Here is a 72,089-nt window from a genome sequence, read left to right on the forward strand (position 1 = left end):
CTGAGGATAATCTTTACTTTTTTAAATTCATCTCCAAGCACATGGAAAGGTGCTTCACATATTGTTATTTGTCCTTCATTCTCAAAGAAAACCATGACATAGGGAATGTGATGCCATGACATGCAAGTGAACTGCATTAAATGAGGGAGGATTATGCCAAGTCACCAGCCTCACTTTCCCCCTTGGAACCATTTGGGAACAGTGAACATACATGGATCTGGAAGGCTGGATATGGCTTTCAATGCAGAGGAAGAACTAGGAAAACCTAGCAAGACCTAATCTTTTTAAGCCAAGGTCATTAATAGTTCCTAGTTTACCTGAGGCAATGCCTGTTTAGTGATTAAGGCTAGGTCATAAAGAAATGCTTTATAAATGGGTCTCTTTAATCTAGTTAAAAAAATCAGTCTGGAAGGGGAAGACTTCAGCTTTTCTGATCAAAAACCTCATCAGAAACATTTGCTTTTTTGCTTTCAATCTTTCTCAGGCCCGACCCAAACAATGACCAAGTTGACTTGGGACATAATGTTGGTCAAGTGATGAGAGCCAGGGTGATTTGGGGCTGTCTACATTAACAATCTTGCTGAGTTTGGGAAATCTAAAATCAACATTCCTTTGGACAGAATACACACAAGGATTTGATAGGCTATGTGAGAGGGGAAAAAAAGGAGGGAAGAGGATAGAAAAGGTGAGGAAAGGGGAGGGAATCTGCATTGCCAAAATGACTATCAGTGAATTTGTTTGTTCTTCATTCTCTAAGAGGACCATGGCATCAAGAGTTTGTTGCCATGATATGCAAATAAATTGGATTTAAATAAAGGAGAACTGTGCAAAGTCATCATCTACATTAAGTAAGCACTTAATAAATGCTTTTTAATCATTGATAATTATTCCATTTTCAACACTGTGAATTTCTAAATCTCTCTATGCAGGGATAGGGTTCATAAAATTTTTAAAATGTTCATCTGATGATATATTTCAGCAATAATATTCTGAGAAGGGATTCATTGAATTCACCAGATTTCCAAAGTGGTCTATAACACAACAAAAGTTTAAAAACACCTGACATAGTTGTACCTATTGCAGCCACTAAAATCACTAAAAAAAGAAAAAATAAATATAGATCTATATGTCGATACCTATATATATCTAATTAGCTATCTATATCTATTATCTATATCTTTATATCTATCTCTATCTATCTATCTATCTAGAGAGAAGGAGAGAAGGGTCTAGTTTAGAGGACCTTGCTTGGCATTTCTTTAATATATTTGACTTATTCTCCAGTTGGTATGTCACAATGATTTGGGTTATGTGGAAAGAATTTCATTTCAATCTCTACCATATTTTACCATCAGTAACTTGAAACCAGAGAACTGATAAAACAAATGTGACTACTCTGTAAAAGTACTTAAGCTATAAAAACTAACTTTGATGAGATGGTAAATCATGAAAATGTTGAGATATACTATTCTATCCCATTGTCAATGTTTTTTTTCCCCATGTTGTATTCAGGAAAGAAATTAAGTCTTGTAGTCTATTGTTATGGAGTGATTCAAAGTCCTGAGTGACTGGACTAGGTGTGTCAAAGATTCATATAGGGCAAAAAGATTCTTTTGCAAATATTAGTCATCTGTGTTTCTGCATTATGGTTGCATATTGTTACAGTGATATTTCAGACACAATGAATGAAATGATTTAGAAATACATATTTATACATGTATATACAAATATATATATATTCACATACATTACTAAAACTGAAGTTTCAAGTTGTTAATTATTCAATAGACATTATAATGGAAAAAATCCACATAAATGTGTTGATTCATACATATAGACCAAACTTTCTATTTATTAAAATAAATTTATCTTATTTTATTTATTAAGTAGTTTATTTATTAAAATAAATTCAGTGTATTAAAAATAAACTAAATTTTATCTTTCTGTATATATACACATACACATATTCATATACAAATATGTGTACATTTGTAGATATGAATGTGAATACTTCTATCTCCAGCATCCATATAATTATATTTCTTTTTTCTTTTGTTTTTACAAGGCAATGGAATTAAGTGATTTGCCCAAGGTAACAGCTAATAAGTTAAAAGTGTCAGAGGCCAGAATTGAACTCAAGTCCTGATTCCATGGTTGGTGCCCTATCTATCCACTGTGACACTTAACTGTCCCTTAAGTGTATTTCCTTAAAAAAAAGATGGTTTCTGAGCAATAATAGTCCAGATTCTTGGACAATATTAATACTTAGAATGATGTGGAGTAAAAATTAAATTTAAAAATTTTTGATAATGTTCATATTATGTTTGAATTGTGAATATTGATTATTAATTTATAAATAGTCTATATTTTACCTAAAAACTGTTATAAGCAAACACCTGGTCTTAATCCAATTATTTGATTTTTGTTGAAAAGTGCACTTTTTAAAGGATACTTAGTAGTATTATCTTTCCATTGACTGAATGTTGAAGACTTGATTGTTTGTGACATACTCTTTATCAGCCATTTATTGGAAATGAATTCCTATGAATAAAGATTAGAAACTCTTTGTTGACTGGAATATCAGAATAAAGACAGAGGCATGTTTTCAATTTATTCAATTAGTTATTTATTTTTGGGTATAATACTCAATAATTAGCATGAAATATTAACTATTTTGAATTTTATTAATCTGCATGAAGTATTCTATGGAAATTTGAGCCTATTCTACATTCACCAAACAATGAAATACATTAAGCCAAGAATCAGGTTAGAACAGTACTGATGTTGAATGGACATGCTAATAGTTGTTGAAAGTATGACCCACTGAATAAATCTAGTTGGACTTCTGTTTTTCCCTTTTATTTCAGAGATATCAGTTAAAAAAAACATGAAATTGTATAATGGATAGAATGCCAAAACTAGAATTAGGAAGAATTTTGCTCAAGGTTTAGCTTGAACATTTTAATAACTTTGTGAACATAGATAAACATCTTGTCATATCTGAATGTCAAGTATTTTTAATCTGCAATTTTATATAAAACAACCTGTAGAAACTATTTAGCAGTGTTTATATGAAACTAAAATGAAATAATATATTTAAAGTAATATACGATTCTATGTAAATAGGGGGACAAAGCCAAGATGGTGGAGTAAAGACAGGAAATCATCTGAACTCACCCCAAATCACTCCAAATATCATAATGACTCAAACCAAAGTCTTGAGTGACAGAATGCATAAAGAGGGTGAAATATTATTCCAACTCAAGACAAACTGGAAGCTTTGTGGGAAGGGATTGCTGCACTGGAGTGAGAGGGAAGCACAGAGCACAGCAAGCCATCAGAACAAACTGCTTTCAGTCATCCAGAAACAGGATGCTGGGCAACTACATCAGTGGCAGCAGTGATAGTTTCCAGACCTCTTAGCCCAAAGATTGCAAAGGACAATTTCGAAGGTCAGTGGGAAAAGTTGGCCACACAGAGCTGAGAGTGGAGCACAGATCAGCATAAGCCTCAGCAGCACAGATCCAACCCCAGCAGACTAAGAGCAAGCCTCATCTTCTGGAACTTTATGTCTATAAATATTGAGAGGGTTAGAAGGAGAAATCAAGGGTCTCTTTGCTGTCACTGAGGCAAGATTCTTTTACTTAAACCATACTCAGATCTGGGTCACAGTCTGGTACCCAATTTAAAAGAAGAAGAGCAGAAGCACAACAGAACATATTTTCAAAGCAGAACAAAGACCCTCCTCACAGTTCCAAGGTAGCATTGGAAGAATTTAAAATCTGCAAGTTCTTAGAATTACTTCTGAAACACCTGCAAGAAATCTTTAAAGTTTGAGACAATGTATCCTCTGTCCTTGAAGTAGAGCTCACCTTAACAAAGAGTCAAAACTCAAGTCATAGACTTGGGAAATGGGCTAGCAACAGAAGTAAAGAAATGACTTTAGACATTTACTATGGCCATTTGGGAGATCAAAATACAAACACTTGGAAGAAGATAGCAAAGTCAAAGATGTACATTCAAAGACTCCAAGAAGAATATGAATTGGGCTCAGACCATGGAAGAGCTCAAAAATATTTGAAAATCAAATAAATAAAAATGGCAGAAGAAAAAATGAGAAGAGAAATAGAAGGATGTGAGAATGTCATGAAAAATGAGTCACCAGTTGGTGGGAGATAACAAAAAATACTGAAGAAAATACATCTCAAGAACCAGACTAGACTAAATGCAAAAGAGGTTTAAAAAAGCCAATGTGGAGAAGAAAGCCTTAAAAAGCAGATTTGGCCAATGGAAAAGGAAGGCATGAAAGTTCACTGAAGAAAATAATTACTTAAAATATAGAATGGATAAAAGGGAAGTTGATGACTTTGTGAGAAAACAAGAAATAAAACCAAATCAAAAGGAATGTTAAGCTAGAAGAAAAAGTGACATATCTCAATGAAAAAGCAACTAACCTGGAAAACAGATCCAGCAAAAAAATTAATTAAAAGTTATTGTACTTTCTGAAAGCCATGATCCCCCAAAGAGCCTAGACATCATTTTATTTATTTATTTATTTATTTAGCCATTTTTAGTTTTTGCAAGGGAATGGGGTTAAGTGGTTTGACCAAGGCCACAGAGCTAAGGAAATATTAAGTGTCTGAGGCCGGATTTGAACTCAGGTACTCCTGACTTCAGGGCCTGTGCTCTATCCACTGCACCACCTAGCTACCCCTTAGACATCATTTTAAAAGAAATCATCAAGGAAAACTGCCCTAATATTCTAGAGAATCAGAGGGTAAAATAGAAATTGAAAGAATCAGAGTGGATTAAAAACCAGAAATCTACAATATGCTGATTACAAGAAACTCATTTGAAGCATAGAGATACATATAGAGTCTAGGTAAAAGGTTGGAGCAAAACATATTTTGCTTCAGCTGAAGTAAAAAAAAAAACTGGGGTAGCAATCCTTATCTCAGACAAAGCAGCAGCAAAAATAGATAGCATTAAAAGAGATAAGGAAGGAAACTTTATCCTCCTAAAATGTACCATAGACAATAAAGTCATTTCAATATTGAATAAATATGCACCCAGTGAGACAGCACCCAAATTCTTAGAGGATAAGCTGAAAGAAATACAGGAAGACATAGACAGCAAAACTCTGCTAGTGGGAGACTTCAACCTCCCATTATCAGAACTAGATAAAACAAATCATAAAATAACAATAAAGAAGTTAAGTAGGTAATAGATTGTTATAAAAATTAGATATGGTAGATTTATGGAGGAAACTGAACAGGGATATACCTTTTTCTCTGCAGTACATGGAACTTGTACAAAAATTTACCATGTACTAGGACATAAAAACATAATGATCAACTGCAGAAAGGCAGAACTATTGAATATATCTTTCTCAGATCACAATGCAATAAAAGTCATATGCAATACTGGGCCAAGGAGATATAGACCTAAAACAAATTGAAAACTGAATAACCACATTTTAAAAAATGAGTGGACCATAAAACAAATTATAGAAAGAATTAACCATTTTATCCTAGGTAATCATAATAATGAATCAACATACCAAAACCTATGGGATTCATTCAAAATGACTCTCAGGGGATATACTATAGCTCTAAATGCTTACATGAATAAATTGGAGAAAGAGGAAATCAATGAAGTAAACATGCAACTAAAAAAATTAGAGAAAAAACAAATCAAAAATCCCCAATTAAATACCCAATTAGAAATTCTAAAAATTCAAGGAGAAATTAATAAAAGCAAAAGCAAAAAAATTATTGAATTAATAAATAAAACCAAAAGTTGGTATTATGAAAAAACCAATAAAATTGATAAACCTCTGGTCAATTTGGTTAAAAAAAACAAAGAAGAAAACCAAATTGCTAGTATCATAAATGAAAAAGGTGAACTCACACAAATAAGGAGGAAATTAAAGTAATAATTAGAAATTATTTGGCCCAACTCTATGTCAATAAATTTGATAATCTAAATGAAATGGATAAATATTTACAAAAATATAAGTTGCCCAGGTTAAATGAAGAAGAGATGAAATACGTAAAAAAAACCTATCTCAGAAAAAGAAATTCAAAAAGCCATTATTGAACTCCCTAAAAACAACTCTCCAGGGCCTGATGGATTCACAAGTGAATTCTACCAAACATTTAAGGAACAATTGGTTCCAATTCTATATAAACTCTTTGGAAAAATAGGGAAAGATGGTACTCTGCATAACTCTTTCTATGAAACCAATATGGTGCTGTTACCTAAACCAGAAAGAGTTAAAACAGAGAAATAAAATTATAGACCTATTTCCCTGATGAATATAGATGCAAAAATCCTAAATAAAATCTTAGCAAAATGATTACAACAAGTCATCACTAGGATAATACATTATGATCAAGTAGGATTTATTCCAGGAATGCAGGGTTGGGTCAATATTAGGAAAACTGTTAGTATACTCAATTATATCAACAACAAACCCATCAGAAATCATATGATCATATCAATAGATGCTGAAAAAACTTTTGACAAAATACAGCATCCATTCCTATTAAAAACACTAGAGAGTGTAGGAATAAATGGACGGCTACTTAAAATAATTAGCAGTATCTATTTGAAACCATCAAGAAGCATTGTATTCAATGGGGAGAGGCTAGAGGCATTCCCAATAAGATCAGGGGTGAAACAAGAGTGACCATTATCACCACTAGTATTCAATATTGTATTAGAAATGTTAGCATCAGCAATTAGAGAAGAAAAAGAAATTGAAGGACTTAGAATTGGGAAGGAAGAGACAAAACTCTCACTCTTTGCAGATGACATGATGGTCTATCTAGAGAATCCCAAGAAATCATCCAAAAAACTACTGGAAACAATTAACAATTTTAGCAAAGTTGCGGGTTATAAAATAAACCCTCATAAATCCTAAACTTTTCTTTATATGTCTAGCAAGATACAGCAGGAAGAGCTACAAAGAGAAATCCCATTCAAAGTAACCTCAGACAATATAAAATATTTGGGAGTCTATTTGCCAAGACAGACTCAGAATCTTTTTGAAAACAATTATAATACACTTCTCATACAAATTAAATCAGATTTAAATAACTGGGCAAATATCAACTGCTCATGGATAGGTAGAGCTAATATAATAAAAATGACAATTCTACCAAAACTAAACTATCTGTTTAGTGCCCTACCAATCAAAATTCCAAAAAATTACTTTAAAGAGTTAGAAAAAAAATGTAAGTATGTTCATATGGAGAAATAAAAAGTCAAGAATTGCCAGGAGCTTAATGAAAAAAAGTGCAAAAGAAGGTGGCTTAGCCTTCCCTGATGTAAAATTACATTATAAAGCATCAGTCATCAAAACTGTTTGGTATTGGCTAAGAAATAGAGTGGTGGACCAGTGGAATAGACTAGGTGTAAAAGCAGGAGATGATTATAGTAATCTGCTGTTTGATAAACCCAAAGATTACGGCCATTGGGATAAAAATTCATTCTTTGACAAAAATTGCTGGGATAATTGGAAGTTAGTATGGAAGAAATTTAGATTAGACCAACACCTCACACCCTTTACCAAGATAACATCCAAATGGTTACAGGACATAGACATAAAAAAACAATACCATAAGCAGATTAGAACACCAAGGACTAGTCTAACTGTCAGATCTATGGAAAGGGGAGCAGTTTATGACTAAGGAAGAGTTGGAGAACATCACCAAAACCAATTAGTTGATTTTGGTTACATTAAATTAAAAAGCTTTTGCACAGATAAAATCAGTGTTAACAAGATCAAAAGAAATATAGTAAATTGGAAAACAATCTTCACAACTAATGATTGTGACAAAGAATTCATTTCTAACATATACAGAGAACTGAGTCATATTTTTAAAATAAAAAGCCATTCCCCAATTGGCAAATGGTCAAAGGATATGCAAAGACAATTTACAGATGAGATCAAAGCAATCCATAACCATATGAAAAAATGCTCTAAATCATTAATTATTAGAGAAATGCAAATTAAAGCTTCTCTGAGGTACCACCTCACACCTCTTAGATTGGCCAATATGACCAGGAAGGATAATGATCATTGTTGGAAGGGTTGTGGGAAATCTGGGCCACTATTTCACTGTTGGTGGAGCTGTGAATTCATCAGACCCTTCTGGAGAGCTATTTGGAACTATGCCCAAAGGGCAACAAAAATGTGCATACCCTTTAACCCAGCAATAATACTCCTGGGTCTATACCCTGACGAGATGATGAAAAAGGGTAAAAACATTACTTGTACAAAAATATTTATAGCAGCCCTGTTTGTGGTGGCGAAGAATTGGAAATCAAGTAAATGTCCTTCAATTGGAGAATGGCTTAGCAAACTGTGGTATATGTAAGTCATGGAACACTATTGTTCTATTAGAAACCAGGAGGGACAGGATTTCAGGGAAGCCTGGAGGGTTTTGCATGAACTCATGCTGAGCAAGATGAGCAGAACCAGAAAAACACTGTATACCCTAACAGTAACATGGGAGTGATGTTCAACCTTGAAGGCCTCGCTCCTTCCATCAGTGCAACAATTGGGAACAATTTTGGGCTGTCTAGAAAGGAGATTGCCATCTGTATCCAGATAAGGAGCTGTGGAGTTTGAACAACATGCAAGGACTATTCCCTTTAATTTAGAAAAAACAGATATCTTATTGTCTGATCTTGTTACCTCTTAGACTTCTCTTCTCTTCTCTTCTTTAAGGATATGATTTCTCTCTCTTCACACCCAATTTGGATCAAGGTACAACATGGAAACAAAGTAAAGACTGACAGAGTGCTTTCTGTGAGGCGGGGGAGGGAAGCAAGATTTGGGGGAATTTGTAAAACTCAAATAATATCTTTAATAAAAATAAATTAAAAAAAAGAAATTGAAAGAATCCACTGAACATCTCCTGAAAGAGATCCCAGAATGAAAATGTTACAGTCAAAATTCAGAGCTTACAGGTCAAATTTTCCTGATGAAACAAACTGAGCTGAACAGAAATCTGTTATTCCAATGTAAGATCTAGTGAAGCATGAAAAGATAAAACAGGAAAGACAAATCATAAGGGACTTAGTAATGTTGAACTGCTTATATTCCTACATAGGAAGATGATAATGACAACTCAAAATGAATTTTCTCATTTATTAGGGCACTTAGAAGGAGCATATATAGACAAGGCAAAATCAGGAACTGAATTTGAAGGGATAATATATTAAAAAGATGGAGTTAATGGTGAGAGAAGAATGTCCTGGGAGAAAGGGAGAGGGGGAAGTAGAATGATGTAAGTTATTTGATATAAAAGTGTCAAGAAGGGGCAGCTAGTTTGCACAGTGGATAGAGCTCCCAGCCTTGGATTCAGGAGGACCTGAGTTTAAATTTGGCCTCAGAAACTTAATAATTGTCTAGATGTGTGACCTTGGGCAAATCACTGAATCTCATTGTCTTAAATAAAAAAAAATAAATTTAAACGAGGCAATAAGTCTTTTGCAGTTTAATGGAAGAAGGGGGAGATGAGTTGGAGTGAGTCAGCCTTACTCTCATCAGAACTGGCTCAGAGAGGGATTAATGTACACTATAGAAATGTAGCTTACTCTAGAGGCAAGTAGAAGAGTAAAGGGATAGGAGAAAGTGGGTATAAAAGGTAATAGAAATGATAGAAGGGAAGAATTGTGGGAGTGGGTAGATAGATACAAAAGTCTTTAGAAGAGGGAATAGTTGAAAGCAGAAAAAGAATAGAATGAATGGGCGTGGAAAATAGAATGGAGGAAAACACAGCAACAGCAACTTTGGGAAAAAATATTGAAGTGTTTCTCTGATAAAGACCTCTTTCCTCAAACATAGAGAACTGAATCAAATTTATAAAAAAAATGGGGCCAGTTAGGTGATGCAGTGGATAGAGCACTGACCCTGAAGTCAGGAGGACTTGAGTTCAGATGTGACCTCAGATACTTAATACTTACATAACTGTGAGACTTTGGGCAAGTCACTTAACCCCATTGCCTTGCAAGAAAAAAAATCCCAAAGCCCCCAAATTTATAAAAAAAAAGTCTTTCCCCAATTGATAAATGATCAAAAGGTATGAACAATCTTTAAATGAGTAAATAAATGCTATCTATTTAAATCATTTAAAAAAATGTGGGTTGGAACAATTTTGAGGTACTATCAGAAAGAAAAAATGGCAAAAAATGGCAAACACTGGGGTAAATGTGGGGAAAATGAGGCATTAATGCATTGTTGGAGGTGTTGTGAAATCATTTAACAAATCTGTAGAACCTAAAGAACTATAAAACCATGCTTTCTCTTTGATCTAGCAATGCCGCTACCCAGGTCTATATGCCAGAAGAGGTGAAAAATAGGAAGAAAAGACACCTATAAGCTTAAGGATATTTATAGCAGCTCTTTTCTGATAGCAAGTAATGGAAATTGAGTGAATAACCATTAGTTGGGGAATGATTGAACAAAATTGTAGTTTGTAATTAAGATGAAATGCTAGTCTGTTATAAGAAATGATGAACAGGATGCTCTCAGTAAAAAAATGCATAAACAGATGTAATGGGAAATGTAGTATATACTAAGCTAAGTAAGAGCAGCTAAGAATGACTTACCTTGTCTCAGCAATGCTGTGATCCAAGAGAACTCTGGAGGATTTATGATAAAAAATACTTTCCATTCCAAAGAGAGACCTGATAGTGTCTGACTACAAATTGAAAAGAACACATTTTTAACTTTATTTTTCTTGAGGTTTATTTTTTGGGGGGAGGGGTATGTTTATGTTTACTTTTACAACAAGACTATTGTGATGGTATTTTTTATGTCTAATCATTTTTAAACTGTATTGAATGACTTGCTTTTTCAGTGAAGGAGGTTGGGTAGGAGGAGGGTTAAGAATTGAGAGTTTGCGGTTTCAAAAGTGAATGTTGAAACTTGTTTTTGCATGAAACTGGGTAAACATTAAACAAATAAAATGCTGAGTTTGAACTTGAAAAAAATAGATTCTATGTAAACATTAGTTTTTCTTCCTCTTCCCTCCCTCCCCTTTTCAGGTTAGTAATTCACTGAATGTTGATAGAATGATATTAAATCTCTAGAGTTAGACCCTTAGAGTCTTTGATAGGAAGTCATAACCATTATGTTCCCATGCAGAAATTCTCAGGAGCTCTTGCAAGACCATTTGGGGATTCTGGAGCAGAGTTGAAAATCTACCACACTGGTGTTTTTATTTAGGTTTCAAATGCATTGTTTACTAAAGCATCAGGCCTTGAGAAAAAAAAAAAAGATGCTTGTCTCTATCCTCAAATGCCTTTAAAGTCATCAAATAAGAATAATGGAGCACTTGAGAATAAGCCTAGAAATAGAATAAGGAAGTGGAACAAAAAACCCAAACATGTTATGATAAGAGCTAGCAATCTAAGCCCTAATGAAAGAGAAGAAACATAAGAATAGATTCAATTAAGTAGTACAGTTGCAATATAATGTTAACCTCACAAACAAAATGTAATTAAGTGTAGAGGCAAGACCCAGTTCCATAAATAGCGATCCATAATCATATACAATTGGCATGCCATTATTTCCTATTAGAAAAGGAACAAATGAGAACAGAATGCAATATTAAAAGTCTAATAGAATTGAGCTCCTAATTAAGTCCTCATCTGAATTAAGTAATCTTCCATCTCCTGTTCACTTTTTCCTCAAGTCTCGTGTATGGGCTGTTAAAAATGTCTGGCATCATTACAGTCAAAATAGATGTATTTTTGCCTGTTCTGAGCAACATGAAGTTTGGCAGGAAATAGAAGAACTAAATTAACTGCCAAATTATTGAAACCTTGCATTGCCCAGGCAATTCCAAGAAAAACATGCAGCCTCCTAAGCTATAAAATAATTAAACATTTGCAACCTCTCATCTCCTCTCTCCATGAGTCTACCACAGCTACCACCTGCCTCATACATCAGAAAAGAACTCTTTATCTGTCATTCAAAGTGCAAGGCTAAGTTGAGCCTTATGATTTCTTAGTATTGGGTCCTTAGAAGAATGTTTGGTAATCATAAAGTTAAAAGAGTTTTTGCATTTTAAACTATTACCATTTATAAAGAGAAGACTTTCCCCTGCCTCTAAATTGGTCAATTTTCACTGGACTGTTACTCTTTGGCCCCTTCAATAAGCTTTAAACCTCTGGATTTCAGTTCTTAGCAAGTCTTAATTTTGTGGCTGAGAAAACTCATAATGGGATACATAGTCTTTCACCTCTAAGTTGACCATTTGAATCCAGTACTGAGTGGCAGACAACAAGTATTATCATTACTAACTTGTGGCCTCTTTGAAACCTAGAATGCTGTAAAATAAGTTAGTGGTCTCAACTAAATTTCTGGTGCACAATTTGTCCATTATCTATTTGGGTCCATACCTGACTGAAAGTCTTAGCTGAGGTAGCTACTCTTAATTGAGTGAGAAATTGAAAACTACATACTGATTCTTGAATTTGTTACTTTTGGATCAGAGAATAATGTGACTAAGAGGTTTGTGTTTCTACTCTTCTCTTATCTTACACTTTTTAGGGCTTCTACTATAAAATATTCTTTGTATTCACTCCCCCAATCTTTATTTCATCTTGTGGATCAGCTCCCTAAAAAGGCAGATTGCTATTTTTCTGATTTATAGAGAGATAACCCTGGAGAGCTGTACTGCTCACATTATTTCTCAAAACTTTTTACTAGGGATTTCTTCTTAGCAATCAATCAGGAGATTTAATTGTTTTGTTTTTAAGAAAACACATTTGTGATTATTGGATATTGAAAAAAATTGACATTTGAAATAAAAAAAAAATCTTCCTCAAACCTTGGGTATACTCTTCAATGAAAGCACCAAAATTCATGAATTCCATCCAGTTACCATTAGTATAATCATGATGAGACACATTTGTGGCTAAAATGTAACTTGTACCTCCCACTACTGGAAAAAATTTCTTTTTCCTTTTCTTCCCCCCCCCCCGCCCCTCCATTTGTGAAGTCTTCTTGAAGTTTCCCTTGCTATAATTCTCCCTATCTATTTGTTCTCAGTATTTCTCTCTGCTTCCAGCTGGAGGCTTGTCTCATACTTGCCTACTCCTTCTGATCTCAGTTGGATACACTGCCTTCTACAGATCCAGTTTCTCCGTTTACTTGTTCACATCAGGGTGGGTGGGAGGAAAGAAAGTCTTTTCCCCTTCCCAGAGCAATTTTCTTTCTAGTGCCAAGTACCAGTTTTCCAACTGGAATCCTTGATTGCCAAATTAGGAGTATTTTACCAATCAACTGATATTTTTACATGTAGTTTCTGGACAGCTGATTTTTTCATTCATTCACAAAGTATTTCTTACATAGCATTTTTGCCCTCATTTAGCAGTCAAAACCATATAATCCTCTGTAATTGATTATGGCAGTATTTACACATTTGTAGAAAAAATTTCTTATCCCCTTCCTACTTCTTGCTGATTTATTGATTGATTCTATGACTTAATCACAGAGGCCAAAGTCAATGAAGCTATCAGGACATAGGTACTTCTTGTATATATAATGGATACTAATCAATCCATTCATTGATTAAATTTAGGATTTCTGTGATTATTTTAAGCAAAGTAGTAGCAGTAATAGTAGTAAATCCCTTTCCCCTCTATATGTTAAAGTAATAGAAACATACAAAATTTTAGGGTTCAAGAATTATCAAACTCTCAGTACTGATTAAGTTTTGAAATGGTTTAAATCAATAAATCAGCAGGTATTTATTTAATAAATACTTATTACAATAAGTCATTGTGCCAACTTCTAGGAATATAAGGGGGGAAAACCCAAACAATTCTTACCCTGGAACTTCTCACATTTCTTTAGGAGGGAAAACAAGGATGTAACTAATTATCTAAAAATAAATACAAGATAGTTGTGTGATAGAAGGCACTAATGGGTAAGGGAATCAAGACTTTTTTTTTTAAAGTAGTGCCTGAACAGAGCTTTGAAGGGAGACAAGTATTCTAAGAGACTGAGGTGAGGGGGGGCAATTCATTGAATTTGGGTTTTACTGTCTCTATATCACCTGTCTATCTACTAACCTATTGTGCCTCTAACTTCACAATAGAACACTAAAATTTCAATTAGGAAGGCTGTGCTAGGAAGTACAGTAATGCATTGTGCTTTATAAAGCCCCAAAGAAACCTATTGACCTATCTATTTCTTGTGCCAACACTGGGTTTTTCACAGAGGAACATAGTTATTATGACTAAGGTTTTGATTGTATGGTAAGCTGTGAAGAAAACTTAGCAGCTTGAACCAAAGTAAAAATAGAAGGCTGAGGCCTCAAGGACTTCTTTCTGTTCTGAAGCCTCAGGAGTCTTGCCCTACTCCATTCAGTAATTAAATTTTCATTAATTTCCTTAATTAACAATAATATGATATAGTTATACTTGGTAGCACTTTTTCCCAAACACCCTAAACGATTTGAAAGAAATTGTCTATGGGACTTCAAGGTCACTAATAGGCTGGTGAGCTTTTTTCTATTTGGTAGATAAAGAAAGTCAGATGAGTAATTGACTTGCTTTCAGTCACTCACGTTCACACATTGGTAGAGTCAGCATACAGCTCTTAGGTCGGGTGGCTTTTCAGAATTACATATATCTTAGTTGCTAGCCTGCAGGAATAGGTCTATCCCCAATCATCTGTGTGCTTGTAACACAAAAGCATATTAATAATAAATGGCTTACCTCTCTCCACAACATAGATACATAGACAGGGCTGGAGATTTTAGGGGTATACAAGGAAATATGTATTAAGAAACTCTACAAATCCTGGTTGGTACCTGTTTTTTAGTCTTATAGAGTTGCCTAGAACACTGAGAAATACCTAGAGCAATGAAACTTGCCTAGGATCACACAGTTAGTATGAGACTAGTGTGTCAGATTTTGGAATTGAACCGAAATATTCTGGACCCTGGGAGCCCGGTGCTATGATTTTGTTATATTACATTTTGAGACATCTCCACTCTACAGAGATAAATAGAACCATACAACTCAGAAGGGAAAGAAAAGATGGGTCTACCCCAAAAACTGTGTACTGGCATTTTTACTGAAATGTTCTAACCCATAAATGTTAGCCCATCAAACTTTTAATGATACAAGTGTGTCTATATACATACATACATATATATATATATATGTATATATATATATATATATATGTACATTTTTTCCCAAACCTATCTTTCCCCTAAAACTGTGCCTCTATTTCTCTATTTTATGTTGAGGAATCCACTCTTGCCTCTTCCCTTTTATTTGATCTCTATGAATGATTAGATGACATGTATTTTTGATTTTACCACCACAATCATTATTTCTATCACCTTCTCTCCACTCATATAACCATTACAATAAGTTCATTAACTGTTTTATAGTCAACTGTTTTAGTTTTCATTGTTCAGTCATTTCAGTTTTGTCTTACACTTTATGTCCTAGTTTGGGATTTTCCTGGCAAAGATATGGGACTTTTTAATGACCTTATCTTTGGGTTTTCCTGGGGGAATAGCTTGTCATTTCCCCAACTAGCTCATTTTACAAATGAGGAACTGAACAACAAGGTTAAGTGACTTGTCCAGGGTCACTCAGGTACTAAGTGTCTGAGACCAAATTTGATCTCATGAAGAAGAGTCTTGCTGAATCAAGCTCAATTTTCTAGCCATTGTACCATCAAGTTGCCCCAGTCTATTGATAGAAGTTTCTTATTGAACTTCCTGCTTCCAAATTAAAAATAACAGCTATACGTTTTTATTAAGCACCTACTCCAGATACTTTGATAAGCATTTTAGAAATATCAGCTTGCCTTATCCTTATAATAATTCTGAGAAATAGGTGTTACTAATATCCTATTTTAGAGATGAGAAAATTGAGACAGGTCACTTGTTCAAGAGCTCACAACTAATAGATGTTTGAGGCTGCATTTGAACTTGGATTTTCCTGATTCCCCATTCAGGGTTTTCTATTCACTGTATCTCATAATTACCTCAGGCTTCCATTCTCTCTTTGCTATAATCTATTCCCTACACAGTTGTTAAATTGATATTTCTAAAGCACAGATTTGACCATATCCCACATCTACTAAAAAACCTTCAATGACTTCTTATTTTTCTAGAATAAAGTACAATCTCTTCAATATGGCAATTTAAAATTTCCAAATCTGTTTGCCTTCTGCCTTTGCAGTGTTAATTCCTCTTATCAATCCCCTCACCCCTTTTGAAAACTCTCCATTCTAGTTAACTAATTTATTAACTGTTTACTTTCACATCCTATTTCCAAACTATTTTTGCACAGAATCACCTCCTGTTTCTGATATATCCATTTCTGCCACTTTAAAATGCAGGGTTCCTTCGTACCATAGTGCAATAAAACCTCCGATACACTCTACTACCTTTCTCAGAAGAGAATGTCACATTGATTCAATCACTAAAATTTGATTAGCATTCACTGTGTATTAGGAACTGTGCATAAAAAAAGGAAAATCAGTTCCTATGAACAAGAAACTTACAATCTAGTGAGTGAGAAAACATATCACCTACATACACACAAAATATACACATACACACATAAGATCACACACAAAGCAAGCTATACATGAGAAATAGGACATAATTAATAGAGGGAAAGAACTAGAATTAATAGGGTTTGGGGAACATTTCCTGTAGATGGTAAAATTTTAGTTGGGACATAAAAGAATTCAGAGTAGTTTTAGAATTTTGGAAAGTTCCTAAATTCCTCTCTTGAATAAAACAATGACATAAACTAGGTGAGGGGAAAAGTCCTTAATTGATTTATCAAGAATGGGTCCAGGTATTGTATAAAATGAAAGAACATAGGAAATAAATTAGCAGTGGCTGAAATAATTAGACAGTTATATGAGTCTTGGTATTAAGAGAATCCAACAGAGCTAGTGCATTGATTACTTCTGGAGTCAAGTCTTTTGAATTGGTGAAAAAAAACCCTTGTGATTATATTGTGGAGCAATATTGGTTCTAGTGAGTTTGGAGTGAGGGTCACACTCCAACTTCCCACTGGCTATATCATCAACAAGACTGGGCCTGTAAGGATGTTTTTAGCTTAGGACTGATGGAATCTAAACTAGATAGGGGAATAGATTCCAGCTGATGAACTTTACAAGGCCTCTACCCTAATGATCCAATAAAGAACTATACACATTTAAGTAGAATTTCATGAATTCTCCACAAAAGGTAAAAAGGACTTCCACCTCATGTGAGATAACCCTTTGCCACATATGCTTTCTAAGTTCAAACCTACTTGAACCTTGGCCGTTTTTATATACTCAGAGAATATATCTCATACTTTTGAAAGGATATTATTATTATATTTCAGTTCTCATAATACATAGTCTCAGTTAATATACCTTTGTAAAAGCTAATTGAAATTAACTGATTAATTGCTATTGAGATGTTAGCTGATTAATGGACATTGAGTTCCAACTGATAGGGACTCATGAGCAATATTATTGCACATCCATATCGTGCTGTTTATAGCCAATTGCCTAGAGAGAATGGAATTGCTCGTACCCTGTCAACTCTTATGACCTCTGTAATACTCTTACTTTTATTATCTTCATGAAATTTATAAGATTGGCACTATAAACTTTGCATACATGACAGTGGCAAGAAAGAAATAGAGAGATACATAAGGCTTTAATATCATCATGGAATCACTCATTTAACTTTTTTTTTTAATTTTTTTGCAAGACAATGGGGTTAAGTGGCTTGCCCAAAGCCACACAAGCTAGGTAATTATTAAGTGTCTGAGGCTGGATTTGAACTCAGGTACTCCTGGCTCCAGGGCTGGTGCTTTATCCACAGCACCACTTAGCTGCCCCACTCACATAACTCTTAGCTTATATGCATCGTTGAAAAAGTTATGATATTTAAATGTAATCAACTAGTACTATGTCATAAGAAAAGAGGAAATAGGATTTCAAGGAGAAACTAAAGGACTTATATGAACTGATGAAGAATAAGGTTAGCAGAACTAGAATTTATACCATAGCATAAATACTATTAAAGTGGAAAATTTTGAAGACTTTAATAAACTCACAAAGAAAGAAATCAGAATTAAGAACAGTTTATTCAAGAAACAACATAACTAAAAATAACCTTGAAATCTGGAAGGATTATGATCAATATAATAGCTATCCATGATAACATATTGATCAATATAATAACTGTCCAAAATAATAACTATTCAATAATTTGAAGATGAAACATACTATCTACCACTTGATGAGAGATGACAGATTTAGGTTACAAATTAAACATACATATGCCTGTGTACATGTGTATTTATAAATGTATATATATATATATATATTCTGATATATATATAGTGAATATATCTATATCTTTTTCTATCTCTTATTTCTGTGTATATATGTGTATATATATATATGCATATATCCCAATTTAACTTTTTGATTAACTATGCAAATTTATTGAAACAATATTTCCCCCCTTTTAAAAATAGAATCAAAGAAGGAAGGGATATAAAATGCATTTTTATCTTTTAAAAAATTAAGCAATGGTAGGGGGGACTAAATTGTGAAATATTTCCTGTTTTTTATATGAGGTTACTATTGTCAGTTGTACTTAATTGTTTTATTTTTTTTATTTTTTTTCTTTTAAATTTATTTTTTTATTCTCATTTTGTACAAATGTTTTTTTTACATTAATAAAATATTCTTGTTTACAAGTAAACAAAATACCCCTCCTCCTCCCCCATGAATATAGATAGACTTGTTTGGGCAAAAAAAGTAAAGGGGAGAGGAAAAAATTAAAATAAAAAAATAATAATAATTGTAGGTATGGCCAGGTGGCGCAATGGACGAAGCAACAGCCCTGGAGGCACGAGCACCCGAGTCTACATCCAGCCTAGTAAACACAACAATCACCCAGCCCTGTGACATGCAAGCCACCCCGATCCCCACTGCCCTGCAAAAACCAAAAAAAAAGAAAGAAAAAAAGACCCAAAATAAAATAAAATAGTAATAATAGTAAGGGTGGCTGGGTGGCAGACAGAGCATTGGCCCTTGAGCCAGGAGCGCCTGAGTCCAAATCCGGCCCCAGACACCCAAAGATCACCCTGCTATGTGGCCCCAGGCAGACCACCAGGCCCCACTTGCCCTGCACCCTCCCCCAAATAATCATAACAAAAAATGTGCTTGAGTCTTTGTTCCAACACCAACAACTCTGTCATGTGTGGATCTCATTCTTTATGATAAATCCATCACAGAAGTAATTTCCATATTTTTCCACCATTGCCATTGCTGATTGCAACTCCCTCCTTTCTTATTTCTCCACTACCATGTACTCTATTTTCTCTCTCCTTTCACTCTGACTCTGCTGTAGGGTGGCTGAGTGGTGCAGCAGACAGATCCCTGGTCCTGGGGCCAAGAAGCCCTGAGCCCCCATACCACCCCTTAGGCCCAGAATCCACCGGGCCCTGTGGTCCTGGGCAGGCCTTCCATTCCCATCCCCTTGCAAGAAGTAAGAAAGAAAATGTGTTATATCTGGCCACTCTGCCCCCATGGTCCATCCTCTCCTCCTTTATTCACATCCCCACCCCTTCCCCCTGCTCCCCCCTCCTTCTTACTCCAGATCCCATTGAGTATATTTGCTGTTTCCTCTCCTAGCCATCTCTGATGAGAGCAAAGTTTCCCTCATTCCACCTTACCTCCCCCCTTCCATATCATTGCAATAGCTCATTGTAATAAAAAAAAATCTTATGTGAAATATCTTGGACTATTCCCCCTCTCCTTTTTCTTTCTCCCATTCCATTTCCCTTTTTTTCTATTGACTCCATTTTTTACACCATATTTTATCTTCGAATTCAGCTTTCTCCTGTGCTTCAACTATAAAAACTCTCTCTATCTGCTCTATTAACTGAGAAAGTTCATATGAATATTATCAGTGACATTTTTCTATGCAGGAATACATGCAGTTCATCATCATTAAGTCCCTCATATTTCCCCCCTCTCCTCCAATCTCCATGCTTCACCTGAGTCCTGTATCTGAAGATCAAACCTTCTGTTCAGCTCTGGCCATTCCAAAAGGAACCTTTGAAATTCCCCTGGTTCATTGAAAGTCCATCTTTTTCCCTGGAAGAGGTCATTCAGCCTTGCTGGGTAGTTCATTCTTGGCTGTATTCTAAGCTCTCTTGCCTTCCGGTTTATTGTATTCCAAGCCCTACGAGCTTCCAATGTAGTTGCTGCTAAGTCCTGTGTGATCCTGACTGCAGCTCCACGATATTTGAACTGTGTCCTTCTGGCTGCTTGTAATATTTTCTCTTTGACTTGGGAGTTCTGGAACTTGGCTATAATATTCCTAGGGGTTGGTTTTTTGGGATCTCTTTCTCTGGGGGATCGGTGGATTCTCTCCATTTCTATTTTGCCCTCTGCTTCTAGAATATCAGGGCAATTTTCCTGTAGTAATTCTTTGAAAATGATGTCAAGGCTCTTTTCCTGATCATGACTTTCAGGTATTCCAATAATTTTAAAATTATCTTTCCTAAGTCTATTTTCCATATCAGTTGTTTTTTCAATGAGATATTTCACATTTTCTTCTAATTTTTCCTTTTTCTTTTGGTTTTGAAGTATTGATTCCTGATTTCTGTTAAATTCATCAATCTCCCTGAATTCTGTTCTTTGTCTGAAGGATTTGTTCTCCTCAGAGAGTTTTCTTATCTCTTTTTCCATCTGGCCAATTTTGCTTTTTAAAGCATTCTTCTCCTCAATAACTTTTTGAACTGCTCTATCCCTTTGACCTAAGCTGGTTTTTAGCATGCTATTTCTTCAGCATATTTTTGGATTTCCTTGACTAAGCTTCTGACTTCATTTTCATGTTTTTCCTGCATCTCTCTCCTTTCTTTTCCCAGTTTTTCTTCCAACTCCCTCATTTGATTTTTCAAAGTCTTTTTTGAGCTCTATCATAGCCTGAACCCAATTTCTGTTTTTCTTGGAGTCTTTAGATGCAGGAGCTTGTGATTCCTCATCTTCAGATTGAGTATTTTGGTCCTTCTTGGGCTCATTTGTGAAATATTTCTCAATGATCTTCTTTTTGTTTCTCTGCTTGCTCATTTTCCCAGCCTAGGCCTGGTTTGGGGTGTTTCTTGAGCTTTTGGGACACTCCCACAAGGGTCTCAGTGTGTGAGGCTCTGCCCTCCCTCCTGGTCTGTGAATGACCATAAGCGCCCCCCTCTGCCAAGGGGCTGATGTGGGGGGGGGCTGCTGTTCTATGGGGGGGGCCTAGACTGTGGTCAGGATCTGAATGTGGTCAGAGCCCCAGAGTCCTGTTTCAGGGGCAGAGGGCAGAGCTAGGCAGTCTCTCTTCACTCCCCTCCCTCAGCTCAATGGGCTCATACCCTGGAGGCTCCTGCTTACCAGCTCCACCTGCTTCTGTTTCCTGGATCAGGGCTGGGGAAAGATGCTGCTGCTTGCTGTGTGCCCTGAGGGCTGGGCTCCATGTGCTCGCTCTGGCAGAGGTCCCCCGCTGTTCCCCCACTTTGTGCCCGGTGCTCCTCGGGGTGCAGCTCTGGAGACTCCTCCGCTGCTGTGAGCTGAGAACCCCAGCGCCCTGGGGCTGCCTCCGGGAGGCTGAGGTTCTTTGGCTCTGGTGGGCCACCCCTCTGTCGGGCCACCTCTCTGACCTGGGAGCAGAGCCTTTCTGCTCTTTTCCAGGTTACCTTGAGTAGGAGAACTGCGTCACTGGGTCCCTTTGTGGGTTTTGTCTCTCGAAAGTTTAGTTAGAGTCCTTAGCTGATGAATTTTATCAGAGAGCTCCTAAGACTCTATTCCCTTCTTGTTGCCATCTTGGCTCCTCCCAATTGTTTTATTTTTTACAAAAGAATTCTCTGGAAATGCTTGTAATGTAAAAACAAAATACATCAATAAAACTTTATAAAAAAGATAGAACATTCTTTCACTCAGGTGATTCATTCAATTCTAAATCTACCTAAATATACATCTACTTTTTCTTTTCCACAAGAATGGGATATTTAATAATAAAAAAACCAAACTAAAATCTAAAATTAAGGAAAACAATTAGTGTGTTTCCTTTTAATAATATGATCTAGTGAACTCAGATTATTTTAACAGATGAATGGAAAGTATTGAACAAAATCGATAATATTAATATGTGGTTTTCTAAGTCAATAAATCATTGTCAGGATCCTTATTTATGGTTTGTGAGTTTGAAACCACTGATCTAGAAAAGGGTTTCAAAAAGGTTAACTTTTTGTATGTCATGATTCTCTTTGTCAGCATTCTGAAATCTATGGACCTCTTCTAAGAAAGATATTTTTAAGTGAATAAAATAAATTACAGAATATTAATTAAAATAAAGATGTATTTTTTCCAAAAAAGCTCAAAAACTCATTCAAATCTGTCCATAGAAACCTTGTTCAGGTTTTGTGGTCAAGTGTGAAAGCAGCAAATAGGCATTTGGCATTGGTACCAAATCAAGTAGAAACGGTTTCTATAATAAGAGGAATTCAGGATAACCATGATTGGACATACATAATATAAAGCTTTAAAGTCTTTGACTTAATCAAATTAGAGGTAAAATGTTTAATTTATTGTATAACAAGATGAATCTCTGATTGGGTAAGATTCAACTGGAAAATGGGATCAAATAGTCTACTGCCTTTATTTACATCATAAACTCAGCCAGATCCAACTTCATCTAACTGTACACTTTCTCATTCTTGCTGAAATCTTTTTCTGCCAAGGGCCATTTGGATATTTATAGCATCATTAGTGGGCCATACAAAATTATCAACTTAAAATTAGTCTTCTATTTTTGATCAAATTTTTAATTAATTCACCCCCCAAAAACCTCCTTGATTTATTGAATTTCAATTCCCACTTGCAGTTGTCTTGGCATCTTGGCAAATGATTTTGCAGGCCTTATATACTCCATGGGCTAGTCATTCCATGCCCCTACCTTAAACCGGGGCTTTTCTTTTTACATTTTTCCTTTGACATCATTAACATTTTTTGATAGCAAATGGTTGGCCAGATGTTCCAACTCATGAATTCTTTGACTGTGACTTATCTCTTCTTATTTTCATATTGCAGAAGCAGTTCCCTGCCTTTTCAGGTAGAATCATTTTTATCAGCTAAAGATTGTGTCCGTGGTTTTTCTTGAATTCTTGAATTTCTTAAATTTGTCTTTTTCTGTACCACTTGTCAGAATCATAATTAGAAAGTTTTGCACCTTAAAGCATACATCACAAATCTGTTAGGTCATTGAGGCACTTATTCTGGGGCAAATCATATTTTTTGAACATTTATCTCATTGCAAACTTCAAAGGTCAAGTTCTAAGACATGAAGGGACATTTTTAAGGATGATCTATATGAAAATAGGCATATGTAACTTGCTATTGGAATGTTTAAAAGAGAACCTTTTACCTGGCTCTATGGGGATTAAAAAATAGCAAAAGGTTTCCCACCTTGTGGAGAGGTGTTCTTCCTGCTCATCCCCATAGAGAAAGAAGGCTATGTGGTCTTAATTGTGCTGTGGTCCTAGACTCCCCTCCCTAACAAACTACCACACCATGCCTCTAACTTCCTACTCATAAAAAACATATTATCTAACAGTGATTTTAGTCAATCTTGTAATTTTTCTACCCTAGGGCAAGTTAATCTTGTCTTTGTATAAATTTTTCTCTCAGTAAAACCCTTATTAACCCTTCCTAGCTATATTCCTTCTATTCAGTCTCCCCCATTTGAGGTTTTAGGGTCCTGTTTATGCTGGCATCAAAATAACTGGTTTATAAGAATTTAATACTGGCAGGGACCTCTGTATTTTCAAATCAGGGCAACTCAGATATAGTCTGACTTGATTAAATGATGCAAAAACATTTCCTACAATAGATCAATTTCTTAGGTAAAGAATGAGGCACATAAAAAAAAAATGCTTCCTTCATCAGCCAGTTAAGTACTACATGTGCTAAACTATGGGCTCTCTATTTGATTTATATATTATTTTAATTTAGAGATATATTTCTCTAAAACAAATTCCTAAAATAACACAAATGACAAATTTCTACATTCTAGCTTTGGTAAACATTTTTAAGAGTTATTTCTATGCATGAGGCTGGTTTTAATTTTTAAATTTCTAATTCAATGACCTGGTTTTCACAGGAGGGGGAGATATTTATACAAAGGAGAAATAGAAGAGCTATATTGAGGGGGGATGTAAAGAAAAGGGGACCACAGCCATTTGCAGTATTGAGACAAGTTTTTTCTTAGTGTCTTTTTAACAAATGTAAAACATAAGCAGCTTCCGATCTGATAGTGATATTACATCTCATTGCTTCAGCAAAACTATTTTGGTATCTACAAAGCTTTTGCCACCATCCTATTCATAGACCATAGATCACAGCACTGTAAATCACTCCGAATTTTGCAGGAAATTATAATGCAGAAAACGATCTCACAAGCCTCCATTTCAGTTTCAGCCTAAATCTGTTCTAGGATGTCAGAATGTGTTGCAGGTGCTAAATCTTGAAATGTCTCTACAAATCTTAGCTCTCTCTGCCCCTGATCCAGTCATGCCCCCTTCAAGATTGAGCAATACATTAATCTCATCTTATTTCATACTCTTTTAACAGAAGCAGGGTATTATAAAAGACAGTAATGTTTCTTATTAATTGAAAGCACCTGCACCTGCTTTTACTTTCTTTTTTAGTAAATAGCAATTTTAAGAGAAAATCATCGAGTTATATTATTAGTCAGTTTCCCAAATATAACTGCTATTAAGTTGATCAAGAATTACAGTTTGAAAGAGGAAGATATACAGAAATACAGATAACAGAAAGAGTTGATGGGATACACAGGAAGGTGACAATCTCTGTATTTTGTGCAGGTCATTTATTCTGAGAACTACTGATTTCTTCTTTGGTGATGTTGGAGTCAGACAAGGGGACTGTGGGAGGCAAGGACTTATCTATAAAGAAGCTGCCACAGAAATCAGGTTTTGTCAAGCTCTACATCTTTGATCCTATGACTAGATCCTGGTTGAGCCAGATGGGCAGTCAGCCGTAACTCTTGCCCTTTTGGCATAAGTGTTGAGACTCTTTTAAAGTCCCATTTCATAGACATTGTGAGACTACTTGTAGAAGAACTAGCTATGTGAAAAGGAAAATGGGCAACTGAGGCCAAAAATAAGCCAGCTATAAAATACTTAGGATTTTTGGAGCAAATCATACAGCTGAATAGAAAGGACACAAAGCAGCACTGGATGTAGCCTGGATGTGGATATAGAGTGGATCAAAATTATTGAGAAGCCAAATAAGAGCTTCAAGTCAATTTAACAAGGTCAAGTTGAGAGAATAAACAAATTGCTTGATACAGCTAGGTGATACACAGGATCTAGTGAGAGGAAGATCTGAATGCAAAGGGGTGGCTAGGTGGCTCAGTGGATAAAGCACCTGCCCTGGAGTCGGGAGTACCTGGGTTCAAATCCGGTCTCAGACACTTAATAATTATCTAGCTGTGTTGTCTTCAGCAAGCCACTTAACTCCCTTTGCCTTGCAAAAACCTAAAAGAAGAGATCAGAATGCAAATCTTATCTCTGATTTATTAGTTATATGACCCTGAGCTTAAAATCTGTTTGTCTTAATTTTCTCAACTGTAAAAATGGGTGATAATAATGAACTCTACCTATGAGAATTTTGTTAGGACAAAATGAGATAATATTTGTAAAGCTCTTTCCAAACCTTAAAGTGCTATGTAAAAGCAACTCCTCTTCCTCCTCTTTCTGTACTTTCTCCTCTTCCTCCTCTTCTTTCTTCTACATCCATTACTGAAATGAGAAAAAGTAGAACTATCTAGATTCAAATTACTCGGGTTAAATTTCTTACTTTAACCCATTATTGGGCAAGTCAGTTAACTTCCTTGAACCTTCATTTTCTCATCTGTAAATAGGACTTGGACTGCTTGACCTCTTAAGCTGCTTCCAGCTCTAGATGATCCTGTTAGTTACCTTGAGTAGAAATCCAAATGTCTGTATAAATATTTATTTTATACCATTCACCCTAGAGAAGTAATATGGAAACTTTTAAATATTTCTTAAACATTGCAAGAATATTGAATTATAATGATTTAAATATTAAATTATATTATTAAAATATAGTTTATTAAATTAAAAAAATTAATTGTAAAATATTAAAAAAAATGATGACTACCAGAATTAAGGACCAAGCTGAAAACTTCACAAACAGGAGAATGATTGAGAGTGAAGATTCAGATAAAAAATAGATCAGTGTCATCTGTGGGGTTGATAGTTAAAATAGGTTATTAGTGCCATAAACAACATAAGAGTTTTTTAGATATACTATATGTAGAACTTATGAATCTGAGTCTGATTTCCTAACTCAGTCATTAAAATACATACAGACTAGATGTGTATTTGTGTGGAGTCTCACTTATTCATCATTTACTGATGCTTTTATTCTACAATGCAGGGACTAAAATGTTCCAGAATTTCCATACCAAATAAAGTGAGGTTCATGGAAACATGTGGTCCCTCTGGCTTTTCCATCTGCTTGCTCTACATGGTATTCACTGTTTGATATTAAAGTAATTTCACTAATCCCAGGGTATAGGATAGGATGAGTTGCCTATTGTCTGTTGATTTTGTATATCTTTTAAGGACTGAAATTTTCACCTCTCCAAGTCCAAACTGTCTACATTTGCATTTTATTCCATTCCATCCAATTTTTTTCCAGCAGTTTACCATGCCTTCCTCCCAATCATTCCCTTTAATCTTCAAATTTTCTCTATTCAACCCTTTACAACTTTTTATAAGAATGGCTATGTGTCTCACATATTTATAAAATCTTTTCCTAGATCTCAAAATTCTTATCATCCTCCTGTCTTTGTTTTTTATCTAGATTTCTTAAAAAAATGTGGGTTATATTCAGTGGAAACACAACTTTTTCCCCTCTCCTAAGCCCTCTGTTCTTTTTTTTTTTTTAGGTTTTTTTGCAAGGCAAACAGGGTTAAGTGGCTTGCCCAAGGCCACATGGCTAGGTAATTATTAAGTGTCTGAGACCGGATTTGAACCCAGCTACTCCTGACTCCAGGGTCGGTGCTTTATCCACTGCCCCACCTAGCCACCCCTAGCCCTCTGTTCTTAATTCAATCTATCAGTCCACTCTAAAGTTATCAATCATCCCTTAATTGCCAAATATAAAGATCTCTTCTTAATCTTCATTCTCCTGGATCTCTTAATTTGATGATTTAGTGGCATTCTTTCTAGACAATCTACTCTAGATTTTTGTCTCACTGCTCTACTTCAAAGTTTCATTGGTTCATTTACCATTAATGTTATGGCCATTAAGTACAGCCATACCTCGGAAATATTGAGGGTTCAATTCCATACTGTGACAAAGCAAGTTACACAAACTTTTTGGTTTTTCAGTTCATATGACTATTATATTTACACTATATTTTGTCCAAATATTGTACATTCCTTAATTTAAAAAATTATTGCTAAATCATTCTACATATCATCTGAGTCTTCAGAGATTTAATATTTTTTTTTGGCAGAGACTCTTGCCTCAATGCTAATGGTTAATGACTAATCAGGAAAGTGGTTGCTGAAGGTTGTAGTTTTGGTAGCAGTTTCTTAAAATAAAACAAAAAAGTAATTTGATAGATGGACCTTTCCTTTCACTTGAGCATATAGAGGCCATTGTAGGATTATCAACTAGACTAATTTCAACATTTTTGTGTCTCAGGGAATATGGAGGCCTAAGAAGATGGAGGGAGATAGGTAAATGGCTGGTTAGTGGAGGAGGCACAATAAATACGACATTTATCAATTAAGTTCACCATCTCATAAGGGAGAAATTAGGTGACACAGTCATGAAGTTAACATGTTTTCCAGAAAATGGTGCCAATAGACTTGCTCAATACAGGGTTGCCACAAACTTTCAATTGATAAAAATATGATATTTGTGAAGAGCAGTAAAGTGAGGAACAATAAAATGATACATGTCTGTATGTTTTACTGTATGGATCTGCCCTGGTATCTTTCCTCTCTATTCTTACCTGCTAACATTTGAATCTCCTTTGGTTTTAGTTAACATCTTTATGACAATCCATTCAAAATTTAAATATACAACTTTATTCTGATTCCAGAGCTCCAGACCTACATCAAAGATTGTTTATTGTGTATTTCCAATGGGATGTTGTGTAGGTATCTTAAACTCAATGTCTTCAAAACCAAATTCATTTTCTCCTAAACACTACTTTTTTGAAATTCTCTTAACTGCTAAGGGCACCACCATTTTTCCAGTCACCCTGACTTACAACTTTGCAATTCACAACATGCAATTAGTTGCTAAATTTTACTTCTCCCTCCACATCTCTGGAAAAACTACTTTTCCTTCTTTACCACTTAGAGGTCCTCTACTTCAGTTCAGACCATCTTCTCTTGTGTAGACCATTACAGCAACCTTTTAAGTGGGGTCCCCTCTTTATATCTTCTCCCAATAATATGTCCTTCAAACAAATTTCCTATATATCTACTCATTTAAGTGCAGTCTCTCCTTATATACCGGGGATCCTTCCCTATTAAGCATTTAAATTCCTTGATAACCTGGCGCCTTTCTAATATTCTTATTCTATTTTTTTTCTTCAAGCATTCTGTAATATAACCGTACTAAACTATTTCTTCCAATGAAGTTCTGTATGTCTTATCTCAATGCCTTTGCTGTCTGTCTTTATGTTGTCCATATTTCTTTTATGCCTCTGACACTCAGAATCCTTTGTTTCTTGTTTCCTTTTATAAATTTTCTTTTATATTTAAATTTTATTAAATGTCTGTGCTAAAACAAGCATTTTCAAAACAGTACAATAAAAAGACACACACACACACATACATATATATATATATATATATATATATATATATATATATATATATATATATATACATACATACATACATACATACACATATATACCTGTTCTCTACCCTAATGGAATTCAAATGCCTGGAATATAGGAGATGCTTAATAAATATTTCTTGATTGATAAGTCCTTTGCTTTCCACTTATTAAAATGATATTAACTGAGTCATAGAATTATAAATCTAAAATGGTAAAGAAATATAAAGCCTAGAAACATAAACCTCATTTGAAGATGAGAAAACTGTGGTCCTCTAAGGTTAAATAGCTAGATCACATAGGTAATAAATGCAAGTGCTAGGGTTTTATCTACTCTAACATGCTGCCTATTTTTGCTTATGTAGATTCAAGTGTTAGTGTGACATAATATGCTATTTCAGGAAGACTATTGAAAGAATAATCATTAAATAGAAACTTTTCTTTGACCTGTAACTTGACATTTCCATTTCACCATGGAACTTAGACTTATATAGTAAACCTAATACATCAATGAGCTGCAAATTCACACTTCAATTCCCAATTTCTTCTAACACAAAATCAAAGTTTTAACTAGGAAGTTCTGCACTTGGGTCGAATATCACAAACTGTACCCAAGGATTGGGAGTGGGGAAGGAGGAGCTCACCCATGCCTGCCATCTGGTAGTTTCCTATTTTAGCTAATTATTCTAACTAACCAGATGCTGTACTTTGTTGATTCTGTGCTACTGAAGAATGGTAAGCATGAGACAACTAGAAGCTGGGCAAAATACTAATTGCCCTCTCCTAGATATGATTCTGATACCAACAATATTTAACAATAAGTTGAGACCGCTAGCTACTAACCTGATCCTGTCCAGAAGGAAAAATAAATCTGCTTCTTGGAGTCCCACGTTCAACCTGGTGGTCATATTGTCCCAATCCCCTGAGTTTTTTGTAGTTCTTATTGATTGGATGACATCCCCACCAGCTTTATTGCTATCTTTGAGATTGTGCTTACTTGTTACTTTTAGCTAGACTGGGAATTTATTATTGTGAATTTACTCAATCTGGATTACTTGCTGGCCTCTATCTCTGGCAAACTCTATCTCTCCAATGAACTGGTGTATTTCTTTAAGCCCCAGTCATAAAACAAGTATAATGGAGTCTCTTTGTATAGACTGTGCTTAACTATATGTGATTGTTTTACTACTGACACACTCACTAACAGTAACAAACACTTGACTTTTCCACCCTGATAGCAGTCTCTCCTGTCCTCAGGAATTCTGAGAAATAAATAAGATATTATAAATACAGTAGTTTTTGTTGTTGTTGTTGTTGTTGTTGTTGCTCCCTGGGAAATCTAGTCATTAGGCAGAGGAAGGTAGATAATATCAAAAATTATGCAAAGATATTACTTCATCTAGTAAGGACTCTTCTTTAGATAATATTTAATCTGGTGTCCATCAAAAGAGGGCTGTAAGAAATTACATCAAAAACAAATGACTTCCTTACTTTCACTAAGCTCTAACTGTAATATTGTTTTCTTTCCATCATTTAAATCTATCATCTCTCTGTCTGTCTGTCTGTCTATCTGTCTTTCTGTCTATCAATCTATCTATATATCTATCTATCCATCTTTCTATCCAAGCACATTTACACATGTGTGTATATAAACACACATAATCATGAATATACTTGCCCATATATGTATGTGTATGTGTGTATGTATATGTCTATGCGCACACACACACACACACACTCTGAAAATATTTCTATACATTTCACCAGACATTTCACAAGATGGGTAAATGATCAAACATTCACACAAAAAGTTTAAGTTGTTCTAGATGAAGATTCAGCACCCAGGACCCAAGGCTGCTAGCATAATGGAGTAAGATCTTAGAATTAGGTGTAAACTGGAACTTCTGGTCTACTTTTTTTACTATTTTCTTTTCTATTTCCATTAATATTTCTTATCACTTCTCATCAATATAAATTCATTTTATTTTATTTCTTAGAAAGATTTCATTTATTTTGAGTTTTACAATCCCCCCCCACACTTTTGCTTCCCTCTCCCCACCGCACCACAGAAGGCATTCTGTTAGTCTTCAAATTGTCTCCATGGTATACATTGATCTCAGTTGAAGGTGATGAGAGAGAAATCATATCATTAAAAAAGAAACAAAAAGTATAAGAGATAGCAAGATCAGACAATAAGATAGCATTTTTCCCCCTAAGTTAAAAATAATAGTCCTTGGTTTTTCTCTGGATACAGATGGTATTCTCCTTTGCAGATATCCCCAAATTGTCCCTGGTTGCCGCACTGATGGAATGAGCAAGTCCACTAAGGCTGATCATCACCCCCATGTTGCTGTTAGGGTATACAGTGTTTTTCTGGTTCTGCTCATCTTTCTCAGTATCAGTTCATACAAATCCTTTCAAGCTTCCCTGAATTCCCATCCCTCCTAGTTTCTAATAGAACAATAGTGTTCCATGACATACAGATACCACAGTTTGTTAATCCACTCTCCAATTGAAGGGCATTTATTTGATTTCTAATTCTTTGCCACCACAAACAGGGCTGCTATGAATATTTTTGCACAAGTGATGTTTTTACCCTTTTTCATCATCTCTTCAGGGTATAGACCCAGTAGTGGTACTACTGGATCAAAGGTTATGCATATTTTTGTTGCCCTTTGGGCATAATTCCAAATTGCTCTCCAGAGTGTTTGGATGAGTTCACAGCACCACCAGCAATGTATTAGTGTTCCAGATTTCCCACATCCCTTCCAACATTGATTATTGTTCTTTCTGGTCATATTGGCCAGTCTGAGAGGTATGAGGCAGTATCTCAGAGATGCTTTAATTTGCAATTCTCTAATAAGTAATGATTTGGAGCAATTATTCATATGACTATGGATTGCTTTGATGTTCTCATCAGTAAATTGCCTTTGCATATCCATTGACCATTTGTCAACTGGGGAATGATTTGTTTTTTTGAAAATTTCACTCATTTTGGGGGGTGAACCAAGAGCAGGGCAGAGCCATGATGGTGACAGGAGAAGATCCTGGTATAGATGTTCTTTCCATAATATTCCACAAATCTTAAAATTATGAATCTAACTAAATTTTTGAGAGAGAGAACCCACAGAAAGATCCAGTGAGGCAATTCTCCACATCAAGGCACCTTGGAAAATAGTGGAAAGGTTCTACTCCACTGGGTTATAAAGGTGGCCCCCCTAGAGTGAACAAACTTCAGCCTCCAGGGGCGCAGCCACAGGGCACCTGGGAGCTGCGGTTCATGGCAGCAGAGGAAGTTTCTTAGCCTACACACCAGGGAATACCAGGCACAAATTGGAGGATCAGCAGAAGGGACCTCTGCCAGAGTGAGCACATGAAGCCCAGGCCATCAGGGCAATTGCAGCAGTCATCAGCTCAGGGCCCAGATCCAGGAGACGGAAAAAGGTGTGGAACTGGCAAGCAGGAGCCTCCAGGCAACTGAAGCCCAATGAAGGTAGAGGAGACTTCTAAGATTTGTCCTCTGTGCCTGGAACAGGACACTGGGGCTCTGGTCACATTCAGATCCTGATCACAGTCTAGACTCCCCACAGAACAGCCTCCCCCACCTCAGCCCCATGGCAGAGGGGTGCTCTTGTGGTTATTCACAGACCAGGAGGGAAGTCAGAGCTTCACACACTGACATCCCTGTGGGAGGGTGTCCCAATAATACTTAAATGCTCAGGAAGCACGCCAAAACCAAGCACAGGCTAGAGAAATGAGTAAACAGAGGAATACCATTGATAAATACATTGTTTATGATCCCAAGATGGATCAAAAATATTCAATCTGAAGATGAGGAAGTACAAGTTCATGCATCTAAAGGCTCCAGTAAAAAAGAAAGTTGGGATCAGGTTATTATAGGGCTCAAAAAAGATTTTTGAAAATCAAGTAAGGGGGATAGAAGAAAAATTATGAAAAGAAATGAGAGACCAGGAAAAACATGAAAACGAAGTCAGCAGCTTAGTCAAGGAGATCCAAAAAAAATGCTGAAAAAAATAACATGTTAAAATCCATCCTAGGTCAAATGGATAAAACAATTCAAAAAGTTATTGAGAAGAATGCTTTAAAAAGCAAAATTGGCCAGATGGAAAAGAAGATAAGAAAGTTCTCTGAGGAAAACAAATCCCTCAGATATAGAATGGAGCTAAAGGAAGCTGATTACTTTGAAAGAACTTTAGACTCAGTACTTCAACCCCCCAAAAATGAAAAATTAGAAGAAAATGTGAAACATTTCATTAAAAAAACAACTGATCTGGGAAACAAATTCAGGAAAGATAATTTAAAAATTATTGGGATACCTGAAAGCCATGATCAGGAAATGGACCTTGACCTCATTTTAAAAGAATTACTACAGGAAAATTTTCCAGATATTCTAGAAACAGAGGGCAAAGTAGAAATTGAGAGAATCCACCAATCACCCCCGGAAAGATATCCAAAAAAAAAAACCCAACCATCAGGAATATTATAGCCAACTTCCAGAACTCCCAAGTTAATGAGAAAATATTACAAGCTGCTAGAAGGACATAATTCAAATATTGTGGAGCTATATTTGGAATCACACAGGACTTACCTACATTAAGGGATCATAGGGCTTGAAATATATTATTCCCAGAAGGCAAAAGAGCTTGGAATGCAACCTGAAAATTAACTACCCAGCAAAACTGAACATCCTCTTCCAGGGGAAAAGATGAATTTTCCATGAACCAAGGGAATTTAAAATGTTCCTGTTGAAACAACCAAAACTGAACAGAAAGTTTGACCTTCAAATACAGGACTAAGGGGAAATATGGAGAATAGAGGAGAGGGGAAAAATATGAGGGACTTAATGATGATGAACTACATGTATTCCTGCATAGAAAAATGATACTGATAATACCCATATGAAACCTCTCATTCAATAGAATGGTAGAAGGAGCTTATATAGATGAAGCACAGGAGAGAGCTGAATTTGAAGATATAGTGTAAAAATGGAGTCAGTGACTAAAAGGGAAATGTACTGGAAGTAAGAGAAAGGAGATGTGGAATGGGCTACAATATTTCATATAAAAGATTTTTTTATTTTATTGCAATGAACTATTGCAATGATATGGAAGAGGGGAAGGTGAGGGGGGGGGAACCCTCACTCTCATCAGAAATGGCTCAGAGAGGAAACAGCATGTACACTCAATCTAGAGTAAAAAGGAGAGAAGGAGGACAGGGGGAAGGGGGGGAATGTGAGTGATAGAGGAGAAGGTCGATCATAGGAGAGAATAGTCAGGTATTACATATTTACTTCTTTACTTCTTACAAGGTGCTGGGATTGGGTGGCCTGTCTGAGAACATGGGGCCAAGTAGTTGTTGTGTCTCAGTGTTGGTATGTGAGCTCGGGGTCTCTTGGCCCCAAGGGCTGGTGATCAATCCATTGAACCACTTAGCTACTCTATAGAACATTTTAGAAGAGGGACAGAGTGAAAGGAGAGAGAAAAAATATAATATAAGGTATTGGGGAGTTATGGACAGAAGGAATTACAATCCTCAACATGAAGAGTGGAAAAATATGGAAGTAACTTTTGTTATGGATTTATCATAAAGAATGTGATCCACCTGAGACAGAGCTGATGTTATTAGAACACAGACTGAAACACATTTTTTTCTCTTTCTTTTATTTTATTTCTCATGAGGGTCCATATTTTTTGGGGGGAGAGGGAGTACTATTTTTACTCTTAAGCAAGAATACTTTAGTAATTATAAAAAATAACTTGTACAAAAATTTAAAAAAATTAATTAAAAAAGAAAATTTCATTCAGTTTTCTGTATATTTTAAAGATGAGTCCTTCATCAGAAATACTATTTGCAAAAATTGTTTCCCCACTTTACTACATTTCTTTTGTTCTTGCTTACAGGGGTTTTGTCTGTGCAAAGGTTTTTTGATTTAATGTAATCAAAATTATCTAGTTTGTTTTTCATGAGTTCTCCATCTCTTCCTTGGTCATAAACTGCTTCCCTTTCCATAGATCTAAGAGATAAACTACTCCTTGACTGTCTAGTTTGATTATAATATTGTTTTTTTTATGTCTAAATCCTGTATACATTTGGATCTTATCTTGGTATAGGGTGTGAAGTGTTGGTCTAATCTAATTTTCTGTCATACTAAATTTCTTCTATACTAATTTCCAATTTTTCCAACAGTTTTTATTGAACAGTGAGTTTTTATTCCAATAGCTGGACTCTTTGGGTTTATCAAACAGAAGATTACTATAATCAGTTCCTGCTGTTGCACCTAGTCTATTCCACTGATCCACCATTCTATTTCTTAGGCAATACCAGACAATTTTGATGACTAATGCTTTATAATATAATTTTAGATGTGGTAAGGCTAAGTCACTTTCCTTTGTACTTTTTTTCATTGAATCCCTGGAAATTCTTGACTATTTATTCCTCCATTTGAATTTACTTACAACTTTTTCCAACTCATTTAGGTAATTTTTTGAAATTTTGATTGGTTGGGCACTAAACACGTAGTTTAGTTTTGGTAGAATTGTCATTTTTATTATATTAGCTTGACCTAACCATTAACAGTTGATGTTTGAAAATGTTTCTGAGTCTACCATGACAGGTAGACTTGCAGGTATTTTATATTGTCTGAAATTACTTTGAATAGAATTTCTCTTTCTAGCACTTGCTGATGTATCTTGCTAGTAAGATATAGAAATGCTGAGGATTTATGAGGGTTTATTTTATGTCCTGTGACTTTACTAAATTTGCTAATTATTTCTAATAGTTTTTAGATGAATTTTTGTGATTCTCTAGGTATACCATCATGTCATCTGCAAAGAGTGAGAGTTTTGTCTCTTCTTTTCCAATTCTAATTCCTTCAATTTGTTTTTCTTCTCTAATTGCTGAGGCTAACATTTCTTTTCTTTTTGTTTTTTCGCAAGGCAATGGAGTTAAGTGGTTTGCCCAAGGCCACACAGCTAGTTAATTATTAAGTGTCTGAGGTGGGATTTGAACTCAGGTACTCCTGACTCCAGGGCCAGTGTTCTATCCACTGCACCACCTAGCTGTCCCTTGATGATAACGTTTCTAATACAATATTGAAAAGTAGTGGTGATAATGGGCATTCTTGTTTCATCCCTGATCTTATTGGGAATGCCTCAAGCCTGTCCCCATTGCATATAATGCTTGTTGATGGTTTGAGATGGATACTGCTTATTATTCTAAGGAACAAACCATTTATTCCTATACTCTCTAGTGTTTTTAGTAGGAATAGAGTAGGTGCTGTACTTTGTTCAAAAGCTTTTTCAGCATCTATTGATATGATCATATGATTTCTGAATAGGTTTGTTGTTGATATAATTAATTTTATTAACAGTTTTCCTAATATTGAACCAACCCTGCATTCCTGGGATCAATCCTACTTGATCATAATGTATTATCCTAGTGATAACTTGTAGTTGTTTTGCTCAGATTTTATTTAAAATTTTTGCTTCTAAATTCATCAGGGATATAGGTCTATAATTTTCCTTCTTTGTTTTAACTCATCCTGGTTAAGGTATCAGCACAATATTGGTATCATAGAAAGAGTTAGTCAGAGTTCCATCTTCACCTATTTTTCCAACTGGTTTATATAGAATTGGCACCAAATTATCTTTAACAATTTGATAGAATTCACTTGTGAATCCATCTGGCCCTGGAGATTTTTTTCTTAGGGAGTTCAAAAATTACTTGCTGATTTTCTTTTTCTGAGATAGGGTTATTTAGGTTTTTAATTTCCTCTTAATTTAACCTCAGCAAATTATATTTTTGTAACTATTCATCCATTTCACTAGATTGTCAAATTTATTGTCATAGAGTTGGGCAAAATAATTCTGCATTGTTACTTTAATTTCCTCCTCATTTGGTGGTGTGTTCACCTTTTTAGTTTATGATACTAGCAATTTGGTTTTCTTCTTTCTTTTTTTTAATCAAATTGACCAGAGGTTTATCAATTTTATTGTTTTTTTCATAAGACCAGTTCTTGCTTTTACTTATTAGTTCTATAGTTGTTTTGCTTTTGATTTTATTAATTTCTCCTTTAATATTTAGAATGTCTAATTTGGTATTTAATTGGTGGTTTTTCATTTGTCATTTCTTTAATTTTTTAGTTGCATATTTAGTTTATTGATTTTTTTTCTGTAATTTATTCATGAATTCATTTAACGCTATACTATATCCCCTGACAGCTGCCTTGAGTATATCCCATAGCTTTGGTATGTTGTTTCATTATTGCCATTATCTAGGAGGAAATAATTAATTCTTTCTATAATTTGCTGCTTTATCCACTTATTTTTTTATGCTATTCAGTTTCCAATTAATTCTGGGTCTATATCTCCCTGGTCCAGTATTGCATTTGATTTTTATTGCATTGTGGTCTGAGAAAGATGTATTCACTATTTTTGCCTTTCTGCAATTGAACATAGGTTTATATGTCCTAGTATATGGTCAGTTTTTGTGTAAGTGCCATGTACTGCGGGAAAAAAAGGATATTCCTTTCTATTCCTATGCAGTTCCCTCCATAGGTCTATCATATCTAACAATCTATTTACCTCCTTAACTTCCTTCTTGTTTATTTTATGATTAGATTTATCTAAATCGGAGAGTGGGAGGTTGAGGTCTCCCACTAGTAGAGTTTTGCAGTCTGTGTCTTCCTGTAGCTCTTTCAACTTCTCCTCTAAGGATTTGGATGCTGTCCCATTGGGTGCATACATGCATAGTATTGAAATTACTTTATTGTCTATGGTACATTCTAGGAAGATATAGTTTCCTTCCTTAACTCTTTTAATGCTATCCATTTTTGCAGTTGCTTTGTCTGCGATAAGGATTGCTACTCCTGCTTTTTTACTTCAGCTGAAGCAAAATATATTTTACTTCAACCTTTTACCTTTACTCTATAAATATATCACTCTGCCTCAAATGAATTTCTTTTATGCAGCATGTTGTAAGATTCTGATTTTCAATCCACTCTGCTATCTGCTTATGTTTTAAGGGAGAGTTAATCCCATTCACATTCAAAGTTATAATTAGTAACTCTTTATTGCTCTCCATGCTATCTTCCTTCTGTTTATATTTTTTCTCTTCTTTCCTTTCATCCATATTCCCCAGTATTTTGTTTCTGCCACCTTCAAGGGTTTTGCCCTCTTATATCATCCCCCTTCCCTTTCTTTCCCCTTCTTCCTTTCCTTCTAATAGTTCACCCCTTTTCCCCCTCCATATCCCCTTCCCCTTTTCCCTTTTAATGCTTGAAATGTAAGATAACTTTCTTCACTTAACTTAGTGTGTCTAAGTTAACTTTAAGACAAGTCTGATGAGATGAAGATGAAGATGTCCTTCCTTCTTCCCCTCAACACAGTAGCACTTTTGGACCTTTTGATATAATGAGATTTACCCCATTCAATCTCCTCCACCTTCTCCTCCACACTCCTCCATAGTCTCCTTACTTTCCCCCCTTTTAAGGAGATATTGTTTTTAAATCATTCTATCTGAGTCACAGGAAAAGTTCTGAGTGTCCATCACTTCTGGTTATGTATATTATCTCTAATAGAGTTGCAATTCTCAAGAGTTATGAGACTCTTTTTCCCAAGTGGGTATATAGTCAGTTTGATTTTATTGGAGAGTAGTTTTTTTTCCCTTACCCCCTCTTTATTTAACCTTTTCTTGTGTCTCTTGAGCATCCTGTTTGATGTCCAAATTTTGTATTTAGCTTTGGTCTTTTCATCATGAAACATTGGAAGTCTCCTATTTCAATGAATGTCCATCTTTTCCCCTGGAAGAGAAGGCTCAGCTTTGCTGGGTAGTGGATTCTTGGCTGCATTCCAAGCTCTCTTGCTCTTTGGAACATGTCATTGCAGGCCCTTCATTCCCTTAATGTTGCTGTGGCCAGGTCCTGTATAATCCTTACTGTGGCTCCTTGATATTTAAATTTTTTTTCTTTGTGGATGCTTGCAGGATTTTTTCTTTTATCTGATAGTTCTGGAATTTGTCCCCAACATTCCTTGGTGTTTTCAGTTTAGGATCTCTTTCCAGTGGGGATCGATGTATTCTTTCAATAACTATTTCGCCCTCTGGTTCCATTATATCAGGGCAATTTTCCATCACTAAATCCTGTAATATCAAATCCAGGATATTTTTTTCTCTTCAGTGTTTTCAGCAAGGCTTATATTTCTCAGGTTCTCCCTTTTTGATCTGTTCTTGAGGTCAGTGGTTTTGCTGATGAGGTATTTTACATTTTTTTCTATTTATTCAAATCTTTTGTTTAACATAATCTTCTTGTCTCATGAAGTCATTAGTTTCCACTGATTCCATTATTTTTTTTAGAGAAGAAGATTTTCCTTCATTTACATTTTGCAATTCCTTTCCCAGTTGGTCAATTCTATTTGTGAAGTTGTTTTCCATTTGCCCAAGTGTAGTTTTGAGAAAATCATTTTCTTTTTGCATTTGCCCAATTGAAGACCTGAAAGAGTTATTCTCATTTTGTATTTGTCCAATTATATTTTCCACAGATTTGTTTTCTTGTTGTGAGATGTTAACTTTCTCTTGCAATTGTTAATTTTTCCCAACTACATGCAAAGGTAGTTTTTAACAATCATTTTTTGAGGCTTTGAGTGTCATATTTTTCTCTCTCCTCCCTTCTTTTATGCCTTCCCTGATAGAAAGCAATAGAGGTTATACATGTATATAACTATGTTAAACATACTTCCATATTAACCATGTATGAAAGAAGAATAAGTACAAAAAGGTTAAAAAAAAGACAAATTTTAAAAAATTGTAAATTGTAAGCTTTGGTCCTCATTCAGAATCCATAATTCCTTCTCTTCATGTTAATGATATTTTACATCAAAAGTCATTTAGAATTGTCTTTGATTATTGTACTGCTGAAATGAGCAAGTCCACCATGATTGATCATCATACAATGTTGCTGTTAATATGTACAGTATTCTGACTCTACTCACTTCTCTCATCAACAGTTCATGTAATATTCAGGCCTCTCTGACATCCTGCCCCTCATTATTTATTTTCTTTTCTTGCTCAAGGTCACAGTTAAGCAAGCATTAAATGTCTGATGTCACATTTGAACTCAGGTCTTCCTGACTCCAGTCCAGTGCTCTATCCACTGTGATACCTAGCTGCCCTACTTCATGAATTTTTTTTAGGTTTTTGCAAGGCAAACGAGGTTAAGTGGCTTGCCCAACGCCTCAAAGCTAGGTAATTATGAAGTGTTTGAGACTGGATTTGAACCCAGGTACTCCTGACTCCAGGGCCAGTGCTCCATCCACTACGCCATCTATCCACCCCTACTTCATGATTTCTTAATGAACAATAGTACTCCATCACATTCATATACCACTTTTTGTTCTCTTATTCCCTTATTGATGGGCAATCCTTTAATTTCTTTTGTTAATGGATTTATTTATTTATTTTCATCCATATGCACATGCATATTTCCAAGTTACAAAATTTCCCTCCACCCTCCCTTCCCACCCCCCCTTGCCTCAGCAGGAAACAGCCATGTTAGCATTTTACTTACGTGATTTGATAAATATGTTTACAAATTAGTAATTTTTGGCATGAGAAATTAGGATTAAGGGAATGAGACACTAGAGATAGTTTTTATAATGTTTGTAAGATTTGGAAGAATTTTTTTGTGTGTGTTTTCTTTTTTTTTTTCCTTTCTCTGGATGGGGTTAATATAGTCCGTAGCCAGTCTAATACAGTTTTCTTAGCTCTCTAGACTGCTAAGAGGAACTGCTTCCATCAAGGTTGTTTATCTCATAAGGTTGTTGTTGATGTGTACATTGTTCTCCCTTTAGATCCCATAAGGCATATCATGATTGTCTAGAATCCAACCATTTATGGCTTCTTATAGAACAATAATAATCCATAGTATTCATGACCCATAACTTATATATCCATTTCCCCAGTTCATGGACATCCTCTCAGTTTCAAATTCTTTGCAACTACAAAAAGAACTTCTATGACTATTTTGGAACATGTGGGACTTTCTCCATTTTTTTTTATAATTTCTTCTAGATATAGACCTAGAATTGGAATAGCTGGGTCAAAGGGTATGAACAAGTTTATTGCTCTTTGGTTATAGTTACAAATGGCTTAGTTCCATAGTTCCAGAAAGGATGGATCCATTTACAACTCCACCAGCAACACATCAATGTCCCAATCCTCTCCAACATTGATCATCTTCCCTTTTTCTCATCTTGGCTAATCTAATAGGTGAGAGATGATAATTTTCACTTCACCTCACCTCATCTTATGACTTTCTGTCAATGATATTAAATACATTTTTAAATACAAAAAAGTTTCAGAACAAATAGTAGACTTGTAACTACATAGTTCTATGCCCATCAATACAAGCTTCTGCTTGTAGATTTATTGTTAGTGAAGGTAGACCTATATCTCTCTCTGTTTATCTACAGATATATCCATATGGACACTGAACTCTCATCATCAGAGCTTTAGGCAAGGACTATTCATTTTTGGATAAAGATTCCTTGGTCATTTTTCCCTCCCCCTCCCCCAATGTCTCTGTCTGTCTTCTGAGGCACAAAAGTTTTATGATTTTTAGAAATGAACTGAATCAATGTTTTCTTAACTCTAAATCTAGGCAACTTGGCTTCACCATTTGTTTCTTATTTCTTAAAGACATTTAAATCAGTTCAATAAGTGTTTATTCAGGATCTATTTTATGCTCAACACTGAATTTAGGCTCTTGGGGAAAAGAATACATATATGCACATATACATGTAAAATTATATATATATATATATATATATATGTAGAGAGAGAGAGACAAATACATACACATATATATCCTGTATATATGAGAAAATATAGAATATATATAATTATATATACACAAAAATAAGCATATACTATACACAAATATATCATTGTATCTTTCCAGAAAAGAATTTATATTTTTTTCTGAGAAAAGACATTATTAATGAGTTCATGAGCTATGATGATATTATGTAACTAATACTCAAATTGTGATAGAGACTATATGTATTATAGAAGTTCAAAGGAGAATGAGAGCACTGTGTATAAGAAAAAAGTTTCTTAGAGATGATAATACTTGAGCTGGACCTTGTAGAAAGGCTATGATTTGAAAAAGTGGAAAGACTGACCTTGAGGGTAGAGGGTGGTAGTGTGGACAAATGTTCCCATTAGCAGATGTATGTAGATATCTGGCTTTGACTGGAAAATGGTCTGTTTTATCCTCAAATTGAATACAGGCTTCTCAAACAGATAACTGGGGAAGAATGTTAAGGAAGTTTTTCTCTCTTCTATCTCTATGGTGAGATGAGTCAAATTCATTTCAAATCATGAAAGAGGAAAAGGTACTAAAGGAATATGATAAATTTAAGAGGAAAATTTGCATTGCTCTTCTAATTTTATTTAAATATTTTACTGACTCAGAGACAAGATTTATCATTTTTATGATTCATTTTTATCTATTTTTACAAATTCCAACCAAAAGCTGACACAAATGCAAAGACAATAAATGGGCCTGCTATCATTCTCTTCTGGAGAGAATACAGTAAACTGAGGCAGCTAGGTGGTGCAGTGAATAGAACACCGGCCTTGGAGTCAGGAGTACCTGGGTTCAAATCTGACCTCAGACACTTAATAATTACCTAGCCTTGTAGCCTTGGGCAAGCCACTTAACCCCATTGCCTTGAAAAATCTAAAAACAAAGAAAAGAATAGTTTACTAACTAAACTAAATTTACCAAATAAAGTTACCCACTACAGTTCAAATAATTAAATGAAAAACTTTGTAAACATAGTGTTAGTTAGAAAAATCAAGTTTTTGTCATAACTTAAAGAACTGGAAAATAATAGAATTTCTTCTTTCTTTAATAAATTCTCATGGTATATTCTGTTTTTCAGTTTGGAAGATGAAGGTGTCCAGGCAAAGACTACCTGCTGGAAGAAATAGTTATTTTCTTAGCCTTTGGCATGCTTAAAGTTTCCTTTAGCTCAAAATGCATAGTTACTATGAAGTCATTCTCTCACTTTCCTAAGCTTAAACTTTTGAGTCATCTTTCATTTCTCATACTCTTTAAGCATCTTAATCAAATAACTTAGTTGTATGAGTCCTTTTCCTTTATTCCATGTCTTGAATTCTTCCCTTCCTCTCCACTCAACATTAAATAGTAGAAAAACAAATAAGCATTTCATTAGTACCCAAAATGTGTCTTTCATTACACTAAGTTCTGCTATTCTGTTCACAAAGAGCTCATACTATTAGCGAATGAATCATATGCAGAAGTTTCTTGAAAAACAATAAAGAATACATTAAAATGATAGTTATCAACTATCTAAGGTTCTTTCCAGATCTGTAAAGCTTTGATTTTATTATCCCACTTGTTTAACTTGATTTTATTTTTTCTTTTAGTTTATTTTAACTGTTTTAAGCAAAAAGTTGGTACTAAAAGAGTGTTAATATTACTTTATTTAAAATTTCAAAGATTTGTGATTTCTATCTTGCTGTTCCTGAAACAGTACTAATGAATGTCAATAATGAAGGAAAATGTTAGAATGTTGGGGAGGGTTATCCTTGCGAGTTTCTGGAACAGGAGTGTGTCAATTGTGTCTTTGTCCCAAGTTCTGAAATCCATAGACTATACTTTGAATAATGGCTCTAAAAGATGAGTAATTTTAAAATAAGTCACATTTAAGTTTAAAACAACATTTCATAGTCTTTTAGTAGTGAAGAAATGTCAATTCACTTCATTAGTAAGAATAAAAATCAAAACAGTAAATCCCTTGACAGATACTCAAATCTTTATACATTACCAACTCACTTCCATTTTCATTTCAATTCACTCTCAAGAATACCCACCTCCTGGGGTAACTTCATTTTGTGATTTTTCTCTTGACTAATAAGTTCCTGCCCAGGATTGTCTAATCTCAAAGTGAATCATCCTGCCTGCTTCATACCTAGGTTGATTCATTCCTTAGAATGATTCTTGTTTCCACGTGGGAACTCAAACTTTTCCAACCTATCTTCCTTCTTTCTAGCTCTCTTTTGTAATTTTACCCTTATCAGAATTTAAGTACCATGATAGAAGAGACCATCTTGTTTTTATGTATTTGGATTTCCAAAATCATGTTTGACATATAGTTAACACTTGTGCTTGATAGATGCTTTATTTCTCACTCTGATCTTTCTCAGTTTCTCTATGTCTCTGCCTTATTTATCATCTTTCTGTGTATGACCATTTCAGACCTCTTTCATGTACTCCTCCATAATCCAAGTGAATTTTTTTTCTGTAGGGCAGCTAGATGGTGCAGTGGATAGTGCAATGGCCTTGGAGTCAGGAGGGTGAGTGTTAGAATCCACCCTCAGACACTTGATTCTCACTAGTTATGTGATCTTGGACAAATCACTTAACCCTGATTTCCTTGCAACCAGGGCCATCTTCAGTCATCCTGATTCATTTATGACCACTAGACCCAGATGATTCTGTGGGAGAAAGTGAGGTAGGTGACAGCATTCTCTCCCTCAAATCCAATTCTTGTGTTATTGAAGGGCAAAAATCATGTTTTGCATCCAGGAATTCCATGTTCCTGCCAGATGGTAGTCTTTTCTAGCAGTGATCTCCCAAGGTAGCAGGATCCATTTCTGTTCTGCAACAGGCACCATATGAAGCTCTCTTTTCCTATGAAGTTTCCTCTAATTTCTCCAAGTTTACAAAAAAACCTTAATACTCTACAAAACTTACCAATAAATGCACATTTAGTGTACTCTATGTATTATAACAGCTAGCTATGATTCTGGATAAGAAAAGGCAAAGTTGAAAAGCCACACTTGAACAGTTAGTAGAACTTCTGCTCATGTAATAATATCCAAGGACTGAGAAAAGTCAGGATTTAGGCTACAGAAGAAAAAATTCACATATAGTTTTTAAATACACTTTTCAGGTATCTCAATTTATTTTCATATCAATTTTAGGATGTGGTATTATTATTATCCACAAAGTATAAATGAGGAAACTAAGGCTTAGAGACATTAAATAACTAGGGGCAACATAGCTGTTGAATGAGGGGGAAAACACTATCTGTCTGACTGTCTTTGTATCATCTATCTGTCTGCCTCTCTCTCTCTCTCTCTCTCTCTCTCTCTCTCTCTCTCTCTCTCTCTCTCTAGAATAGCATTTTGGTTGTACAATAGAGTTAGTTCAAAAAAATTGTGATATATGAATGCAATGGAATTTTCCTACTCCCAGAGAAACAATAAGTATAATGAATTCAGTAACACTTGGGAAAACGGTTAAATGGATAAAGAACCAAATAAATAAAAATAAATGAACAATTTATATAATGACCATAATGCAAAAGAAAGCAAATGAATAAGAATTCTGGTCAATACTGAGATAAATCACCTTCAGAGAAGAGACAAAAACATATTTTTTTTTCCTTAGAAGGGAGTGAAGTACTGTATAAGGAACATAATTTTACATATGATCAATCTGCTTTGTTTAACTTGATTTTTGCCAAAAAAAGTGTTCTATCCAATGAGGTAGGTAGAATAATGGAAAATTGACAGCGATATTTATTTTCCCTCTAGTTGTGGATGGAATTGTTTATAACTGGTGTCCCCAGGATGTCCAAGATTTCTGAGCTTTTGAAAGGAACTATATTCATCATAGTTGATCAATTCACAATGTTGTTATTGTGTACAATATTCTTTTGGTTCTGTTCTCTTCTCTTAGCATCAGTTCATTTAATTCTTTCCATGCTTCTCTAAAGTCTGACCACTTATGGCTTCCTGTAGAACAGCAGTAACTCATAAATCATTAACTTGTTCAGTCATCCCTTAATTTATGGGCATCACCTCAATTTCTAATTCTTTGCCACTACAAAAAAGAGAAAGTGATATATTTTTAAAAGGGTCAATAAAGCCTTTATTTTAAAATTATCTGCATTTTTAAAAAAAAGACTTTTGTTTAAGGGAAAAGTTATATTTCTTGAGAAAAATGTGTCTTTTTTTTTAAATAGAACATAAAAAACTTTCCTATTTTACATTTGTAGGAACATTCACCATTTACCTTAAGTGTACAAATGAGTGAGTTTTTTTGGAGGGGGGCTCATTTTTTTTTTAGTTTTTTCAAGGCAATGGTGTTAATTGGCTTGCACAAGACCATACAACTAGGTAATTATTAAGTGTCTGAGGATGAATTTGAACTCAGGTACTCCTGACTCCAGGGCCAGTGCTCTATCCACTGTGCAACCTAGCTGCCCCAGGGGTTCTCTTAAAAACTGCATCATTCTTTGCATTTTAAGTGTCTAAGTGTCTTTTATTCATATCTTCCATCTGCCCCTCCCCCAATGTGGATAGGTAAGTCAAGTGTGTAAGTGGTTATGATTATCTTTAATATAGTTCTGAAATGTTTCAATCTTTATTAAAGCATAAAAAAAGAGGAATATCTGGAAGACTTTGTCATCTCTGAGGGAATCCTCCTTATATTTGAATCTTATTTTTGGCATCTTCTGTAGCAACAGATAATGCTTTTTATGAGTATTAAGCTCTTTGTTTTATGTTTCAATTATATTAATAATTAGAGGATAACAGAACATTACTTTTTATTTTTTCAAAGACCCTTTCACAATTTTAATAGAAGCATAAGAGACACTTTTAGAAGGAAAAAATTTAGTGTCTCATTTTGCTCTACTAAATCATATTTTTCCTTTCTGTTTCCTCATTTTTATCCAGTTATAATCCTGGGAAATTGCAAACTTCTATATAATTTTTGCAAAAGCCTACTTGTTCCTTTAGCATGCCTTCATCAAAGATATCCTCAATGTATGTACTTATCAATTACAGAATAACCTTGTAGAAATAGAAGGTAAATGTATGATTCAGCATTTAATAATATTTTTCTGATTTACTTTTCCAAGTCATAAGAATTCCATATCTTCCCCCAACAATTTGCCAATCTTTCTTTTTTAAGTTATCTTGAGAATGGAAACTCTAATATCCTCAAAATTACATTGCTTCTAGCACTGACTTCCTCTGTGAATAATTGTGTAAACCCTGCTGCTCATTCCAGATGTTTTCTTTAGTGCCATTTCTATTTCTTCATTGAGTATATAGGGACTATGATGGTAAAATTTCAATGTAGTAGCCCCATGACCTTAACTGGGAAGAAAATGGTTAGTTAGGTAAATTTTGACAAATCTCTTCCATAATATCCTTCCTTGGATATTGTCCTTCTTTCAGTTTCATCTATAAATGATTCAAAAATGATCTAGCTAAATCAAATTTCTCTCCATAGTTTCTTTAAATTCCTTCTGCTACCTACTACTTCTTGGTTGTTGAAGAACAGATCCAGTTCATATGTTCAATTACCAAGTGCAGAAATCTAAACATTTATTCACATTCTCAAACAATGCTGTCCCTTACTTCTATGTCTTTCTTCTTGGCAAGTAGACCAATTATTTGCTGGCTAATGTCCTGTCTAAGATCATTTTTCTACAGTGGTATTGATGCAAAATATTAAATATCCTTAGGCAACAGTGATCATCTGTTTATAGTTCTTTGGAATTGCATTTTCATAGTTATTTAGAGCAATCTTTCAATTGCAATTCATCTTTGAAAAATTATTTGTTCATATTCTTTGACCATCTTGCCATTGGAGTATGACTTTTGGTCTTATATATTTGCATTAATTTTCTCTATGTCTTGGATATCAAAACTTCATTAGAGCTACTAGAAGGAAATATATTTCCCTCCACTGTTGCTTCCTTTTTTTAGTTGAATTAGTAACATTTGTACAAATATTTTTATATATAATAAATAATTACCATTTTATCTTTTCTGGTCATATCTATCTTTTTTTAATTAGGAATTTGGCATTCTCTGTCCTTTCTGTCTAGGCATCCATAGTACAGAGAAGTGATCATTCTCTTTTATATTTGCAATACTCAGTTCACTAATTCATTGAGATCATGGTTGTATATATTACTTTATATGGGTGTATATCTAATTTTTGTCAAATTGATTCCTAGTTTCCTTGACATTTCTTTTCACATGAGAAATTCTTCCTGAAGTAAGTTTGGTTCTCAGGTTCATGGAACATTTATGTATTGAGGTTAATTGCATTATCTACACCTTTCTACCAATCTACAATACTCTTTTTCTAATCAACACAAAATATTTTGCATGATTTTATTTATTACCATAATTTGATTTCTGTAAATGCTATTATCCCTGTATCATCACTTTTTCATTGTTTCTTTTCCCATATTCATCTTCCAAATTAAGTTTACTGTTAAATTATTTATCTCTATTGAATATCCGTGCCTACAGTGTTTGTTGTAGTACTAAATTTGTAAAGTAATTTTGATATCACCAAATATTTAGTATAATGACTCAAACTAGAATGAACACTAAATATCTCTTTTGTTATTTGTCTTTTATTTCCTTAAATTTTTTTTATTGCATATCCTGATCTTTAATATATTTCACTAACTTGATATTCACAAATTTTCATGCATTTTCTTGTTATTTTAATGGGTTTTTTAGTGATAAAATTTGCTGCTAGATTTTGTTTTACCAGTGTAGAAATATAATTCAATTTTGTGGATTTATTTTACATGCTATTAAATTGCAGAAGGTATTAATTATAACAATTTTTTCTTATTCTCCACGATGGTTTAAGTAGTCCTTATTTCACTATGAAATATTTATCTCCTTTTTCCTATTATTTTATTTTAATTGTTTTTCTTTTACCTTATTGTTGCTAAAAATTTTACAATTTACAATTATGATAAGACAGAAAGTGGGAACACCCATAATTTATTCCTATATTTATTAAGAAAACTTAATTTCTTCATTACATATGAAGTTCATTTTAAATGAGTTTTTAAGCATATAATTCTTTTAATATGTTAAAATTTTGCTCTATTTCATAGGTTTTTAAAACTGGATGTGTTATATAATTTGGCAATTTTTTTTGGTATTTCTTGAAATAATGTGATATATTTGATATGCTGTTATCACAGTTATTCAGTCATTTATTTAAAATTTAATAATAATTTATGACATTAGTTGATAGTTCTCTTTTGCTTTCCTTTTTTCTGTTCTAGGAAAAGAAACATATTTGTATTACAAAAGGAATTTGGCATTTATTGACTAGTATTTAGTTTTTATTTTTGTTGATACAAAGGATATATTGAGAGCCAATATAATTTGAGTTAAAAATCCAGTCTGAGTGACTTACTTGATGTAAACCTGGATTAGTCATTTAGTAAGTCTCAATTTCTTCATTTGTAAAGTAAGGGTAATTAGAGCACATATTACCAAGATATAATGTGAGGCTAAGATAAGAAGACATTTAAAATATTTTTAAAATATTTTGTTTTACAATTACATACAATGTTAATTTCTACCAATCCTTTTTTGTAAGGTTTTGAATTTTACAAATTTTTCCTGCCTCCCTTCCCTCACCCCCTACTCCCAATAGAAGGTACTCCATTATAGCCCTTACAATTACTTCCATGATGCACATAGATCCAAATTGAATGTGTTGAGAGAAAAAACAGATCCAAAATGAAGAAAACATTAGAGATAGCAAAATGATGTTAATTAATATGACAACTTTGAAAAATTGAAAATAATATACTTTGGTCTTTGTTCAAACTCCACAGTTCCTTCTCTGGACACAAATGGCATTCTCCTTCACAGATCCCCTAAAATTGTCCCTGATTATTGCACTGATGGAGTGAGCAAGTCCATCAGGATTGACTATCATCCCATGTTGTTCTTAAGGTGTATAATGTTCTTATGGTTCTGCTCATCTTACTCAGCATCAATTAATTCATGTCTTTTCAGGTTTTTCTGAAATTCCATCCCTCATGATTTCTTATAGAACAATTGGGCTTCATCACTTTTTGTTCCAGCCACAATTTTTGTTCCAGTCCCAATTGATGGACATCCCCTCAATTTCCTATTCTTTGCAATATAAACCGGGCTACTATGAATATTTTTGTACATGTGGGGTTTTTACCCCTTTTAATGATGAAAAGACATTTGTAAAGCATTTTATAAACATGTATATATTGAAAGTATCTCTGTGTAACATATTCATGGATCTGTAATTTCTGCAGAGGGATGGAGGTATCTTCTTATATCTCATGTTTTCATTCAAGTTTTTTCTTTGTAATTTTGTAACTTTCACTTTTTAATTAGTTTTTGTTCTGATTGTACTTTGCATTTACATTGGTACCATATTATTTTCTGAGCTTTGCTTATTTCACTCTGCATCAGTTCATGTAGATCTTTTCACGCTTCTCTGTATTAATTATATACATTATTTTTTACAGTAAAGAAATATTTAGTTAAACATATAAACTGCAATTTGTTTAGACTTTCCCCAATTAATGGTTATCTGCTTTGTTTCCAATTTGTTGCTATCACAAAGCAATGTTTATATAAATGTTATTGTTTATATCAGGATTGTCTTATAAGTGACCTACTTAGTATAAAACCAGTGATTGAATTTGTTAGTCAAAATGTATGGATATTTTATGCATTTTATCTGGATAATTTCAATTTGCTTTTTAAAATGGCTAAATTAATTCATATACTACTGTGTCTATCTTCATACAAACCCACCAACATTATTGATTAATAGTTATGGGAATTTTACACACTGTGTAGTGGAATCTTAGATTTTTTTATTCATTTTCTTTTCTCTTACTAGCAATTCTGAGTAGGCATTTATATAGGTGTGTGTATGTATGTACACATATACACTTATAGAAAATATATTTTAATTTCACTTCTCTATGTGTATATATATATATATATTTGTATCTTTACCTATTAATGTTTACATATTTTATCAACATGCTTAGAAAACAATTAACATTCAATAGATTCCTTTCTTATCTTAGACCCCCTTTTTTGAGTGAAAACTTTTCAATTTTATGTCATTAAATGTATCTATCTTGCATTTCTTTCAATTGTTTTTGTATCTAGTTTTCTTAATAAATTTATTTCTTGCCCACAGCTGTGAAAGACATATGATCTGCTTTTCTTCCAGTTTCTTATATTAATATTAATTCATTTTTATTAAGGTCACATAGCAATTTAGTAAATATATTCAGGAATTTATAAATTTTTGACATAAGTATAATTTCTTCTAGGATGCCTTCTGATTTTCCTAATAGTTTTTTTTTAATCAGAGTTCTTTCCTAAAAGTTTTCCAGTTTTTGGAAACTGAATTATTGATTTCCATTTTATTTGATAATCCCTTGTCTAGTCAGATCCATTGATCTACCTGTCTATTTTTCACCAATACCAAATTGTTTTGAAGACTGCTTCTTTATTACCTAGTTCAATATCTGGAAGTTCCATTCTAGTTATTTTCTTTATTACCTTTACATACTAGATGCTTGTTTTTCCAAGTGAATTTTGTTATTATTTTATCTTGTTCTATAAAACATTATTTTCATAATTTGAGTGGTATTGCATTAAAACTATAAATTAACTGAGGTAATTTTTTTTCTATTTTTCTAGTCCAACAATCAACACTGACTATTCTTCTAATAATTTAAATTCCTTTTTTTTCTTTTTGGAATACTTTGTAATTGAATTGAAACTATATTAACATTTTGTATATTTTGACAGATTGATTCCAAAATATTTTTAGGCCTTTTGTGGTTATTTATAATGGAATATTCCTTTCTATTATGATCTCACATTTTGTTATTAGAAATTTAATTGATTTTTTTTTGCAAGGAAATGGAGTTAAGTGGCTTGCCCAAGGCCACATAGCTAGGTAGTTATTAAGTGTCTGAGTTCAGATTTGAACTTAGGTACTCCTGACTCCAGGACCAGTGCTCTATCCACTGTGCATCCTAGCCGCCCTGAAATTTAGTTGATTTTGAGAATTGTTTTTAATAGCCTAAAGTTTGTTGAATGTTTAAGTTGTCTCAGTATTATTGCTAATTCCCTAGAATTTTGTAAGAGAACTAGCATACCATTAGCAAATGAGACAGAGTATATTCTTCTCTTTAACCAACTCTAAGCATTGTTTATTTATTATCTTTTTGATACTACTATTTAGAAAAGTGTATCAAACAACAATAGGCAGAATAGCAAACTTTGTTTTGCTCTTCAAAATATTGGGAAATGTTTTGGTGTAATTCCAATATATAGGGCACTTATTTTTCATGTTAGATGCTTTTTATGATAATAAAAAGTCTCCTTTGATGCCTGTGTTTTGTAGAGCTTTAAAGATTAATGAGTATAGAGCTTTGTCACAGAGATTATTATGTACTGTTTGAAGGAATCATATTGTTTTGTATATAATTATTTTAACATGATTAACTACATTGATGAATTTCCTCATGTTAAACTGTCTTTAGACCCCTGGAATGTTGGACATGCTGAATGATTTCTTGGATGACTACCTGCAATTTTTTTGTTTCTATTACATTTAAATTTTTTGAATTGATTTTCATTATGATATTTAATCTATAGTTATCCTCTACTTTATTCTTTCCTGGTTTAGCACAATATTTATTAGAACTATATTTTCCACATGAATAAACATTTTGTAGGGTACTTTTACTCAATTTTTGAGAATAAGTTCTGTGATGTTTGTACTAATTGTTCTTTAAAAGTTTGAGAACATTGTTATGTAGCTATATCAATACTTGAGATTTGTAATTTTTCTTTCTTCTTTCTCTAGTAATTCCTTTATATCTAATTTTATTTCTTTTTAAAACACTGGATTATTAAGGATTTATATTTTGTTTCCTGATTTGGGCCTTTGGCTTAATTATTCTGCTTTTTCATCTTCCTCCTATTTTCCTTTTGCCCAATATTTCTTCTTTTTGTATTTCAAATGGGTGAGATTCTTCTTCACTTCTTTGAAGAGATTGTACAGCAAGTATTCCTTTTCCCTGATAAAGTTATTTTTTAGATTCTATATTTAAATTCTGATCTACAATCATTCCTATTTTTTTAGTGTATTTTATTTCTATTTTAAATTGTTCCATAAATTCTTGTCTCAACTCCATGTTCTCTGGGGAGTTCATATTTTTCTATTTTTCACTGAGCACTATTGATTCACTTTACTTCATATATTTGGAGAGAAGAGAACCTTGAATTCTCCAAGTATAACTTATCCTTCCTCTCAATTGATCTATCATTTTGTATCCTGGGTTTTCTGTGAAATCATTTGTCTTGATTTCTTTAGTGGTTAACCTAAAATAACAATGTCACTCACTTTCTTCATTCACTTTCTGTCTTTGCTTGTACACAAGATCCCCCAGTACTTGACAAAAAGATGGTCCCAATCCTTATAATTTCAGTATCATAGAGTTGGCAGCATTGTGTCTACACAAAGTAATATCTTGGGTCACCAAACTAACCTTGTGATTTGGTTTCAGGATATAATTCAGGAATTATTTTGCATAATTCCTCCTTTACTCTCTTTCTCTCAACCTCCCAGTTGAGAACAATCAGTTTCTGTAGGGTGGGGTTAAGACAAAGTTGTTCCACTATTAACCTGAGGATTCCCTATTCTATGACTAGGGCTTTAATGAAAGATTAGACATTTTCATCCCACTCACATCACACACATCATACATTTCTCTGCTTCCCTCCTTTCCTTCATATAGCAGGGCAAAAGAATACATGCTGTTTTTGGCAAAATGAAAGTTACCAAAGAGGTTTGAGAATAATGATAACAGAATAAAGAGATCTACAATGTTCTTTAGAGCCACATCATTGTCTCATGGAAGCATTTGGAATTGGGGTTATTTGAAAAGTCAAGTCATATCGGTTATCAAAAATACGGACACCCAAATTTATGGAATGAGACAAACAGATGCATTGATTGGTGATTAGAAAACACAAGAGTAGAAATCTCTTTGAGATTAGGGAGCTATATTTCAGAGGGTGAGAGATTTGACACAATGTAATTCAATCTACTATCTTGAAGTCTAGCTTCTTCCATTTTCACATGCTTGAAGGAAATCTTCCATTGTAGGTACTGGCAGAATCCTTGACATTATTTATTTAACAAACTCTATTAAATGACAACTCTATCCAGTTTTTTTTTTAGGTTTTTTTCAAGGCAACGGGGTTAAGTGGCTTGCCTAAGGCCACACAGCTAGGTAATTATTAAGTGTCTGAGACCAGATTTGAACCCAGGTACTCCTGACTCCAGGGCCGGTGTTTTATCCACTACGCCACCTAGCCGCCCCATCTATCCAGTTTTCTTGATGTGAATTTTCTGTTTACTATTATAGATCAATAGCCCTTCTCCTGACAAGACTTAGAAAATACTTCACTGTTTTTCTGTAGCAAAGACATTTTAATCACCTGGTGGCCAATCATCTAATGATAAGTCTTTTTCAGTTTACTTAAGTAATACTCAAATGGCAGACAAAATCCACTTCCAGGCTGATACTTGAAATCTTTCCAGTTTAGTACCACATATCATGATTTAGACTCAGGATGGTATGGGCTTTCAGAAGGCAAGACTTTCTTCCTAACATAGATAAATAGAAATTATGAATTTCTAAGAAAAACTATAATTTTACTTGTCCCTAATTTGAAGAGTCACATTGTCCTACATTTGCCCAGTATGATTCTTCCTTGACTCTTTAGCAATCTTTTACTAGAACAGGTAGAAATAATACTCTTCCTGTAGTGAAATTCTCCACTAGCAAATTATTTCCCTTCTTGTTCTCTCTCCATAGTTTCTTTCTTAAAAGCTTGTGAGTTGCTCTGTTTTGAAGACTTGTGGTGATGAAACTGTCTCAAACAGTTTCATTTAAACTCCTCCAGCTGTGACTTGGTGAAGTACTCAGTAACATAAGTTGTTTTATTATAGAAGTCACACTACTTTCAATTTCAATGAATAGAAAAGAAATATAGTTAATGCAGAGTGGCATAGCTAAAAGAGAGTTAGCTTTGGATTCAGTAAGATTTGGATTCATGGCCTGCCTCTGATATATCCTAGCTGTATGACCATGAGGAAGTAACTTTGACAATGCTTTAAGAATATAAATTATATCTAAGTTGCTCATTCTATCAATGGAGACAATTTCAGAAATTCTCTAAATGAATAAAATCATAGATTTGAAGAAAAGGCAATGAAATAAAAAGATATGTAAAAAAAAGAATATGATGGTGTTTCACAATTCAGGGTAACTATAAACATACTTAATAAATGCTCCCTTAATATTTCTACATTTATCTACCTTTCCATTATTTTGGCAAGTATTTTGGTACTTTAGGCAATAATTGGTTTTGAAATGTTGATGCTATTCATTTGCAAATCCCTTGCAATCAGAGTTATTGTTTTTTGTTGGCTGCTTTATGGATCACTAAATTTCTTTTTGTTATCATCATGTTGAATAAGATCTATATTTTTTGTTTTGATTGCTCGCATTTTTAGAGGTACTCATTCATTTCTGACAAATTTTCAGTCTTACTTGATTATACTTATAATTGCAATTTCAGTTAATTCGATTTCCTATATATTTCTTATGAATTCATATTATCCATTTCATAATTTTAATAATTAGATTTTCTTCTGTTTTTATTAGACAAGGTAATGATATTTTTAGAAATTTAAAAATAGTTCTCACAGGTGAAATAGTTATACTATCTTTTAAAACTTTTATCTGTTTTTCTTTTTTTAAGTTAATCTTTTGTGCCTGTAATATGATTTGTAATTTGTTTATATGAGTTTTAAAAATGCTTAGTTCAAATATATTCCTCTTTTAATTTCATAACATATATTTTCTTTGAGGATCACTTTGGCTTAAATTCACAAATTTTAGTTTGTGGCTAAATTAAATAAATATTTTTAAAGTTTTTAATTGGTTCCATGTTTTTTGCCATATCTTAATTATTTCTATGTTTTTTTTATATACTCATAATTCAATATATTACTAATTTTTCAATTAGATGTGAATCTTTTATTGATATTACTTTTCTTTATATATATCTTATTGAATATGTAAATCATGTATATTATTTATGAATTTTACATTTTGTTATTGATTTTTTAAAATCATAAAACTTAATTTAAAAAATTATTACTTGAAGAGGATGTATATGCATTTTAGAGGGTTTTTTTGCAAGGCAATAGGGTTAAGTGACTTGCCCAAGGCCACACAGCTAGGTAATTATTAAGTGTGTGAGGCTGGATTTAAACTCTAGGGCTAGTGCTCTATCCACTGGGCCACCTAGCCATCCATATATGCATGTTTTTTAATGTTCCCACTTGGAAATTATCATCTTTTATTCAAATCAAGTTTATGAAATAATACATTGATGCCTATATATGATATTTATCAATATGCTGGTTTAACCCAGATCCAAGAAAGCAATATTAATATTCGAAATATTATTGTGCTTCTATCAATGTAGCTTTTGAAATATGAGTAATTTTTATTTGCATTGCCATTTTATGTACATATTTAATAATTTTTCTTTTTTCTTTATCTATGTTCTCTTTAGGTATCATATATGCTTCATGATTTGAAGAATTACTATCACTCCTTATTGAAAATTTTATATTATTTTGAGCTTTCTTAGTTGATATACATTCTTAGATGAATGTAAAATCTGGATCACTTTACCATGTAAAGCTAGACTGTTTTTGGCCCACTACTATTTCAACAGCCTTCTAATTAGACTCCTGATTGCCATTCTCCTCACTCTTTATTCCCTTCTTCATTTGGATTCCAAACTAATCTAATAAAAGCATAAGACTTTCCTTGTTATATCTCATTTATATATATATATATATATATACACATATATATATATATATATATATATATATATATATATATATATCTCATGTTATACCTCTCTCAAGACTTCAAAGACTTACACTGTACTTTAAGATAAAATAAAAAGGCGAAAGTTTGGAAGTTAAACTCCTCACAGTCTTTTTTTTTTTTCCCAAATGATAGTTTATTTTATTTTTCTAATTAAATCATGTTATGAAAGTTTTTCAAGATTGTTCCATGTGCATATACAAATTTATGTTACATAATTTCCTTCCATCCTACCTTCCCAACCCCCTCCCCTCAGCGTCAAACAATCTGGTGAATATTGTACATATACATTTGCATTGTCATTTTCTGTATGAGGAATTAAGACTAAAGGAAAAGAAAAAACCCATGAGATAGGAAGTAAAAATACAAGAGAAACTTAAAAAAGTGAACATAGTGTTCATTCAGATTCTGCAATTTTTTGTTTTGTTTTGTTTTGTTTTTCTTCCTCTGTATCTGGAAAGTATTGTCCTGGGTTTTCCTAGCTCTTTGAACTGCGGAAAGAAGCTGCATCCATCAGGATTGATCAACTCACAATGTTGTTGCTAATATATTTAATGTTCTGTTGCTTCTGCTCCCTTTGCTCTGCATCAGTTCTTGTAATTTGTTCCATGCTTCACTAGAGTTTGACCATTCATGATTTCTTATAGGACAATAGTACTCCATAACATTCATATACCATAACTTGTTCAGTCATTCCCCTATTGACGGGCATCCCCTTAATTTCCAATTCTTTGTCTCTACAAAAAGAGCTATGGTTATTTTGCAACATATAGTACTTTTATAATTTTTTATTATTTCTTCTAGATATAGGCTTAGTATTGGTTTTCCTGGATCAAAAGGTGTGATCAGTTTTATTGAATTTGGGCATTTGTTTCATTTTGATCTCCAGAATTATTGGATTAGTTCCCAACTCCACCAATAGTGCATTAATGTCCCAAACATTCCCCAACCTTGCTACATCTCTAACATTGATCATTTTCCCTTTTTTTGTAATTTAGCTAATCGATAGGTGTGAGGTGATACCTCATAGTTGTTTTAATTTTCATTTCTCTAATCAGTAATGATTAGAGAACATTTTTTCATATGATTATATTTGTCTTTAATTTCTTCTTTTGAAAACTTCCTGTTCATATCCTTTGACTATTTATCGATAGGGGAATCGCTTTAATACCTTATAAATATGATTCAATCCTCTATATATTTTAGAATTGAGATCTTTATCAAAGCCTCTAGGTGTGAAAATTGTATCCTGGCTTTCTGTTTTCTTTTTTAATCTTGGCAGCATTGGTTTTATTAGTACAAAAACTTTTTTAATTTAATGTAATCCAAATCATCCATTTTGCAAGTTATAATGTACTCTATATCTTATTTGGTCACAAAATTCTCTTCTTTCCTTAGATCCAAGAGATAGAGTATTTTTGATCTATTCATTGTTCTATAATATAGCCTAAATCCTGTACCCATTTTGACCTTATTTTGGTATAGGGTGTGAGTTGTGGGTCTATGCTAAGTTTTTGCCATACTATCTTCCAGTTTTCTCAACCAATTTTTGTCAAATAGTGTGTTCTTTTCCCAGAAACATTTCCCATAAATAGTGGGTTACTATAATCATTTACTATTGATACTTTTGGACTTATCCTAATTCACTGGCCCATTACTCTATTTCTCAGCCAGTTCTAGGCAGTTTTGATGACTGACTGCTACTCTCTAATATAGTTTTAGATCAGGTAGAGCAAGATCATCTACTTTCAAATGCATTTTTCTCAGTTTCCTTGATATTCTTTAACTTTTGTTGCTCAAGATCAATTTTTTTTTGCTATTTTTCTAGTTCAACAAAATAGTTATTTGGTAGTTTGATTGGTATGGCACTGGATAAACAATTTAATTTAGGTAGACTTGTCATTTTTATTATATTAGCTTGACCTAACCATGAACAATTGACATTTTTCTGACTTTATTTGTGTGCAATGTGCTCTGTAATTGTCTTCATATAGTTTCTGGGTTTGTCTTTGAGAGGTACATTCCCATGGATTTAATGTTGTCTGAGGTTTCTTTAAATGGAATTTCTCTTTCTATCTTTTGCCCTTGGTCTTTGTTGTTTATATATATAAATGCTGATGATTTGTGTGGGATTATTTTTAATCCTGCTACTTTGTTGAATTTTTTAATTGTTTCACATAGCTTTTTACATGATTTTTCTCAGGTTATCTAAGTACATCATCATATCATCTATAAAGAGTGAACATTTAGCTTTTTCTTTGCCAATTCTAATTCCTTTAATTTCTTTTTTTTCTCTTATTGCTAAAGCTAACATTTATAAATTGAAGAGTGATGATGATAAAGGGCATCTTTGTTTCACCCTTGACCTTTTTTTGGAAGTGCTCCTATTTTATCCCCATTACATATAATATTTGTTGATACTTTTGGATCTATATTGATTACTATTTTAAGGAAAGCTTTATTTATTTCTACACCCTCTAGTGTTTTCAGTAGGAATGGATGTGTTTTATCAAAGATTTTTTTCAGCATCTATTGAGATAATCATAAGATATCTGTTAGTTTTGTTATATTCAGTTTTTGTTTTATTAGTTCAGTTATGTTGAGTGTTTTCCTAACTTCCTATAATCTTTTTGCTAAAATTTTATTTAACATTTTTGCATCAATGTCCATTAGGGCAATTAGTCTATAATTTTCTTTATCTATTTCGGTTCTTTCTGGTTTAAGTATCAGCATCATATTGTTGTCATAAAAGAAACTTGATATAACTCCTTCTTATTCTATTTTTAAAATAGTTATGTAGAATTGGAATTAATCATTCCTTAAATGTTTGGTAGAATTCACTTGTAAATCCATCTGGGCATGGAGTCTTTTCTTAGGGAATTTATTGAAGGTTTCTTCAATATTTTTTTTCTGAAATGTGGTTAAGTACTTTTTTACTCTTCTGTTAATCTGGATAGTTTTTATTTTTGTAATTATTCATTCATTTCATTCAGGTTATCAACTTTTTTAACACACAGTGGCACAAAATAACTCTGAATTATATTTTTAATTTCCTCCTCATTGGTGGTAAGTTCACCCTTGTCATTCTTGATACTGGTGATTTGGTTTTCTGCTTTCTTTTTTAAATCAGATTGACCAAAAGTTAATCTATTTTATTGTTTTTCATAGAATTAACTCTTAGTTTTATTTATTAAATCAATGGTTTTCTTGCTTTCAATTTTATAACCTCTCCTTTGATTTTTAGAATTTCTAATTTGGTATTTAATTGGAGATAATTAATTTGCTCTTTTTATAGTTTTTTAGTTGCATATCCAATTCATTGATCTCTTCTTTCTCATTTTATTAATGTGAACTGTCAGAAATATAAAATTTCCCCTAAAAGCAGCTTCTCCACATCCCATAAATTTTGGATTGATGCCTCATTGTTATCATTTTCTTGGATAAAATGTTTCCTTGTTTCTGTGATGTGTTTTTTGATCCACTGATTTTTTCAAAGTTAAGTTATTACTTTCCAATTAAGGTTTGGTTTATCTTTCCATGGCACTTCATTAGACACAACTTTGGTTGCATCATAATCTGAAAAGTATGCCCTTGTTTATTCTTTCTGCCTTTCTGCATTTGGTTGTAAAGTTTTTAAGCCCACTACATTGTCAACTTGGTATGGGTGCCATATACTGCAGAGAAAAAAGTATGTAGTTTTCTAGCCCCTCTCAGTTTTATCCAGTGGTCTATCATGCTAAAGTTTTCTAAGATTTTATTCACCTTCTTAACTTTCATATTTATTTTGTAGTTAGATATATCTAGTTTTTAGAGAGGGAGGTTGAGGTCCCCAATTATTATAATTTTACTTTCTACTTCTTGTAATTCATTCAGCTTTTCCTCTAAGATGCTATAGCATTAGTTGTATATATACTTGATAACGATATAATTTCATTGACCATTGTGCCATTTGAGAATATGTAATTTCCTACTTTATCTCTTTTAATGAGATCTATTTTTGCTTTTACTTTATCGGAGATCAGTTTCACTACCCCTGATTTTTTTTTACTTCTTCTGAAGCATAATATATTTTGCTCCAGTCTTTTACCTTTACACTGTGTATATCCTTCTGCTTCATATGTGTTTCTTATAAACAATATATTGTCAGATTCTGGTTTTTAATCCATTTTTCTATCTATTTTTGTATAATGGGAGAGTTCATCCCATTCACATTTAGTTAAGTTTAATAATCCTTTATTTCCCCCATGCTATCCTTTCCCATCTGTATTTTCTCTTTCTTTTCCTCTTATTCATCCTCATCCATATTTTGCTCTCTTTCCCCTGTAACTTTTCTTTTAAATTTTAACTTTCAACATACTTTCACTTATACCTTCCCCTTCCCCTTTATTAGTCCCTTCATGCCTTTTCTTTCCCTTCCCTCTCCCCAACCCCTTGTCCCTTTAGGGTAGGATAGATTTTTTTTTTAAACCCATTAGTGAATGTAAGTCACTACCTCTCAGGGCCAATTCTATTGAACAGGATTTACTCAGTGTTCACACCTTTCCTTCTTTCCCTCTACTATATTTCTTTTTGCCTCTTCACCTGGTGTTATTATCACTAATGCCTAGGCTTTTCCATCTTTTTGTGTTTTTATTGTTTTAACCCAGTTTTTTACTTATATCCCTTTTGTCAAATTAAATTCCTTTTATCTGACCTGATAGAAGTATTATCAATCAAAGTATAATAAATCAAAGATAGATTGATTGATTGATTGATTGATAAGCTGCATTGTCTCATAGTCACTAAGTACCCACCCCTCTTCTATCTCCTTAGGAATATGCTTCTCACAAGTCATGAATCACATTAAATTATAATCACTTTATATTTGTTGCCCTTTTAAAGTCCTTTCCATGGATACACAATCCTCATAAGTCAAAGTCTCCTGAAAAGTCAAATCATTTTACAAATATTTGTAACACTCTCCTCCCCACCCCAAACTTACTCCCTGCAATTGTAGCCAAAGTATCAAGATAAGCAAAATCTTTTCATGTTTTCATATATATGTATGATTTGATGTTCTTTTTAAATTTTTTGATATTTTTTTCCACAGATAAAAATTTTCCTTCTACCTTCCATTCTCACCCCTCTCCCCTCATTGATGAACAGTCAGGTTAACACTGAACATACATATTTTTGATAAACATGTTTATAAAGTAGTCATTTTTGGTATGAGGAATTATGATTAAGGGAAAGAGATGAATAAGAGATAATTTTTTATAAATTGTTCATCAGATTGTTAAGGATTTTTTGTTTTTCTTCCTCTGGATGGAGATAGTATTGTTCATAGTTGGTCTAATATGTTTGTGCTAGCTCATTGAACTGCTGGGTGGAGCTGTTTCCATCAAGCTTCCATCAAGGTTGATCATCCCACAAGGTGGTTATTAATATGTATATTTTTCCCTTGGTTTGGTTCCATTTACTCAGTATTAGATCCTGTAACTTATTCCATGCTTCTCTAGAGTAAAATCATTTATGGTTTCTTATAGAACAATAATATTCCATAGTACTAATGTACTGTAACTTCTTTAGCAGTTTTCCAAATGATGGGCATCCCTTCAGTTTCCAAGAATTCAGTGCTCTTCAATGACAATTTTTCCCCTTATCATTTAGCTTTTTCTGTATCTCTTGAGTCTTGTATTTGAAGTTTGAATTCTTTGATCAGTTCTGGTCTTTTTATCAGGAAATTTTGGAAGTACTCTCAATGAACATCCATCTTTTCCCTTGGCAGAATATGCTGAATTTTGCAGGACAGTAAATTCTGGGTTTAATCAAAAGTCCTTTGCCTTTCAAAATATCATATTCCAGGCCTTCCGAGCCTTCTACTTTGAAGCTGATAAGTCCTGTGTAATTCTGATTGTGTTTCCTTTGTTTTTAAATTGCTTCTTTTTGACTGCTTGAAGTACTTTCTCTTTTATTTGAGATTTATGGAATTTGTCTATGATTCACTGTTGTAGATTTTATCCTGGGGTCTCTTTGTGGAGGAGTTCTATGTTTTCTTTGAGTGGCTATTTTGTCTTCTTCATCTAGTATATTTTATTTTTTCCCCTGATAATTTCCTCTTTGATTTGATATAGGTTTTCTAGTACAGTTGTAAATTATCTCTTCTTGATCTATTTTCCAGGTCACTTGGTTTGCCTAAATGGTACTTAATTTTTTTTAAATTTTTCCCACATTTTGACTTTGCGTGATGGAATATCTGTCTCATAGATGCATTGGTTTCTATTTGTCCACTTTTAATTTTTAGTTTTATTTTCTTCTGTTAGTTTTTTGTTTCCTTTTCCAGTTGGTTAATTTTATTTTTTTTACTGAGTTGCATTCCCTTTCCAATTAACTGATTTGAGTTTTAGAAGCACTGAATGCATTTTCAAGTTAGTTGATTTTATTTTTGAAGACTTACATTCATTTTCCAGTTGCTTATGTTTACTTATAAAAAGTTGATTTCTTTGGTCAATTTTTCATAATTTTCCTGCATGTTTCTCATTTCTTTTTTTCCATTTTTTCTTCTTCCTCATTTTTTTGGTTTTTAATTTCTGTTTAAAGTTATTCTATGAAGTTTTGGATTTGAATCCAATTCATAGTCTCTTTTGAAATTTCCCATGTAGGTAATTTGCCAATGCTTTCTTCTTCTGAGGTGGCATTTTTATCATCTTTATCTGCATAGTAGCTTTCTATGTTTTCTACAATCCTCTTTTAGTTTTTTTGCTCATTTTGATTATTGAGTTTTACTCCTGGGATAATTCTTTGTACTGGGTCTGGCAGGTCAGATCCCTAGCTTATCATTGGCCAAGATGTTGCCCATGCAACCCAGGCATTAGCTATGAAGTATGTTTCTGAAGGTTGTTTCCTCCTTTATATCCAAGCTCTGCCGATGCAGTGGTTTGTTTCCAGCCCAGTCCTGTCTTTTGACCAAGTGTTCTCAGGGTTCAGACTTTGGGATTGGAACCCTCCCAGCTGGCATGTTATCTAGGTGCCAGGACTTCTGCTGTGGCCTAGCTGCTAGGACCTGGACTGTGCTTAAGCTAAAAGTCTCCTGTTGGCTTTCCTGCCTAGCTGTACTTTACTTCTCTTTCCCACCCTGAAGAGACAGACCTTCACTGAAGAATCTCCATGATGTCTACAGCTGAAAACGTGTTTCAATCTTTTCTTTTTTGATGAGATCCATATCTTTAATGTCAGTGTAGAGGCTTCATTTAACATAGTATGGGGAAAAGCTCTAGAAGTATGCTTGCTTCACACCACTATCGTGGCTCTTTCCCAGAAATCCTTAGTCAATTCTATTTTGGGGATATTTTGTTGTTTTTTGCAAGGCAGTGGGGCTAAGTGACTTGCCCAAGGTTGCACAACTAGGTAATTATTAAGTGACTGAGTCTGAATTTGAACTCAGGTCCTCCTGACTCCAGGGCTGGTGCTCTATTCCACTGTGTCACCTAGCTGCCCCAGTCAATTCTATTCTTTAAAAGAGTTCAACTTTTCACAGCCTTACCTATCCTGGGTTATTATGCACATTACTTTTACTCATTCTATATTTCAACTGAGCTTGACTTCTTCCATTTTCCGAACTCAATATTCTATCTCTTAACTCTATCCCTTTATTTCAGATCTGAAATGAATCTCTTCCTCACATTTACCTCTTTCAATTTCTTGGCTTCTTCAAGGTTCAGCTCATAGGCCATTTCATACAGAAAATCTTTCCTGATCCTTCAATTTTCCTTCCTTTATTTTATCTCTTTATATGTTGCCTTCACCTTCCAAAAATGTATATCTTTGAACGTAGGAACTTAAAAAATCTCCTGTTTTTAATAAATAGTCATTGAGTTATTTGGTTAATTTTCCCATTCAGGATCATAAACAATAGTCAAACCCTCTCCTTCTCCCTAATAATTTAAAAATCTATAATTCTAAAATTCTTTGGTGACAATTATTCCTCTATCAAAATAGTTTTAAAATTGAAATATTCTGTAATTCTTTTTACAAATTCATTTGTTCAGATGGTTATTTTAATAAACTTCATTTGCTTGTACTGTATTAGTTCTGTCACTTTTTCATGAATTTTCTCTTTTTTTCACATTATCTGAATTATTGTTGTTCCTATTCTTTCCTTAATAAGGAAGTAGAAGACTTAATTTGATTTCTCTTCTATCAGGAAACTCTGAAGTACTCAATATGTTTGAAATGCCATCCTTGTCAAACACACGTTATGCAACTTCAGAACCATTCAACTTTTGATCAGAAAAGTAAATCTTAAGTAACCTTAGTATTCTTTAGTTCTCATGTTCTTTTTGAATCTAAGTTCAATATAAACTTAGTCTAAGCACAAATTTCATTTTATAACAGGAAAAAAATGGCACAATGCCTTATTTTTATGTTATGTAAAAGAAAATATTCTAAAAATTAGGTAGGATGACTGCGATAACTTTACATCAAACAACTTACCTCAGAAAACCAAAATAAAATCCCATATAATTGTAGTTTATTTTTAGTAGAATGGATTTAATGGAAAACATAGTTTTCCAGAAAAAAAGGAGAAAATGAACAGTTATGACAGGTCTAGGACCTTGAAACATCTGAACTCAGACAGAGGATCCCAGGTATGAACTTGCATCAGTTCATAAAAGCTAAATTTAAGGAAAGAAAACTACTACCCTGAACTGATCAAAATAATTTGATGGAATTTTGCCTGGCCTAATGACTTGTCTCTATAGATGTTACTTATCTGAATGTGCCCATCTCCTTATATTTCTGGAACCTCATAAAATTATCTACCCTGCCTCATTTTTTGTTAAAATTGGATCACTTTTCCAATGGGTTATGCTACACTTTTAAAATATTTTAAAAGTTTACTGTTAATAGAAGAGCCTTTATAGTACTTTTTTGGAATTGGAAATAGAGGAAATGCCCACCAAATGGGGAATGACTGAATAAGTTATGGTGTGTGATTGAAATAGAAGACTATTGTAATACAAGAACTGATGGGCAGGATTATTTCAGAAAAAAAAAAAACTAGAAGGACTTACATGAACTAATACATAGTGAAGTGAGCAGAAGAACCTAGTAACAATGGTATTTATGATGAACAACTGCAAATGACTTAGCTATTCTCAGGAAATGATCCAAGACAATTCCAAAGGGTACATCATTAATGTCCAGAAGGGAGAAAGTGATGAAGTCTAATTATAGACAAAAAGTATACTCTCTCTGTGTGTCTCTGTGTGTCTGTTTCTATCTCTCTTTGCCTTTTTCTCTCTTTATCCTCTTTCTGTTTCTGTCTCTGTCTCTCTCCCCTTTGTCCCTGTCTTTCTGTCTCTCTCTCCTCTTTCTGTCTGTCTCTCTTTCTCTCTGTGATCTCTGCCTCCTCTCTGTCTGTCTGTCTGTCCATCTCTCTCTCTCCCTCCCTTTTCTTATACAAAATGACTATGGAAACATGTTTTACATGACTGTATACACCTATAACCTATATCAGATTGCTTACCAACAACAAATTGCTTAAGTGGTAGGAGGAGAGAAATGAAGAAAAAAGAGAATTTGGAACTCATAATAGAAAAAGAATGTTAATAATTATTTTTACATGTTTGGGGGAAATAAAATTTTATTTAAAATGAAGTTCCTCACTGGTTAAACATTTAAAAAAATTTTTTCAAATGGATTTTTTTCCCTTCATATGAAATGAGCTGATTTGTGTTCTACAACAAAAGGGAACAAATTGTCCTGGACATTAAAAGAAAAATATAAAATTATAAACTTATATTAAATTCTCTGGTGATACAAAGGGGGGCCTTCATCAGTATCCACTAACTTCCAATCTACAAATTATATGCTAGTTCAAAGTATACTAAGCAGGATTAGGGAAGCATATTATTGTCAATTTTTTTCCACAAAAAATTCATTGACTATTATTTCTTGTGCAAAATATTCATAATAGAAAGATATGAGCCTTTTGAAGAGAGTACTGTCCTTTGACTTTTTTCATTTCCTTATTTTAAACAATACATTCCAACATGCTCTTCACCATTCTCCTTTACAACATTAAACATGTGTTAGAGAAGATAAGTAGAGAAATTCTGTAATGAACTTAACAAGGTCTTCCCAACCAAAACAGTATATATCTTGGTGTGCTAATGTAGGCCAGGTCAGTGATTCAGGCTTGTGGGTAGAATGTAATGAGGCAGTTGTGGATCATAAAATGCAATTTAAGAAAAAAATTATTGTGAATAAATTATAAAAAATTACAATTCTCAACTTGAAAAAAAGTATTAAGATAAAATGATTTACTGCCCACCTGTCTCCATATTCACCAAGGGAACAAGTAATATTATTTTAGAAAGGAATTTTCACAATAGACCAAAGGGAATTCTGTTGAAATTACTGACAGAAGCTCCCTACATCTTGGATCTTTATACCTCAGGTGAGAAGAAAGTTAAAGCAACAGTGATCCCAAAAGTCGACCACCTAAAGTGAAGCCAAGCTAGATCACATAAAACAAGTGCTGCACCTACCACTTCCCTTGAATTAACTATTCATTTTCAGTTTTATCATTTTAAAGTGGCGATGATAATAGCACTTGTCTGATAGAATTATTGTGAGGATCATATTATGTAATAAGCAAGGGTGTGCATTGACACTACTTCTAATCAATAAAGTACTAACAATGCTAGCTATAGCAATAAGAAAAATAAAAGAAATAAGTATAGTTGAAAGTAAAAAGGACATAACATTATCTTATTTTGCTTATAAAGAATATAGAGAGACAATTTAAATAAAAGGAAACAATAATTTCAGCAAAGTTGCAGATTTAAAAACCCACACAAATATTTAAGATTTCTGTATATTTCTATCAAAATTCAGGAGGAAGAGCAAGAAAGAGTAATTCCATTTAAAATGATTAAAAACATAACATAGTTGGGTAATACTTCCAACATAGAAATGATATGAATACAATTACAAAACATTCTTTACACAAATGCAGACTTAAATAACCAGAACACCATTAATTGCTCATAAATAGGCAATGCAATATAATAAGGACAATACAGCTTAGCAATCAGCATATATGTGACAATGGAAAAGTTGAGAATTCATAAGACTGTTTAGTGAAACAGTACACAAGGAAAAGAGAAGAATAGAGGGGTGGAGGTGAGAGAAAAGTAGAGAAAAATGGAGAAGAGAAGAAAAGAAGGGAAGGGAGTGGAGAAAACAGGACCAAATCTTGGTGGGCACACATGTTAGTAGGAGTGTTTTGGATAAAACACTAGCAAAGAAGAATGAGAAGGTGTAGTCAGACATGTAGCAGGAAAACTAGGAGAAAGTGATGTTATGAAAACTTAGAACTAGTATTTCTTTTGCCTTTTTTAACTTTTCTTCTCGAAGAGAGATCATTTTACAGTTGAATATATATGTATGTATATATATGTATGTATATGTGTGTTTAGAGTCACTATAATATTTAAATTCAAATGACATAAAATTAATGTAAAAGTTATTGCACAGTCCCCCCTAATTCCGCAACAGCTGGAAAATTTAGCCTTCCTTCTTGTACCTAATTGTGACTCTTTCCACTTCTTTCCTAAGCAACTGGTTAATTAAAAAGTATAGTTAATTATTCTATCTAAAAAGTTAAGAACTTTTACAGTCAATTTTCTCAGTGTTCCAATCCAAAATTTCTTAATATTCAGTTTGTTTCCCATTTCTTATTTCCACACCTTGCCTTTCTACCTTTCTCTTATCCTACTGGTAATGCTGCTGATATTCTCCTTTCTATGAAATTATGTTATTGTTGTTCAGTCATTTTAATTGTGTCTGACTCTTCATGACTCCATCTGTGATTATCTTGGCAACAATTCTATAGTGCTCTATCATTTCTGTCTCCAATTCATTATACAGATAAGAGACTGAGACAAAGTTAAGTGACTTAACCAGTGGTACATAATAAGGACCTTAGGCTATATTTGAACTCAGGAAGAAAGGTTTCCTGATTTCAAGTCTGGCACTTTATGTATTTCTTCACCTAGCTGGCCCTCTTTTGCAATAATACCCCGTATTTTCTTTCTTTCTTTCTCTTTCTTTCTTTCTTTCTTTCTTTCTTTCTTTCTTTCTTTCTTTCTTTCTTTCTTTCTTTCTTTCTTTCTTTCTTTCTTTCTTTCTTTCTTTCTTTCCTTTCTTTCTTTCTTTCTTTTCTTTCTTTCTTTCTTTTCTTTCTTTCTTTTCTTTCTTTACTTTCTTTCTTTCTTTCTTTCTTTCTTTCTTTCTTTCTTTCTTTCTTTCTTTCTTTCTTTCATTCTTGCTTGCTTTCTTGCTTTCTTGCTTTCTTGCTTTCTTGCTTTCTTGTTTTTGCAAGGCAGTGGAGTTTAGTGACTTGCCCAAGATCACACAGCTAAGTCATTTTGAGTGCCTGAGGCTGGATTTGAACTCAGGTCCTCCTAACTTCAGGGGCAGTGTTCTATCAAGTATACCACCTAGCTGCGCCATACCCCATATATTCTGTTTGAAAACTCTCTGGACATATTTCTCTTCCTTTTAATTTTATTTCTTTCTTTACCATCAAAGGAAGAGAAAAGGCAAAAAAGGAAGAAAAAAGAGAATTTAGAACTTTTACAATAGAATGTTAATAATTGTTTTTACATGTTGAGGGAAATAATATGTAATTAAAATGAGATTCCTTTCTGGTTACACATTTAAAAATCTTTTAAATGTTTTTTTTTTCTTCAAATAAAGAAAGTTGAATTTCTTTTGTGTTTTGAGTGTTTGGTAAGAAAAGAAAATTTAGTGGGGAAACAAACAAAAGGGAACAACTATTCTTAATTTTTTCCTCCTTACTTCCTTTATTTCTTTTTGCTTTTCTTTTCTTCCTTTGATTCTTCCTTCCTTCCCCTTTCTTTCTCTTTTTCCCTCCCTCCCTCCTTCCCTTCCTTCCTTTCTTCTTCCTTCCTTCCTTCCTTCCTTCCTTCCTTCCTTTCTTTTTCTTTTTTTTCCCTTCCTTTCTTTTTATTCCTATATTCTCCGGTCCTTATGACATACTTTATTGATTCTATTCAAATCTCATCTTTCTAATAGTTCAACTTATAAGTCAGAAAAGCAGTTACTAGTTTTTGTTAGTCTCTACTTAGTTGATAATTTTCCTAGGCTTCATCTTTATGACAAAGTCTTAACTTCTTTGGAAAAATAATGGTAATATCACTAATGTCTAGCAAATCCATTATTTTCTCAGCCACTATTTTGTGGTTCTGAGAGTATTTTTCTGAGTTTTTTCAACTTTAACTGAATTGTATAGCATTTGAAGGACACACTTTGACATCTAGAACAGGATCTTTATTTATAGAGTTTGTTTAATTGAATTAAATTTTGTTTTGCACTTTCCCTAATGTCCCTGATAGATGTTCCTTGTACAGCATATTTCTCAACTGAACATGCCAAGTCTCTGTAAGGTTGCCTCCATGGGCCTTAACAGAAATCACTGATAATTGTTATGCATTTTCTTCCAAGCTTCTTAGGTTCTAGTTTCCTTGTACTTATTAAATTTATCTATCCTTACTCCTCAGTAAAAGGTCTAAATCTATTCAATTATGGAAGTGTGAGTGGTTTAGTTTCTTTTTTATTTCTCTCTAAATCATTTTGTTTCATAGGCTAAACTCTTAATATTGCCTTATATCCCCCCATTCATTCAAAAAAATTTCATTTGTTTTCTTTTTTGATTATTTTTATTCTGTTTGTCATTTTTAATTCTCTCTAATAAACTAGAGTATAAAGAAATAGGCCCTAATTATTTCCATATTCTATTTTAGCAGAAAGGTCATCCAAAAATGGGTGATGATTTCCTCATGTAGGAAGATTAATAAATCATAGTCCTTTAATTTCATTTGAAGGTCTTCTGAGTTTCCCTATCCTGGGTGTAGAAGGATTATGGTTAGTATTACAATTCTTAATAGTTCCTCAATAAACTTCTAAAAAATTTGCTAATTTCCATGATAAATTATTGTTCCCCCCCATCCCCCTCCATTCCACTTTTCTGTATTCATTCAATACTCTGTATTCAACTTTCATGGACACTCATGGGCATGACTAGCTTGATGGACTTGTTATCAAGGTACCTTTCATAATTTGTCAAAGTATTGGTGCAAGGGAGATGAAGAGAATTGTGAATGTGGAAAATGGGTGGAGATATAAATTGACTCTTGAGATGTAAATTGACTAGGAATAGAAAATTATGATTGTAAAAGAAACAATTGTAATCTTAAAATCTGCTTGGGTGGAGACCTTCTCCATTCTGGAATGTAAAATTTGTATCCTGATCTCCTTAGGCTTTACCATCTACCTTATCTAGTATAGGGGAAAGGAGTTCACTTTTTCGCCTCTGGATGAGAGGCAAGACATAAAAACTTGGGGTGGACCCTGGCTCAGGGTCACAGTGTTCTCTGACTATGGCCCAGCCAACACTGCTTGGCTCTTCTCTCTCTCTCTCTCTCTCTCTCTCTCTCTCTCTCTCTCTCTCCCCCTCCTGCCCTCCCTTTCTATATCTTGTAACCTTTTAAATAAATTTTTGTTTTATTTCTACCCATGCTTTCCTGAGTCTGAATGATTCCTCATAGGCAGAACCAATCTCAAGTAGCCCGTGGTTACAGTATGAGCAAGAAGTAAATGTACTTTCAGCCACCAAATGAAAATACTGTCAATAATTTGTAAATACAGGATCACTTAGTAGATTATGTAGAAGTCCCTTACATCTCACCTTTTCTGGGATACCTGCTAAAACTCATTGATTTCTGTGACTTTTTACTACCCTCTGCCTGAATGTTCCCTCTGCCTGGACTTTTCTGTATGTATACATATCAGATAATTTTATTTCTAATATCTATATCACAAGGTTTTTTTTTTGTAAAAGGCTTCAAAAACTACTTTGTGCTATATACTACATAAATGAGAATCGTTATCATTCTAGCTGATGAAAAATCATTTTCAAAATTACAGAATCATAACATGTCAGATTTGGAGGCAATATCACTGGTCATATAATTCAATTTATTTCTAAGAATGAATATCCATTATTAGAAACTCAAATGACCTGTACCCCTTAACTTGAATACCTCCATCTGGGAAAAGGAGGTAGGATGGGTGGTAAGGTAATTCCTTCTCTTGGAAGTTCATTTTACTTTTGGATAATTTTAAATATTAAGACATTTTCTTTTTAT

The sequence above is a fragment of the Macrotis lagotis genome, chromosome 5 (genome assembly GCF_037893015.1).
Source record: "Macrotis lagotis isolate mMagLag1 chromosome 5, bilby.v1.9.chrom.fasta, whole genome shotgun sequence".
In the NCBI taxonomy this organism is placed as follows: Eukaryota; Metazoa; Chordata; class Mammalia; order Peramelemorphia; family Peramelidae; genus Macrotis; species Macrotis lagotis.